Source organism: Dermochelys coriacea, chromosome 2, assembly GCF_009764565.3.
Source record: "Dermochelys coriacea isolate rDerCor1 chromosome 2, rDerCor1.pri.v4, whole genome shotgun sequence".
NCBI lineage: Eukaryota > Metazoa > Chordata > Testudines > Dermochelyidae > Dermochelys > Dermochelys coriacea.
Genome location: NC_050069.1, coordinates 69,550,249 through 69,611,385, shown reverse-complemented (window position 1 = coordinate 69,611,385; position 61,137 = coordinate 69,550,249). Strand labels below are relative to the sequence as shown.

The following is a 61,137-nucleotide window of genomic DNA, read 5'->3' as shown; positions in this document are numbered from 1 at the left end:
ACAATGTGTACTTATACAAAATGGACAAAACAGGCAAGACACCTCTGCCCACTTAAAGAAGACTGTAGATCTAGAACTAACTCTTAGGGCTTGGCTACACTTGCGAGTAGAGTGCATTAAAGCAGCCCCGGGTGCCCTAGCTTACAACCGGTCCACAACTGGCAAGGCATGTAGAGCGCTCTGACTTCACAGCTAGAGCGTCCTGGTATTCCACCTGGGCGAGAAGATTAATGCTTCTTGCACCTTGGCATTAAATGACTGGGCGTCAGTATGAACAAGTTTCAGAGTAGCAGCCGTGTTAGTCTGTATTCGCAAAAAAAAGGAGTACTTGTGGCACCTTAGAGACTAACAAATTTATTTGAGCATAAGCTTTCGTGAGCTACAGCTCACGAAAGCTTATGCTCAAATAAATTTGTTAGTCTCTAAGGTGTGAACAAGGTGTTGCATTACTGCACTCTGATCAGCCTCCGGGGAAACGTCCTATAATCCCCTTACGTCAAGTGGCCACTCTTGTCATTGTTTTGAACTTGCTGTAGGAATGCGGATATGCCCTTTGAAAGCTCCATTTCTGACAGCAGGCTGCTTATCTGCTCTGAGACAAAGCAACCATTAGTGTGGAATGCTGTGTGTGTGTGTGGTGTGAGAGAGAGAGAGAGAGGCGGGGGAGAAGGGGGTCTGCTGCTGTCTGAACTTACAAGACAGCATGCTGACATGTTTTCAGCCCCCCCAAAAACCACTCTCCCCCCCCACATATACACAACACATCCCTGACACAGTCCACGCCTCCCCCATTTGAAAAGCACGTTTGCAGCCACTTGCATGCTGGGATAGCTACCGCAATGCACTGCTCTCTGTGGCCATTGCGAGAGCTGCTAATGTGGCAACGCCAGTGCGCTTGTAGCTGTCAGTGTGAACACACTGCAGCGCTGTTCCTACTGCGCTCTCGAAGGCTGGTTTAACTCAAAGTGCTCTACATCTGCAAGTGTAGCAATGCCCTTTATCTCAAGAGAGGAAATCACTATTGTAGGGACTTGAGAAGCCAGGCTCAACCATGTTCAGGTAATAGAAGAATTTGTTCCTATCAAAAAAGCCTGGTAGCAATTACCGTGCTGCACTGCGCGGGAGCAAGTCTGGCAGGAAAGCCACGCGCTGTGAAGCATGTGGGGACCATTTCGGAGGAGTGAAAGGAGGCCATCAGCTTCATCCCCTAGTGCCTGGGGGGAAAGGGACGAGACACGGACTTTGCCCCAAGGGCCAGCAGGGCACCCTGCACTTCACTGAAAGCGGGAAGTGCCGGTAACAAAAGGCTCAGCCAGGCATTTTCCCAGCCGACGCCAGGGAGCCCAAGTGCAGGCGGCAGCCTGGTGTGACGACACAAATAGTAACCCTCCCCTTTTGCATCTTGGTGCAGTTTCTGCCACGCAAAAGTGACCATCTTGGCTACTTCTCGGGACTTGCTACCCACCTGGGCCAGGTTCCAATCAGGAGGGATGGGGTTTTTGGTCGAAAACGCTCACGATTTGCTTCCTCCTTGCTAATGTGCCAAATTGATTTATTGGATGATTGAGGCGTGCTGCTTCATTTTGTGTGTGAGTACGTGAAAGGGAGGTAAGGTTTGGGGGCCTGGAGCATACCCATGAGCCCAAGGTGATTCCAGAGTGGCCCTTTTGATTTTTTTCACTGGCTTCCTCCCTTTGCTTATTTCCAATGCCTTGGCTGCCTATGCACCTGTCACTGGTCCAGGGATGGTGCGAATCAGGAGGGATGGGGTTTTTTGGTCGAAAACACTCACGATTTGCTTTCTCCTTGCTGCTTTTATAATTTACATTATACACATGGACACAATAATGAGAATATTTTTTTTCAAATAAAAAACATTATTATAATCTGGTATATAAATTAACAAATTTATTTTGGTTGCATTATGTTTGGACAAGAGGCTTTTAAACATAATGATTGTTGTTGTTGTTTTTATTTGTTTGGGTTGTTTTTTTTGTAAAGAAGGGAACTATGCATATTTTTTGCAGTTGTACTCTTTCTTCTCATCAGTCAGGTAGTCTTGATTGGTTCCTTCTGTAATGCAGGGTATATGTGCCCACCTCTTGCAAGAATCACACTGGACCTTTTATAAGTAACAATTGAGAAAATGAAATCACAGAAGTTATAAGGTTACACATACTTTGCATTCACTCATGCTATTCCTTCCACATGTCAGCATTAGCTAACATATGCCTATCAGCATGATAAAAATGTTTTACTGATGTGGAATTTTTACAAGAATCATGATCCTTAGGCAGTTTATGGCATTTATTTCTCATACAATTCTATGCTTCTTACCATTGTGCAATCCTTACTTTTCTTTTCACAGTTGACAAGGTTGCAGTATATGCGGTAGTCCTCCACGCTTCTTAAAAATAAATATAGCGCTATGAAATGATGAATGCGTTACGACCAACACTGAAAATGCAAATCTTGATTATTAATAATGTCAATATTTTAATCCAGTCACTGGTCTTGAACATATCTTTTTCTTTTTTGTGAGTCATATTTTCTCAAATTTTTACTTTACTGCACCTATATAAAGATACCCATTTCATTCAACTGGTAGAGCAATAGCAACCATTTCACCCCATTCAAATTTTTGTGTACTTAAAGATATTATTGATTCATAGTCACCATTACAGAACCAAACCTGTGAGATTCCCACTTTAAGGGGATATTAAGATAACTGTCTGCTATGTGACATAATTCCACTCTTTCTGTTATCTTCACAAGTACCTAATGAGGCCATGGTAGAAAGTAATTACCTGACTCCTTCATTAGAAGAATTGCTATATGTCTTCTAAACGCTAGTATTAGCCTCTTGTGTTGTTTCTACCATACTGATGTCTTTGTGCTGCAAATACACAAATTTGTGCAACTGACAACACTGATATTTAGAATAAACATCATAATTACAGAGGTGAGAGTGGCCTGGTCCAGCATACCGGTAAGAACCGACCACCGGTGCCGGCGCGTACACGGCTAATGTTACACTTCCGCTGTGGCAGTGCTTTATGCTTTAACGTCGCTGCCCCCTTTTATCCCATTCCACTGCCTCCCCCCCAGCATCAGCGGCCCTGCCATAGGGTCCGACAACGCTGTTGCATGCTATCAGCAGGGCTGCCGACAAGTGGGGGAGCAAAAGGGGCCCTGTGTTCTGGCAATTTACAAGGGCATAGTGCTCCTGGTCACTGCAGCAGCAGCTGTCAGGAAGGGCTGGCTGGTGGAATCTGGCCCCCCCAGCACCGCACCTTCCGCCGGAGACCCCATCCCTTCTGGGGGGCCACAGGCCCACCCCACACACCTTGGCAAGGATGCCGGTGCAGTGCCCAACTGGTAATCTCTGGCATTTACTTTCACCCTGGATAATTACACATACATAACAAATGATAATGGCGATTTGGTGTTCAATACCTTTAAGATGAGTGGTCTGCAGTTGTGGCCATCACTTTGTCTGGGATGCTGAACAATTTTACTATTCCAAACAGATGAGGATTTTCTAGTTAATCGTTTGATGAAGTTTCTGAAATTTTTAGAGAATACATTAGCGGACTGCGGTAAATGAGCTTTTCTTTCCTTTTTTTTCCCCCCCCCCTCCGGTTTCTGGTCATAGATACAAATCTGTTCTATCTCTTTTTAATTAATGATTGAAATGACTTATTGCTCACATATATACACACTTGCTTTCATACTATTGTCTCACTCTTACACAATGTATCACCTGATTTGCTGTACCCCATGTTGATAATAACACATTCTCAATCATGCAACATGCTACTGTTCGTGTCCACATTCTGTGAAGTCGTTCCCCAGAGTCAAATCACACAAGTTCACTCAAAGTCCATTACTAAGCATATTTAGTACAAGCACATGCTGTTTCAATTTTTATTTGTAGCTAACAGGAAGATATTAATCTCACTATTGTTATATTCCCTTTAAAAATATTTTCAACGGAACAGTTCATGTCCACTGTAAAGTAAGTATCTAATAAATCACCTCCAATTCCTCAGGCATGTTCTTTCATATCTCATCTCATCACACAAGGGGTCAATTATTAACAATTCCATTTTTTCATCAAGGCTATCTGTAAGTGTAAATACATTCACAAATTATATTGGTAATGTGATTATTTCAAAAATTTTATACTGATTTATCAAAAATCATTATGCAATTAACATATTCTCATTTGTAATGTCTCAGTAACACACAAGAGAAAAGCATATTGTGAAATCATTGATCAATTCAATACAGAATATATAATACAATATATTCTTCCAAGTTACATTAACAACGTAACTTGACAGTAGCATTTTATTTTTATCGTTTCACATGGACTTTCCTTTGCATGCACTGAACTCACTGAAAACCCGCAACACGGGAAATTATATCACTGCTAGCATAGTTGTGTTACAAATTGCTTATTTAATATCACGTTTATTGCCCATAATCTAGAAGTACAATACAAAACATCTTACCACAAGAACCCAATGACCTGGTGTGTGGCAAGGAAGCAATAATATATCATTTTGAAGTAATTCACTCTGTATTTATTTTAAAAAGAAATTAGAAATGCAATTATAGTTTCCAGTGAAGCAAACCATTAAATGTACATTATACTGTATTTCCCAATTTCATTACATGTATTACTATTAGAGTACTCCTCCACATCAAACATAGCATTGTATTTGCTGTTTCACACTATGTTTAACTCACTGAATGAAACTGTGTTTTGCTCATGCTATGTATGAAAGTGTGTTAGCATTTACCTTCACTTTCATTTGTGGAGCTCTGCCTGAGAGAATGACAGTGGAAACTACTGATGAGATGGCTTGTACCTGTTGACAGTCAACAAAGTTATTTATGCATTAATAATTCTGGCACATCACGAACATAATGAATTTAATATAGACAGACATGCAAGGGATCCTTAGTGTTACAAATCAGATATGTAAGACAGTCCCGTAAAAACAAAAAGATTTGTAATCAATGTGCTCTGTCTTACTTAATGTAAAAACTGACTAAGCTGTTCGCGTACTTGTGTTTAATTAATTGGACCCACTCAGTGATGAGCTGCCAAAATCTTAACAACCGGTTCCCTCCTCACCCCATGAGGGGGTCGTGGCCTACCCCTGCCCCCTGGACTCCTGCCCCACCCCCGCTCCTGCCCCCTAGGACTCCTGCCCCATCCAATCCCCTGTGTTCCTTGATGCCCCCCTCCCCCGGGACTCCTGCCCCATCCACCCCCATCCCCTGCCCCATGACTGCCCCCAGAACTTGGCAGGAGGGTCTCGTGGCCACCGTAGTGGGTGCCCGCCCCACCCTGCCCCGACCCTAAGAGCAGAGGGACCTGCCGGGGGGCAAGGTAGGTAGTCCCGGCGGTGCTTACCTGGGGCAGCTCCCAGGAAGCATCTGGCAGGTCCCTCTGGCTCTTAGGGGCGGGGGAGCGTAGCTAGGGGGGAGCAGTGGGAGCAGCTGCTCCCCCCACTGATCACATCAAAAGTGGCGCCTTAGGCACCAACTCCGTGGGTGCTCCGGGGCTGGAGCCCCCACAGGGAAAATTTGGTAGGTGCAGAGCCCCCACCGGCAGCTCCCCGCCCCGCACCAAGTCCCAGCTCACCTCTGATCCACCTCCACCGTTGAACGCGCCACCCCGCTCTGCTTCTCTGTCCACTCCCCCCCGGCTTCCCGAAAAATCAGCTGTCTGCGCAGGAAGCCAGTGAGGGCTGAGAAGCAAGCGGTGGCTTTGCGCTCAGGCCCAAGGAGGCGGAGGCGGAGCAGAGGTGAGCTGGGGTGGAGGGGGCATGAGGAGGGCCACCCGCACCACAGCAGGTAACCTGGGGGGCGCGCAGGGGAATCGCTCTCTGCCCCAGCTCACCTCCACCTCCCTGGGCCTGAGCGTGAAGCCACCGCCTGCCTAAGGCGCCACTTTTGGCCGGTTGTTAAATTTAGAAGCCCTTTTAGAACCGGTTGTCCCTTGTGGGACAACCGGTTCTAAAAGGGCTTCTAAATTTACCGGTTCTAAAAGGGCTTCTAAATTTAACAACCGGTTCCTGTGAACTGCTGCAAACTGGCTCTAGCTCACCACTGCACCCACTGAACTGTACAGCAAAACTGTACAGCCACTAACTGTGGCCCTCAGTTAGTCTAGTATTGTATGTCCAATATGCACCTCCACATACATTTCAGTAAATGTTTGGCAGCAGTAAATACACTGAAATGTTGCAATTTCAGGTTTATGTTGATATTTCAAGGGTATTTGGGCTTATATATGTTGTGCCACATATTCACGTGATTGTCTACTTATTGAATCAATGCATACTTTCATGTACCATCACAGTAAGTAGCCTACCTTTCCATTTTCTTTCTCGACGACACAGCTCAAATATGCATCAATAACTTACAACACATGATGAAAGAAAAGGCACAATTTCAATAATATTTGATGAATCAATCCCGTTAACAAATACATGTTTAGTGGTACTTAAATGTACCTCATTACTTATCCAGCTTCTCGGTTTCAGGCAATGAAATGAAGAGCCATACAATTTTATGTTTCTCACTTTGGCCTCCAGTCTCTCTGTGTGTTTGCCGGTCATCACAAATTTGACTAGGAAAAAATATTAACACATATTACATGCATGGTAATACAGTTTCCTTTTTCTCTCTTTTACTACTGTGAATGCCGCCACTTTGTACATGAAAACCTTTAACATAGTTCCATTATGAAGTATGTTAATCTGTTTAAGAAAGGTGTGGTAACCAATTACCTTTCAGAATCCATTGCTTGTCTTCTACCTCCTCCATAAGCATGTCATCAAAATTGTCATCAGCATAACTTGTATCACTGTTTGAAACATCTTGCCCTATATACTCCTCTTCTTCCATTGCTGTGACCTCTATGTTTTTCACTATGCTGTCGTGAGATACAGTGCCATCCACTTTTCTAATCTCTTCTGTGGGTGTTTCTGCAATTTCAGTTCTGATTTTTCCCTCTAATGTGCTTTCAGCAGGTAATGTTGGTGGCTCTTTAATGGTTTTAAGTGTGTGATACTGTACGTGTTTCTTAACCGTTTCCCTGAGATGGTTTGTAATTTCACTCTCTTACCCTCAACAGTCGTAATTTTGTATGGTTCCTGATACCTAGGTTCCAGTCCTCCTCCTTTTCTTGTTCTCTTTCTAGCGTTCAGTAACAGAACAGAATCCCCAATATCAAATGTTATTTCCCCATATTTAAATTCTTTCGTTTAGCATAATGTCTTTGTTGTTTTTCTTGTGCATCCTAACATAATGTTACTTGATTATCTAACAAATTAGATCCCACCACCTTAATTGGTTTACACCCAGAAAATTACTTATACATCAGTCAAAGAAAATTAAAAAACCAGACAGAGACCATACAGATAAACAATAGAGAAATGGGGAGCAATAAATAAATCACCATGATTACAGGCATGCAAACCATTTAAGAAATGGCTATGCAGTTATTGATTATTCATGCAGTTAGCTAGGAAGACCCTTAGTTTTGTGTACTTTTACCAGATTTGCCCATTACTTGGGATATGCTCATTTAGAGGGGTTACTTGTTTGGGTTTTTTCCCCCTGATCATTCTACTAATGTACTGCTTATGTATAAAGTGTGTAAAGCACCCCTCTTTCACTACTAACAGTATTGCTGTAAAACCTTTATTTTTAAGGCACAACTCTTAACTCCTTATTGCACAGTTCTACAGGTATTCTAAGCAAGATTCTTAACAGAAGGTTAACAAAATTCTAAGGGAGAGAGAGAGAGAGAGAGAGACCTTGCTAAAGGAGCTTGGTCAGAAAAAGAAAAAGATAGCTTGCTCAGGTCTGTACCTCAGTTTCTCTACTCCACAGCAACTACTCAACAATTAACGTGTGATTAGGGTCATGTGCTGCCTGCATTTGTTCAACAATTTGTGACCAGCTTTGCCTGTTACTTTGGTGTACGCTCATTTATTAGGTTACTCTTCTGGAGGGGGGGTAGTTGTGTAATTCTATCAATGTACTGCTTGTGTGCCCTATTGAATGAGTCAAACAGCACTTTCAAGCTGATGCCCTTATTTGTCCCAGATTTAGCATGTCCCTATCCCCACTCTTACATCACAATTGTACTGGTAGTAACACACTTGATGAGCAAACCCCAGAGTATTTTTGGGCGCTACAGGGATATGTAGTTTAGGTAAAAGAAGCATTGCTGCAGAATAAATGTGGAAGATACAAACACAAGAGTAAAGTTATTTATGGACTAATAGTGATAACTACTCAAGGACAGCCTAACAAAATAAGTAACATTATTAAAGGTTAATACCTGAGGTAGAAAAGGAAACAGAGAGGGAAAATGAGGGATCTCAACCCACTCCAGAAGCTTGAACTCGTGAGGCTTCCCAGGCAATGGTGATAGCTCAGAGTCTTGATCAGTCGGGAGTAGATGAAACCCCAGTGGAAATGAGGCAGAATTTGGGAAACTTACTGGAGCATGAGTAGGTGGTTTTGTACAGAAAATACAATGGTTCAAGGGAGGACACTAGATTTGTTTATGGGTACACTGATGACTCAAAGAATTTCTTCAGGCTAGACAACAGGAGCTGATCACTTCTAACTATGGCTGGTGTTCCTTCAGGGGGCTGACAATGAAATTGGGCTGCTTCAGTATTTTGGCTATCAATCAAGGTTTCACTACTAGAAGTGGTCTAACTGCTGAGCTGGGTGTGTGCAGTGTAGGTTCATTAACATCTGGAGCACAGGTCTCCCATGATGCCATTGTTCCCTGCTTTTTTGGTCCCAGAGTTCTGTGTGGTTCTCTTTTTTCCCATTCTATATGCTAACGCGATGTCTGGTTGTCCCATCTTTCATGCAGATGAGGATAGGGGAGTGGCCTCTGTTCTCCATTCTGTATGCTAATTGAGATGAGGCTGTCACATCTTTAATGCAGATGAGGATAGGGGAGTTGCCTGAAACTTGTCACCAGGGATCTAGGTGTGTCTCATACCACCATTCACTGCTCTATGCAAGTTTTTTCTCTGATCAGTTTTGGTTCAAGCCGGGGGTGGGTATCCTTTCATGAGTTAGACAGACTGGATATTGTGCTCTGGTTCCCCAAGAAAACAAGTATTATCTGTGACTGCAGAGGTCTTAACAGGGCATTGAACATGAAATGATCTTTAACAATATGTTGTGACTACTTACGTTAAAGAAATCCATTCCACCTTGGTTTAGGAGAGAGACCACTGATTGACGAATAAGAATCTGGTGTTGCAGATCCCCATTGTGCAATTATTTTTTTTTCTCCATTGTAAGTGCAGCTTTTATTTTGGTGAGTTTTGCACACAGATGCAGATACATGGACTTGTGCATCCAAAAGTTCTGCAGACGCTGCTCATGAGCCCAAGCCTTCATTGCTGCAGAAGATTTTTGCCCTTGGGAAGGATGTAAGATGACACCATATAATACACTTACTGAATATTTGTGAATCAGCTTCTACACACAAGCAATGACGTGTGAACATGGGATTGTAAGGGCTGGATTCACAGGCAAGATAAATGCAGCAAAAGGCAATCCTAAAATTTGTGAACTGTTATGAGACTTCACGTAGACAAATAGTGATAAGAGACTCTTTTAAATACTCAAAATGTGTGACGCAGAGTTTGATGGAATGTAGGGAAATTATTTCACTGCATCAAGTCTCCTGTAGCAGTAAAGTAACACCGGGACAGCAGGTTTTTATATTTTTTGGTGGCATCCAGAAAAGGTCCAAGGGAGTTTTGCTGTGGGAGGGGGCTTGGGGTCAGTACCAGGTTTACAAAGGTGCCAGTGGTGCGTGGCACCAGGCTCACCCTGGGAAGGGGCCCATTACAGACCCCTCTAACCCATCTACATAGCCAGGTCTGGCCCCTCACCTGGGGCAGTCCAGCACACAGGCCTTGCTGTGTGAGCAGCTCTCAGCCAGCAGGTTCCACTCGCCTGTAGGGGGCTCATCATCCAGCAGCGGGGGGCCACCCTGCGGGCTCGGCAGGGCTGCTGGCCACGGGGCCAATGGGTGTGGGTGGGCTGGGTGGGATCTCAGGAGTCACGTCCCAGGGATCTGCCCCGCTCCCCAGCACCACTCCAGTTCTGAGCTGTCTCCGCTGCCTGGGACCTGTGGGGCCCCACCTGCCTCCCCAGGGGAAGAGCCATCTGGGACTGATGCAGAGCCTGGGCCAGTCTCAGCCAGTCACAGGGGACAGTGCCAGACACAGGGCTCAGCTGGGTGGATTCTGCCAGGCATGTGGGTCCTGAGGGAGCCTGGCCCGGGCAGGCTCTGCTCCTGCTCCAGCCTGGCTGATTGCACCACCCCCAAGGGGCCGGAGTTATCCTGCCCCAGGACCAGCTCTGGCTGCGCTGCCTGCTCAGCCTGGCAGACACAGTCACCTCCCATCAGGGCTGGCTATTGTAGCAGGGGGTCAGGGTGTGGGAGAATAGGTCTTTAATGGGTCGGGGGGGGGGTGCTGTGCAGTGAGGGGTGGGGAGATCTGTGTGTGTTTGGGGGCTGTGCAGTGGGGGAGATCTGTGTCAGGGTGCTGGGAAGTTTGGGGGGTCAGTGCGGGACACTGCAGTTGTGGTGGTGGGGGGCACTGGGCACTGAGGGGATCTGTGGGGGGAGCTCTGGGCAGGAAGGTGCAGGGTGCTGTGCAGTTCTTGGAGGGCTGTGGGGGGTGTTCAGCTGGGGGTCACTGTGAGAGGAGCTGTGGGGGAGTTCTGGGGGGGCTGTGCTGGGCATAGTGGTCTGTGGGAGGGCACTGGGCATGGGGATTTGTGGGGGTCTCTGGGTGGTGTGGCCCTGGGCATAGGGAGTCAGAGGAGTGCTCGGCAGGGGGGTAGCATGGTGCAGCATGGGCCTGCCCCCAAGAGGAAGAAGCATGATGGCAGCCCAGGGCTGGGCTGGCCAGTGTGTGTCTGTCAGCTCCCGGTTTGTAAACCATGCCCTCGTATTGGGCTGGGTGGAGTGGGGCTGTCCCTGCCGCGCCATGACCCTGGCCAGCCCTTCGCTCTGAGGACTCTGTCCCCCTGCCCCATATGCCCATTGCCCCCATGGGGGCCCACAAATATGTTTAGCACCGGGCCCACAAAAGGTTAATCCAGCCATTTTTGGGGTGCAGGCTCTGGGATGGAGTTAGGGTGCAGGCGAGTTGCAGGCTATGGGGAGTTTGAGTGATGGATGCAGGTTCTGACTTGGGGCAGGGGATTGGGGTACAGGAGGGGGTGCAGACATGTGGGCTCTGGGAGGGAGTTAGCAACTCAGCACGTTATATAAGAGAAAGGAGCTGCAGTGATTTCATATAGACATAGAAACTGAAGAAGACTCTTTTACATATTCAAAAGGTGAGGGGCAGAGTTTGAGGGAGGGCGTGTCTGTACAATATTTCACAGCAATCAGTCTCTGGGCCGCAGCAGGAATGTAGCCCCGCAGCACTCGGATACGATAGCAAGGAGTTGCGGTGTCTGAGCACTGACAGTCTCGGGATTGGGTGGCCTGTGCCTTTAAGAGCCGGCCCCAGGAATCCGCCCTCTGCGCCGGGGCTGACATGCAGCGTCCTGGGGAGAGAACGAAAATAACCTCTGCCCCCCACGATTTGCGAGCACAGCAGATGGATCATCCCATGGGGTTACTGTCCCCCCCCTCCCTAAACGGGGGTTTTGTCCCCCCACAGGGTCTGGCAGCATCTCCTCCCCGGGCTTAACCCTGGCTCCCACTCCCGATTTTTCCCGTTCAGCCCCTCTTCTGCCGCTACCTACAGTAGGTTTCAGAGTAGCAGCCGCGTGTTAGTCTGTATTCGCAAAAAGAAAAGGAGTACTTGTGGCACCTTAGAGACTAACAAATTTATTAGAGCATAAGCTTTCGTGAGCTACAGCTCACTTCATCAAATGCATCCGATGAAGTGAGCTGTAGCTCACGAAAGCTTATGCTCTAATAAATTTGTTAGTCTCTAAGGTGCCACAAGTCCTCCTTTTCTTTTTGCGAATACAGACTAACACGGCTGCTACTCTGAAAACTATTCAAGCCTAAGTTAATTGTATCCAGTTTGCACATTAATTCCAATTCAGCAGTCTCTCGTTGGAGTCTGTTTTTGAAGCTTTTTTGTTGAAGGATAGCCACTCTTAGGTCTGTGATCGAGTGACCAGAGAGATTGAAGTGTTCTCCAACTGGTTTTTGAATGTTATAATTCTTGACGTCTGATTTGTGTCCATTTATTCCTTTACGTCGAGACTGTCCGGTTTGGCCAATGTGCATGGCAGAGGGGCATTGCTGGCACAGGATGGCATATAATACATGGCAGAGGGGCATTGCTGGCACAGGATGGCATATAATACATGGCAGAGGGGCATTGCTGGCACAGGATGGCATATAATACATGGCAGAGGGGCATTGCTGGCACAGGATGGCAGCTATCACACGGGTAGATGGGCAGGTGAACGAGCCTGTGACAGTGTGGCTGATGTGATTAGGCCCTATGATGATGTGCTCAGTGCACCCAAAGCAGGGAATTGGGAGAGGGAGCTGTTTGTGTGCGGGGCAGGACGAGCTGCAGGCCGGCCCGGGCTCTCGCTCCCACCCGCACCGCGGCGGCGGCGACTCCCCCCCCTTCGGCCCTGTGTCCGGAACCACGCTCCTGCCGCTCCGCCCGGACCCCATTGGCTGAGACACCCCAACCCCGTCGAGGCCGCTTCCGGCGGAGGGAACGCGAGGCCATTGCGCACGCAGCGCCCCTGCTTCATGCTCGGGCTAACCCGCGGCCGCCGCGAGACTTGCACAGCGGCGCGTGCCTGGAGCCCCGGGGAGCGGCGCGTGTCCGTCAGCTGCGCCCCGCCTTTCCCGTTGGCCGCGGGCGGGATGCCGTGCGAGCCGCGGAGCCGCCTAGTGGCGGAGCTGCTGCTGCAGGCGGGTGAGGGGGCTGGCAGCATCCTGTGCCTCTGTTCCCGGGCCTTTGTGGAGTGAGTAGGGGCCCCTCCCGGCGGGGGGGGGGGCTGAGCTCCCTGGGGCGCTGGCCTGGTGATTAGCGCTAATGCAGGGGCTGTTTCTTTCCATGGGGTGGGTCTCTGCCTGTGCACCTGGAGGATCAGGGCTTCACCTCTCTAGTGGGATTACGAGAAATGTCAGGTCAGCAGGGGAGATACCTGTGTGCTCCAAAGCAGGGCTGGGCATTGGAGCCGTCCGAAAATAATTGGTCAATGGACTGGCCAAACAGTGGTCCAGTATTTTCAGTGTGTCAGAAATGATAAAAGATTTTAAATTGCTATCGTATAACAACAGCAACAAAAAGAGCAAGATCAAGTCTACAAAATTAAGTTGACCTGTGTTACATTGATGTACAGCTACCGCAGTAATTACATTGTTTTTGCATGTCCACACTATGCTCCTTATGTTGGCAGTGCTGTTCTCACTAGGAGCAGTTACCAATTTAACTGTCAATGAAGGGCATTGCGGGGTGGCTTCTGAAAGGCCACAACAGTCAAGCTAAGCAAAGCAGTGTCTACACTGACACTGCATCAATCTAACTACATCGACTTCAGCACTACTCTTAAGTTATTAAGTTGGTGTAGCGGGCAACTTACATCAGTGGGCGCTACATTTTAGTATATACACTTAGGTCAATGTAAACTCTAATGTAGACCAGGGCCAAGTCTTTTTGGTCTTCAGTAGGCTCAGCCTTACTACAAACAGCAAGTTATTTAACTGTATTATTTTAACTCAGAAAAATCTCCAAAAAGAAAATAATTTCTTTACAAATGAAAGAATAATTATTATTGGCATTTTAGTCATGTTAGGTGGCATACAAATGAGAATATTATTCAAGATTGAGCAGTGTCAAAGAAAAATAAAATTTAAGCAGCAATAAAACAAACACATAGCAACTATAAAAGAAAAAAGTCATTTTTAAATGCATGTATGCTAGGTAGGCAGCTGGTCAACTCTTCAAGCATCTTTCTTTTTTTAATCTTCATTTTCTTTGTCAACTTCAGCTGCGTCGTCTATATCTTTGTCCTCATCATTGCATTCATCGGTATCTCCTTCTTCTTTATCTGATGAATATTGAGTCAACTTTTCATCTACATTTTGTTCTTCAATCTTACATTGTGATATGTTGTCACCAGCTTCCCAAAAAGAGGATGTCTTCAGTTTCTGGGTTTTGAATGGATGGTTCCCCAAATGGACCAGTTTTTTTTTTTTTGCACATGCAGTAATATATGTATGTGTTAAGAAAATCTGCCATTGTAGCTATAGTGCAAGGAGGACACAGCCCTTTCCACCTCAATGAAGGGGATTTGATTCTACTGCTGAAACTACACTCCATGTTATTTTATGACTGAATGGGCTACCTTTTGCTTTATACTTTCTTACCTGTACATTTGACTATCCTTTAAAATTTGCAGCAACCACTATGAGGTCACCAGTTGAAACAAAGTAATCATCAGTAAGGTCTTGGCCCTGGAAGCAAAGGTCAAAAAGCTAGGCAGCATTATCTATGGGAATGATCACTTGATTTTTCTGTGATATTTTGTCTTTTTTTTTCCCTTCAGCTTTTGTAAGTGGACTGTGTTTTCCAAAATATGTTCTTAAGGAACTCATTCTTGGTCTCAGACAACATAGTACTATTTTCCATATTCAGAGACTGCTGAATTGGAATTAATTTGCAAACTGGATACAATTAATTTAGGCTTGAATAAAGACTGGGAGTGGATGTGTCATTACACAAATTAAAACTATTTCCCCATGTTTATCTCTTCCCCCCCCCCCCACCCCATTCCTCACACATCCTTGTCAACTTCTGGAAATGGCCCACCTTGATTATCACTACAAAAGGTCCCCCTCCTGTCTCCCCTCCCCCGCTCTCCTGCTGGTAATAGCTCACCTTACCTGATCACTCTGATCTTACCTGATCTTGTTACAGTCATTACAGGTAACACCCATTGTTTCATGTTCTCTGTGTATATAAAATCTCCCCAATGTATTTTCCACTACATGCATCTGATGAAGTGAGCTGTAGCTCACGAAAGCTTATGCTCAAATAAATTTGTTAGTCTCTAAGGTGACACAAGTACTCCTTTTCTTTTTGCGGATACAGACTAACACGGCTGCCACTCTGAAACCTTTCATCTTATAGGCAGCACATCAGTAACACAGAATGTTTGTATTCTCATTTACCAACTAAAAGTCCAAGCAGCTTTCGTGTTACTCTGTTGTAGGTCACAACCAAAATAACCTTCCATGGATCCAATTCATTGATTGTATTTTTAAACTGGTTAGCAATATATTGGGCTGTGTGGGGTGATGCTCAATTGTTCACTGGAATGAGTAAACACTTGTTGTGGAGTTATCATGAAGGTGATGATATCCTCATTACAAATATTGCTCCAGACACTAGAGACCTGTGAGGAGCTTTTGCCAACTCTCTCTTCCTCACATAATTCTCTTTGTCATTCAGAAGACTGCCTTAACGCTGCTTCCTAATAGGTACTTTGTAAATTGGACGCTATTTATGAAAAAAATTCTAGTATATAAGGATTTTTAAATTTATGCCATTTTATATGGACATCCAGCAAACATACAGTGAAATTTATTTTTCTGGTGATGGGACCTTCTACCCAAAAATCTCTTGATACCAGTTTGATGAACATTGGAAGACTTTCCAGGAGTAGAAGTTTTTGATGCTGATGAGGTAGCAAAATTCTTATTAGAAGATGAAGAAATGAAATTAGCTTCACTTTCGTTGTCACTTATATCACTGTCTTCATCAAAAGATTCCATGCTTAATGATGGTGCCGCCAAAGACAAAGTAGAAAACCAAATTTTGATGCAGGCCAGTTTTCCTTTTTTTGTTGTTGTTGTTGTTGTTGTTGGACTGCAATAATCTATCTTTGACAGCAGCTAGACATATACCACAAGAATTCAACAAATGTTTCCCCATTCTACCTACATGTGTCACATACTCAGAAAACTAGAGATTGCGCTTAACCTTGGCAGTTGTTGCATGTTCATGTCTATTAAAATAAAATGTCCCTGCAAATGATTTTGGCTTCCCCTGATTCTGCATAATAGATTATCAAGTATCTCTTAGAACTGAATGACTACGCTTAGATTGAAATCTATTTCTAACTCCTGCTGTTCTAGAAGATTCCAGACATTCAAAATGTTTTTGGGCATGCTGCCCTCTGCCTCCTAAGACCTTTACAGATTCCCAGATCCCATGGAGAGCAGATGGCCTCTCCTTCCCGTAGCAAACCTAAGAGACTCATAAGCAGCAGTTGGAGGAGGAATAAAGCAGGATTTCAGGAAGGGAGGGGCCTCTACAGAGATGTGGTGTCAACACTCCTCATTAGCATAAAGCGTTTTATATTCTCAGCAAGATTTGTGTAGGAGGCCTTATGAAAGGGATTTTTGTTGAGAGAGAAATGGGGGGTTATTTACATGGGCATTTAATGTGGGATGTTTTGTTTGGTGTAGGGTGTAGGGGGGGCTTAATAGCTGTGATACTTTAGTTTAGTTAATGGCTGCGCATCTTTTCTCTATGTGTTGGAAGAGGAGATTTAATGACTATGAACGTGCTTCTTCCTCCCCTGCTACCTTCTAAGTTAACTTCTGTATATTTGTCTGGTCAGTTTACATGATAAGCTCTTCGGGGAAGAGCCAGAGTCTTAACTTGTTTAATGTGCTGTCTGAACCGCCACGTACATTGATGGCGTGTACAAGTAAAGATATCCGTATGTACAATGTTCGTTAAGATTCCAGCCAATCAAGCTCAGCTTTCCCCCAGTTTACCTTTTTCCCCAACAGATAGCTGTAAGCTGGCGTGGCTGTCCCTCGGCCTCCACATATGGCAGGGGGAGGTGGGGCATGCCTCCTCGCAGTTTAGGTCAATTAGAGCCTTCTCCGAGCACAGGAAAAAAGGGGGGAATTAGCAGTTCTTAAGGGTCCTGTCCTTCAAATGGAGTGGGGTTGTAAATAGTCTGGGCTCTAGCCTGTAACCAGGCAGAGCCGCAACAGTCTCTTCGCCCAGCCATTAAGCAGGGTGGGGAAGCAACCACCCAAGGGCTCTGGCCTGCAATCAGGAGCTCTGTAGTACTAGCCCAGTGTAGGGGCTCAGGTATGGGGTGAGTGTCACATGCAGTCTCTGGGGGCTCAGGTACGGGGTGAGCTGGGGAGCACAGGCCTCCTGGCCTACAGAGGGGGAGTACTGCCACCCAGTGGTAGGATGGTAGGAGGGACACGGGCTTGCCCAACTCCAGTGTGTCCTAGCCCAGGGCCCTGTCAGTGGTGGAGCAGTCCGTCACTGGGTCAGCAGGGATCTGCCTATGACACACTGACCTGATCTGAGGCTCGCTCTCCACCAGGGTACTGCCTAGTTCCCCTGCATTGCATCCTTCTCTTCCCCATCTGGCAAACCTGTGTCCAGGGGTCATTCTCAGTCTCCCCGGGATACACTGCCAGGGTTAGCCATAGCAGTTCCTCCACGTCAAGAACGTTGCAGGTCCCTGGAGCAGCAGGAGCGGTTCTCCTTGGTGCTCCACGCCAGCAGTGGGGAAGAAACATCTGTCTCCTCCAGCAGCTCCCTCCTAACTGAGCTGCTGGGCTGGCCTTTTACATTTCCCCTTCCTGTCCGGCCCCTCTGTGTCTGGCTTGCAGGTCGTGGCCCTCCTGGTTCAGCCTACCAGGTGACTTGCGGTGCTCCTTCCATATCCGCCTCTGAGGGAGGGGCCACGCCTCCTCGCTACAGTGGCCTTAACAAATGAGTGATCAAGATTAAGGTTGTCAAGTGATTTAAAAAAATTAATCACGTGATTAATCGCACTGTTAATCATGGAACACTATTTATTTATGCTTTCTACATTTTCAAATAGGCTGATTTCAATTACAACATAGAATACGAAGTGTACAGCGCTCACTTAATATTTATTTCTGATTACAAGTATTTGCACTGTAAAAAACAAAAGAAATACTATTTTTCAGTTCATCTAATATGAGTACTGTAGTGCAATCTCTTTATCATGACAGTTTTGAATGTCAAATTATGTACAAAAAACTTGTATTCAGAAATAAAACAATGTAAAATTTTAGAGCCTGCAAGTCCACTCAGTTCTACTTCTTGTTCAGCAAATCGCTCACACAAACAAGTTTGTTTACATTTACATTTGCAGGCGGTAATGCTATCCGCTTCTTGTTTACAGTGTTACCTGAAAGTGAGAACAGGCATTTGCATGGCGTTTTTGTAGCCAGCATTGCAAGGTATTTACGTGCCAGAGATGCTAAACATTCATATGCCCCTTCATGCTTCGGCCAACATTCCAGAGGACATGCTTCTATGCTGATGATGCTCATCAAAAAAAATAAGCGTTAATTCAATTTCTGACTGAATGCCTTGGGGGAGAATTGTATGTCTCCTGCTCTGTTTCACCCGCATTCTGCCATATATTTTCCTTTTTATAGCAGTCTCGGAAGATGACCCAGCACATATTGATTTTAAGAACACTTTCACTGCAGAGTTCACAAAATGCAAAGAAAGCACCAACGTGAGATTTCTAAAGATAGCTACGACATTCAACCCAGGGTTTAAGAATCTGAAGTGCCTTCCAAAATCTGAGTGGGACCAGGTGTGGAGCTTGCTTTCAGATGCCTTAAAAGAGCAACACTCCCATGCGGAAACCAGAGAACCCGAATCACCAAAAAAGAATATCAACCATCTGCTGGTGGCATCTGACTCAGATAATGAAAATGAACATGCGTCAGTCTGCACTGCTTTGGACTGCTGTCGAGCAGAACCCGTCATCAGCATGGACGCATGTCTTCTGGAATGGTGGTTGAAGCATAAAGGGACACGTGAATCTTTAGTGCATCTGGCACGTAAATATCTTGTGACGCCGGCTACAACAGGGGCATGAGAACACCTGTTCTCACTTTCTGGTGATATTGTAAATAAGAACGGCAGCATTATCTTCTGTAAATGTGAACAAACTTGTTTTGTCTTAGTGATCGGCTGAACAAAAAGTAGGACTGAGTGGACTTGTAGGCTCTGAAGTTTAACATTGTTTTCTTTTTGAGTGCATATGTAACAAAAATTTACATTTGTAAGTGCACTTTTACGACAGATTGCATTACAGTACTTGTCTGAGGTGAATTGAAAAATACGATTTGTTTTATCATTTTTACAGTGCAAATATTTGTAAGCAAAAATAATATACACTTTGCAGTTACAAGGCAGAATACAATATATATGAAAATGTAGAAAAACATTCAAAATATTTAATACATTTCAATTGGTATTCTATTGTTTAACAGTGCAATTAAAACTGTGATTAATTTTGATTAATTTTTGAGTTAATTGAGTGAGTTAACTGCGATTAATTGACAGCCCTAATCAAGACATTTATGTAGGCTTGCTAACAGCACCATCATGCAATCAAAAGCATAGTCTGCCACCTACATCAGGGCATTTGTGTTGGAAGATCTGACAATTTTTGACTGGTCAAATAGTAGGCAGCCAAGTGACTGCTCAGTTGACCATTTTGCCAAGCCTACTCTAAAATGCAAGCAAGGCAGGATGATGCTAGTAATGAGCTTGGCATTGTGTTAGCGGCCGCATTGGGGGTGACAGGGCATATTCCACTCAGCGCCCTCTCAGAAAAAATCTGAGCACTTGGGCCCTGATACTGCCGTGAATGACCACTGATCTTGCAAGGGGTACCCCATGAACAGTTAATTGCAGGATTGGGGCATTTGGTTTTCCTTCTTTCTAGTAGGTGGAGGAGGCCCTTATTTCTCAGCCAGTCTTTATAGCTTCTTAGCAGCTGCATTTCCTGTCCATCTTGTTCTTGCTTTATTTATTTATTCTGTTTTTCATCAGTGGTGTTGCCTTTTCATGGTTGTTGTGTTTTTATGTTTCTTTTTATGCCCTTGATGATGATGATGATGATGATGTGTTTTAATGTTTGGGGTTTTTTCATTTGTTTTATAGGGATCGAAAATTATACAAATTAGGACTAAAGGGGTTTTATGGTAAAGAGGACTATGACAGTACAGGTAAAGTATGCTTGATAATTAAAGACACCAGGGTTGATTTTAGTTCAAGTGGCTAAAATAATTACTAATTATGTAGTAAATATGTGCTTTGTGGTAATATGTGTAATTATGTAGACATGTGATTACATTAGTTATTCAGGGTGTGGTAATGCTGTATAGTTGCTAACCCATAATCATACACTCATTTCTCATCCATTTCTCAATGCTTTTGCTAAAGAGGACCTTTCCGGCCTAAGGATAACATAATTATTCCTTAAATGTACACTGTGTTCTGGCAACTGTTACTTCCTCTGCTCTGATTGGCTACCATCCTTAGCACTCCCCATCAAGATGCCTACATGAACATGATTCCCTTGACATCTGATTGCCTCCTTACTATCCTGTCACTCCTACCCTGCCTAAATACTAAATATTTTGTAAAGGAAAAGCTCTGCCTAGAGAGGAGGCGAAACTTTCCACACACATTGAGAGAAAGCAACAAGTGGAGACTGAAAGAACTTGGAGTTGTCAGAGTGCTGGGGTCAGAAGTGGAGGCAGTCATATTTCTTTTAGGTATATGGATGAGTTCTGGGGACAGTCACCAACCAAAGCATAGAGGTGAAAGGAGAGAGAGCACATTTTAGTAGATGAACTTGAAGATGATCCTTGTTATCTGCATAATAAATATACTCTAGGCTAAGAAACTGATTTTTTTTAAATGCTTAAGAATCAATTTTTGCCACAGAATTACAAATGTCTGCATTTAGCCAGCCTCATTAATATGCAGTGCCTACTTTGGCAATTATTTTTGTAGCTCTAAACATATTTGTAATTATCTCAATCTTTTTTTTTTAAATGTAAAGACTGAGAGAAGAGCAAATGGTGAATTGATAGCTGGCTGTATCCTTTTTGAGGTGATTTAGTGACATTCTTGGCACACCATGTTTTGTAAAATTGCATGATCTTTGTTAACCCATTTATGTTACACTTGTAAAGTTACTGACCATTTCCCATGGTTTAATGCAGTGGTTCCCAAACTTGTTCTGCCACTTGTGCAGGGGAAGCCCCTGCCTTGCCGGGCTGCTTTGTTTACCTGCCGCGTTTGCGGGTTCGCCTGGCCGCGGTTTGCTGCTCCAGGCCAATGGGAGCTGTTGGAAGCAGCGCGGGCTAAGGGACGTACTGGCTGCTGCTTCCAGTAGCTCCCATTGGCCTGGAGCAGCGAACCGCGGCCAGTGGGAGTCGTGATCGGCCAAACCTGTGGACGCGGCAGGTAAACAAAGCGGCCCCAGGCCCAGCAGGGGCTTTCCCTGCACAAGTGGCGTAACAATTTTGGGAGCCACTGGTTTAATGATATGCCAAAAGAAGTCCTGTGAAGTATTTACTTTCTGTACTCTCTCCCTTGCTTTTAGATTTTTGGCCAGGTACTATCAGGCAGTATGTGTTTTACAAATATTTAAACAGCTGGGACTTGATTTTCAAACTGGGTCTCCATTTTGTAGACACTGTAAGAATTGTGCCTGTAGTGAATTGCACCCACAATTCTGTGTCCCCACTCCATTCATGCTTTTTCCTCGGAATTTATTTTGAGTGCAGTTCATTTCAGGGGCAACACTCATGCAGGCAAAAACCAAGGCCCTTATTCTGTTATAATTAATTGAAATAATTATATCATTCAAAAGTTCAGAATTGACGTACGTATTTCTTGGCTGCTGTGTTTAAAAAAAAAAAAAATCAACAAAAAAACTTACCCACCCTGCAGATATGTAGTCACTTCAGATGAGTTGGAGATAATTGGTTTTGCTGAAATGATAAACTATTGCAAGAGATGGAGAAGGCTGTGCCTATTAAGCAGCTTTCAAATGTTGTTATAAAATGTAACTGGGGGAAAGAAACTTGAGGTGCAGATCTCCTGATTCTGCATCAGAAATATACAGAGCAGAGCTGGGTAGGATTGAAACCAATTTATGAAATTGTAAATTAATATAACTTGTTTATAGGAGAGGAGCAAACAGAGGAAGAGAAGGAGGGGAATCATCATCCCAATGTGACAAAAAACTCAAACAACAATCATTCTTTGGGCCTGGAAGAGGATGAACTGGACTCAGAGGCTGAACTCATGAGGAGTATGGGGTTACCACTTCAGTTTGGAGGACTTTCAGCTCACAAGGAATTTGTGGTAAACCCCAGTTTACTGTGCTTTTTATGCATCTTTGTATTTCCAGACTCTGAGCTATGAAAGTAAATTGAACGCTGTGTGATGTGTGTGTGTCTGCACACACGTGAAGGAGCTGGTCCACAGAGCAAGTTGTAGGATTAGGAACTGATTAATTTCTTGAATGAATGAGTTTGTAAATAAACTGATCAAAACACAATATTAAAAACAGTGGTACACAAACTGTGGGACAAAGGAATTGAATGGGAAATGAATACACTACTTTTAATTTATAGAACACTGGTAAGAGTGGTGCTTTATAAAGTGCATGTTAAAATAAAGTATGGTATGAGGGCTGTGAAGGAAGTAACTTCAGTGAAAGATGGGTATTCGTTCTCTGGAACCGACTTCTCAATGGTTCAGCTTTTGCCTCTGAAGTGGCCACATACAATCTGAAGAGCAGGTTTGAGTTTAAGTAACTCTCATGTTTGACTTTTTTCAGATTCATAATAGAAAAGTTAAAATATAGGTTAAAATATAGGTATTTCCAAAGATACTTGTGTATATATAACAAGTTCATTAGGTAACTCTGGACGTCTTTTATCCAGCAGGCATTAAGAAAAAATGAGTAAGGTTTCCTTTGCAAAACTTGGATCACAGCATTTCAGTTCTAGCTGAACTTTGACAGCAACTGAAAATGGGTTTCCAGTTTAACAACTTGAACACTGCTTGTTCTTTTGAAAGTCTCAGCCATTGATACAAATTAACTTTGAAGCTCCTTTCCTCAGCAGTACAAAGCTGAGTGAAGCTGACTGCGATTCAGAAATAAGTTTGGGGGTGTACTTCTGTGCAGGATAAGTTTTTTGTGTAGCTGTTGGCCCTGGTAAGTTGTACTCGGTGTAAAAGAGGATTATTTTCTTCCCATTTTACTGCCAAATTAATAGTTTCATGGATTTAGCCAAAGATCCACTGTCAGGCACTAGTGAAACAATTTCTTGATCTCTGTTGATGGCTTTTAAAAATAACTACAAGCCAAATTCACTGCTTATGTAAACAAGCATTCCTGCACCAAGTTGGCCATCTTATTACCTCTTTCCTCCTGTTAGTTGTTTCCCTGTCTCTTCTCCTTCACCATTAGATAGCTTTGTCAAGTTTACCTTGTATTTTGGGCAGCATATGGAAGGGTTATTTGCTGTGGCAGGAGTTCATTTCTTCCCCTGCTCCCCTCCAAAAGCTCCCTTAGTATCTTCTACAAGTAATCTCATGAGTAAGACTACAATTTTGTCATGGATATTTTTAATAATAGTAATGGACAGGTCACGGGCAATAAACATGGAAGCCATGACCTGTCCCTGACTTTCACTAAAAATATCCATGTCAAAATGGGGAGGGAGAAGGGTCCAACACCCTGACTCACTGCATGCAGTGGGGGCAGGGAGCTGTGGCTCCCCTGTCCAGTGGCTGGGATCTAGGAGTGACCCCTGACTGCGGGGTTGGGAGCCGGGACAGGGGTGGGGGGAGGGGTGATCCTCCACTATCTTTGAAGGGCTGGGAGCTTAGGGATCCCCCACTCCTTGCAGTGACGGGGAACTGAGGGGTCCCCCACCACCCGCTGATGTGGGAGCTACGGGGGAATCCCCTGTCACCCTGCAGGGGTGGGAGTTGCGGGGGAGGCCGCCGCCCGTGGCAGCTGGGAACTGCAGAGGATCCCCCATGGTCACAGTGGCTGGGCTGCTGCAAGGACTCAATGTCACAGAGGTTGTGGAAAGTCACGGAATCTGTGACTTCTGCGACCTCCATGACATACTCATAGCTTTATTCATGAGGAAAAAATACTTGCAGTAACCTTCTGAGTAATGAGTGGAGGGCAGAAGCAGGAATGTCCCTGAAGACAGAACAAGGAGGAAAGAATAAATTCTCCCTTGTGAGTTACTTGGTTCTGGGCATTTTTTAAAAACACATTTTATTTCTTTTTGATTTTTAGGCATCAGAAAATTCCAGAAAGAGAAATAAGATAGTGAAGAAGAAGAAAAAGAAGAAAAAGTTGCAGCAAAAGCACTTGAATGAGGTCATGCGGGAAACCTGGAAAGAAGATTGTGAAGACCATAACCAGTCTTTTTCAGATGATCCAGCTTTACATACAGAACAAACTGAGGAGAAAAAAACATGCCAGCTTCTGAATGAGGACAATTGTGAAAATAGAGATTGCCCTATTAATGATGCTTTACCCAGTGAGCTGAAAGAGAAATGGGAAAAATATTGGAGTGAGTATGGAGAAGGTCTTCTGTGGCAAAGTTGGCTGGAGAAGCACATGGAAGTAGAATTGTCTGAGAATGCACCTACTTCTGAGCCTTGGAACTCTCCTGACACCAAGGAAAGGTGGAAGCAGCATTATAGTGAAATATACTGGTATTACTGGGAACAATTTCAGTACTGGGCAAGTCAAGGATGGACTGTTGACAGCCCACATAATGATGGCACCGAAATCAATGCGTATAAACTCGAAACAGGTCTGCTAGGAGAAGTAGACTGTGTTAATACAGAGGCTATATCTCATCAAGTGCTGGACTCAGAACTTTCTTCTTATCCTCCCTTCAAAATCAGTTGTAAAGAAAACCCTAGCTCATGTGATGAGCACCATAATGAAATCCTCTCTGGGATTAGTAAAATAAATCTGGATTTGGAGGAAGTGGAGGAGAGCATATTAACCCTAACAGTAATTTACGATGGCCATCAAAATCTGAGTTCAACTAGTAGTACAAGGCAGTGCCCTTGTGTTTCCAGCCAGAAGGAATCATGCAATGGAGGAACCACGAAAAGTTCATCTTCTGAAAATAAAAGCACAAACCAATCAGGTCCGTGTAGGATTTGATAATATTGATTCTGGTAATATTCCTCCAGATGTATCTTTTTTTTTTTAAATAAATTTCTGGATGTACTACAGAAGTGGTGGGGTAGCAGTATTAATGCTTCCTCATTTTAAGTCTGTCTGTTATGCAGCTGCTATACTATCCATATACAGGAAAAGCTGTATTATCTGGCACTTTACAAAGCAGAAAGCTCTATAAACCGGCATTTCAGGAGGAGGTGTGGGGCATGGGATCTGGGAGGAGTTTGGGTGCAGGAAGGATTTCGGGGTGCCAGATCTGGGAACTCCCACCCTCTTAGTTAACTGGAATTTTTGGCTTATTGGCACCCCCTCCCATTTCCCCAACATGCCATATAACAAAACTTTTACTGTAAAAACACAGACCAATTGACTTCCCCGTAGTATATATCTCACTCAGTAGGTTGGAGTAAATAGAACAGAAATAGATGTTTTAATAAATCTGGCCTGTGAAAGATTGATTTTGAAGGAAAGTCCTTATAAACATACAATCCTTTCTTCACTCTATCTTCTCATGTCTGCCTCAAAATGCTGTACCTGAAAATTTGGGTTTTGTTTGGTTCAATGTATGTAATATCATAAGGCAGGCATCTGCTTACTGCACTATAAACTATTAGCTATGAACAAATCAAGTTGATGGTACTATATAAGCCAGGTGGGCAAACTATGGCCCGTGGGCCACATCCGGCCCCTCAAACCGTTTAATCTGGTCCTCAGCTCCAGCCAGGGAGCGGGGTCAGGGTCTTACCCCGCTCCATGTGGCTCCCAGGAAGCAGCTGGCATGACCCCCCTCCAGCTCCTACGTAGTACACAGAGGCATGGCCAAGCGGCTCTGTGCGGTGCTCCATCCTCAGGCACCGCCCCTGCAGCTGCCATTGTCTGTGGTTCCTGGCCAATGGGAGCTGCAGGGGCGGTGCCTGCGGACAAGGCAGAGCCGCCTGGCCGCACCTCAGAGCCAGAGGCGGGACGTGCTTCCGGGAGCTGCTTGCGGTAAGCACCGCCCAGAGCCTGCATACCTGAGCGCCCCCCCCCAACCTCCTGCCCCAGCCCTGATCTCCCTCCCATCCTCTGAACCCCTCGGTCCCAGCCTGGAGCCCCCTCCTGCACCCCAAACCCCCAGCCCCACCCAGAGCCCTCACCCCCCTCCCTCAACCCGGAGCCCCCTCTCACATCCTGAACTCCTCATTTCTGACCTCACCCCAGAGCCCGCACTCTCAGCCGGAGCCCTCACCCCCTCCCGCACCCCAACCACCAATTTTGTGAGCATTCATGGCCCACCGTACAATTTCCATATCCTGATGTGGCCCTTAGGCCAAAAGTTTGCCAACCCCTGATATAAGTCATAGTTGACTAACAGTGACTAGTGGAAATGCCAATTTATTTTGTAATGTCGTCATGGACTACAACCAAAGTAAAGGCGATTTATCACATTGGGAGAGTGAAGCTACTTGTCACTGCAGGTGCTGGGAGGCTTAGCTTGGAAGAGGGATGTGCTGATCGCTGGGAAGATGCAGTATTGTCTGGCAGCTGAGACAGAATGCTGAGAGCTGATTCCCACTTTCTAGCTTTCATGTGTCTTGGAGTGTAGGGAAAATATCCCTTTTCCTTCTTCCACCATCACTTCTGCCTGCCTGCACTCCCCAGAGGCAGCCCATATAACTCTTTTGTACTGCTCTGTGTTTTTTTTTTCTGCTTAAGATGAAGGGTGGAATATGCAAGAGCAGCAGTGGCTGAGATGTTAGGAGTAACACCTGTATTATGCACTGCTGAGGAGTGTAGATGGCAGACAGATTTTCCCCCTTCTCCTGACAGCTTCACAGAAACACCAGAGACAGGAGCTTGGAGCCAACTCTCAGCAGCCTCCTCTCTCTCTCCTTTCCTTCTGAATGCCCTCTATTCACCTTAAATTGCTGCCCCTAGCCCTGGGACTGCCAGTGGGTTGTTTGAGTGCTGCTGTGAATTCTTTAGCCAATGTCACTGCACTATCTTGGGAGACTTGCTCTCAACCATTAAGATGAGACAAGGGATGAAAATCCTAACTTATTAACTTGCAGTTATTTTTTAAAAAGGACAGGGAAGCCATGTGGGGATTGTCCTGTATAGACTTCTCATATATGGAAACCTCTGAGTCTTTAAAATTGACGTTGCCAAATATGTTAAGGTCCTTTAAAACAGCAGAGGAAACGTAACTGTTGGTATGTTGAGACTTAAGATGGAGAAAAGCAAAGGTACATATGGTTTGGTAATCACTTGTTTGTCAGACTCAAATACATAATAGTGTACTTTTAAAAAAAAAAAAACCCTCCAAAATATTTAGTATTTTGTAGACTGGAGAATAAATGATTGGACAAACAAAAACAGTGCAGTTTTTATGCCTCTTTAGATTCACAGGAGCCATCTAGACCAAATTCAAATGACAAAAGAGGATCACACAACAATGATAAGAAGGAAGATGAAGAAGAGGAAGAGCCACCTGAATATAAACATGCGAAACTCAAGAGGAGGCAAGTAATAAATTAGTTTTTTCTATTTCTAAAATCTGTTTCTGTGTGTTCCTCTGTATCAGAACCGTTCCTAGCACAATGGGGCACTGATCCTGATGGGATCTGTTGGCTATTACGGCAATGCAAATAATATTAATGGGCTTTCCTACCTCCTTACCTTCCCATCTGACAGCATGGAGCTTCTATGTTGGTTGGAGGTCTCTCTTTCTTTATTCCAAGGAAAGAATTTAGAACCCTGACTTCCAAACTCTATGAGAGGTGTATGTACACACTTATCACCAGATTGTTAAATTGGATGGGATGCACCTTCTGTTGAGAATGGACTTGTTTATTTGTAATTGGCATAAAAACCTGCTTTTTTATTTTTGGGGATGGTGAGAGAAGGAATGGGAACAGTATTAAATAGTTACTAGTTTAGGTGGTGATGCTGATGTGTTAATGTCGTTCTAGTAGCATAAGAACAAGAAATGCTTATGCCTTGAGGTAGAAAAAGCCTATTGTCTCCATTCATTTGGACAGATTGCACTTGTCTAGCTTGTGACTTGGAGGACATAAATGGAAAGGTCACTGTCCGTGATACTTACTGATGTGTATATTAAAACTTCATTAATACTTGGGTTTCTTCATGATGTAGCCTTTAAAACCCAGAAGATAAGAGTACAGGCTGTGGAGTCAGCCAGAGTTAATGGGAATTTTCCTCTCTTAGTAGGAACTGTAATAAAAATGGTGACTTTTTATAGAAAGTAACCGACGTCTGGGTTTCTTTATAGCCATGAACTGGATGCAGATGAAAATCCTGTTGCAGCAGATCCTGAGGAAACCTGTTCTCTTCTGGGATTCAAGCATGGTACAGGACAAAAGTAATGACTTATAAGCAAATTCAGTGTGCCCCCTTCCCCCCCACCCACAAATTAGCTCCTTTTACGCACTAGCTGCCCCATACCTATTATTTTCAAGTGTACCAGCAATCTCTGTTCCTTTTGACTATTAAGTTATTTGAAAGTTATTTTGAAAATTAGTGTTTGTGCTTAATAAAACTATAGGATTGTCTTTGGGTTGTAGGAGTGGAAAGGAGGGATGCAAAGTGTTAAAGGTGAATTAGAGAATAATAAAAGTGCTTTGAAGTGAAGGTAACAAATAACAAAGGTTTAAATTAGATGGCATCCTAAAGTATAACTCCTTTTTTGTTAAAATGCTTGTGGTTTTATAAATATCTTGGTTTTGAGAAATTATGAATTAGTCTCTTAAATTCTCTGGTCCTGAGGGCTCTGATTGTTAATCAGCTTTTAAAAGTTGATGTCTAGTTAGGAGCCAGATAGGAACTTATTGTGGCTTCATTATATTAGGACAAAGCCACTGTCCTGTTGATGCAGATGTTGACAGTGTTTTCATGATTAAATAAAACAGTTTCCATTGGCTCATGGCATGGTCTACAAACTTGGGTGGAGGATGTTTTAGTTTGGCTCCATCCAGTATGGAGTCTATTTTACTTGGCTCTGGGGCTGCTGTAAGATAAGGTGTCACTAACACACATTGTGTAATATGCAAATATTTTAATTTTATGGGGAGATCTGGAAAGTTAAATTTGTATTTAGGCTGAAAAGTGTAATTTTAAGATAATGTCTGGCCTGTCAACCCTGCCAGTCTCTCTTTAACATTTCATAACAGCTGAATCCCACATATTTAAACTTCTGTTCTTAATCCATTCTTTTTGATTGCAGATATGGGGGAATTTCAAACTTCAGCTGCAGAAAGGTCCAGTATCTGGAGAAAAATGCAAAGCTCAAATCCCAGTTCTTGGACATGCGCAAACCAGTGAAGAGAGAAAACAAACACCTCTTCTTCACAGAAGAGTCAGAAATGTCTTGCCAAAAAAGTAAAACTTTGAGTAAGGTATAAGTATTTCTTACATGTTTATTTATTAACACTGTTACAGCAAAGCGCTCTATCCGCAGCATCATAGATGTATCCGTGTTTTTTCTGATAACTGTGAAAACGGGAGTATTTAGGCCAGTAAAAATCAAATGAATGCACATTATTAAGCATCAACCTGCGTCTCTTTATTGCTTACACATCTTTCTTTAGTCAAAAGCACTCTAGTCAGGAAGTATATCAAAACAGTGGAAAAACTCTTCATTGAGTTGTTTTGAAGAATGTCACTTTTTAAGAATGTCATCTTAACAGCCATCTTATATAAACAGCTTTTGTTACCTCTAGATTCCTCATTTGTTCAGTAATGTGTATATATGTTTCTATATATACACCAGTGGTTGGCAACCTGCAGCCCACGGGCCGGATGCAGCCCATCAGGGTAATCTGATTATGGGCCGTGAGATATTTCGCTGATGTTGATCATCCACAGGCACTACGCCCCCTAGCTCCCAATGGCCGTGGTTCTTGGTTCCCGGCCAATGGGAGCTGTGAGAGGCGGGAGCCAGCATGTCCCTGCGGCCCCTTCGCCTGCAGGCACCGTTTTCCACAGCTCCCATGCCTGCAGGCAGGCAAAGGGGCCGCAGGGACATGCAGGCTGCCGCCTCTCACAGCTCCCATTGGCCGGGAACAGAGAACTGCGACCACTGGGAGCTCTGGGGGGCAGTCCCTGCAGATGGTCAACGTTGGCAAAATGTCTCACAGCCCACAATCGGATTACCGTGATGGGCCGGATGCATTGCCCACCACTGCTATAGACCATTGAATTACTTGCATTTTTAAATGCATGTGTTTGCATTTTGAAACACATGCATTAATAGTGAGGAAAAAAATATTTGTATGCTATAGTGAATTGTATACACCTGCATAACTTTTATATTGCACATAAAAATGCCCCCAAAAAACTTTATCCATTCTCCTGTCCATCTCCAGGACATTTGCTATATCGTTGCTGTGCCAGACTGAACAGAAGCTACTAGATTGTTCACTATTGTAGACTGTAGCCATTGATGTTTAGTCATCACTTTTTCTCCCTTGTTATATTATTTTGATAACTTCAGTATTCTTGTTGGGTTTGTTTACCTGTACTTACTTTAATGTAATCTCAACCTTAATTCTATTTTAACAGATTTTTTGCCTTGGAATTTGTAACATATTTAGAGAAACTTGTTTACAAGTGATTTTTCTAGTTAACAACCTCCTTTTTAAGATCTGTTATCTCACATTCTTCTAGGGCTCACGGGATTTCCAATTCTCCTATTGCAAAATTTATTTTCTAGTACTGGTGGTTAGTGAGGTGATACTTGGGGGTACACAAGACAAATCAGACTTCTGAAAGGGGTACAGTAGCCTGGAAAGGTTGAGAGCCACTGTTTTAAACTATCTTGTTTCATCGTGGTGATGGTGCAATCTAATTATTTGTGATACTTGACAATTCCAGGTAGAGAAGTTCCTAAAACAGGTTAGTGAACCTGTGGAGGAGACTATGTCCCAGGAATCCTTTACTCAGGATAAGGTGCAGGGCTTCTCTACAAGCAGTGACTCAGAGGAACAGGAAAGTTCACAAAGTAATAATTTCAGTGCGAAAAAGCCGCTATCTTCCAGAATTGTTAGTTATGAACTTGGAACAAATAACCTTGAAGAAGAGGAGAAGGAAGCTGCAACAGCAAGTGGCTCTATCTCTCAGAGCTCAGGAAGACAGGAATGTCATTCTGGACGACAGCTAGTTGCTCTGGATATTCCAGATTATCTTCAAGTAGAAACAGAAAGTGTGAGTCAAGGTACGTACAGTTTTTAATAACTGGAGGCAAATTGGTTATAAACTTTATCCTGTAAGGTTTCTTTACCAAGCTATTTGTCATTTTATATTTACTTAATGAAACTTACTATATTCTTAAATTTTTCAGTCAAAATCTTGCAAACTGGGATTTGGTTTGTGCAGTGCAGGTGAAGATGGCTCTGGCATTTTTTCTGAATAAATTCTGACCTTGCCACTGTTTTTAATAATAATTCTTTGGGGCTTGTTTTAATGAACAGCAGTTTGTCAATCTTCTTTACTCCCAGTGAACTCCCTCATTGCAGTTGCATTGTTTCAGTAGTGAGGCAGGGTCCTTAGTAGGTATTGATTCAATTAAAAAAGAAATGTCTAGACTGTCAGAGTTTGGATTCTTGGATATGTTATTGCACTGAGCCTCAAAGAACATATAATGTGTCAATACTAACATTACTTTATTTTCTAGAAAAAAAATAATCCAGTATTTTATGAGCCTTTTTATTTTTTATTTAACACTTACTATACTCCAAAGGAATAGGATTACTGAGGGTTCCATATACATTCCATTATTCCTGTGGTTGTAGTTTTACTTATTTTAATATAAAATTGGTATTGCATAATTCTTCTGTGTAGATCAGCTTTGATTTCTGGTTTAAATACAAAGCATAATTCAGTTGCTTATATTTGGTCACTAAATTGCCCTCTGATTTGGTTAAACAGTTGTTAATTATGCAATGTCAACTATCTTGCCATCTGCTGAAAAGAATGGTAAATCTGCTGAGATTCACCCCTTGGCCAGTTAACCAGTCAGCCTAACAGTTAAGTCAGGGCGATAAGTACAGGAACCAAGCAGCCAAAATAACTAGACTTGACATTGGGGAGCAGGAGAATTTGACACTGTGGCAGGATGGTGCTCCAACTGTAAATTCACCCCTGTTCCTAATGCCATTCTGAGCTCTCATTCTCTTCCCTTTGCCCTGCCAATCCAAACCCTCCACAAGACACTTCATGAGTATTCCCCTTTCTGTCTTAATAATAGGTTTGTGGCCTAGTTATATCTGTACTGCAAATTTGGAATGGAACCACTGCAGCCTGCACAAACATAACCATGAGTGTCTCTAGCTCAAGTTACCAACCCGCAGAATCCTGTAAATGACCCCATATGGAATCCAGCAGTGTGCTTAGATAGCAGTGTGTTATAATTGTTGCCATATATCTACTTGTATACTGTAGCCCTCACCCTTGGAATGAGGGATTGCTGTAATGATGCTAACTTTGTAATTTGGTGTTTTCAGTTGTAGCTGAATCAACCGAAAGAAGAAATACCCAAAAGAAGAAAAACAAGAAGAAAAAAAAAAAACAGAACCACACCACCATCTTTACCTGCTGAGATTGCTGCTGATCCTGAGCTGGCCAAATACTGGGCACAGCGTTACAGACTGTTTTCTCGGTTTGATGAGGGGATTAAATTAGATAGAGGTATGTTATTAGCTGAAGCACGCAAACATTGCAGCGTAGGTATTTAAACCTGCACTTTCATCATCTGATAAGACACAACAAAGCAGAAACGAATAATAATTTACATCATTGTGGAATGTATGAACAAATTTATAGTGAGCTTATGCAGATTAGCATAGCTCATTGATTTCAATAGAGCTATGTTGATCTCTGCTGAGGATCTGCCACATATGTCAGATCTGATCTTTTCTGAAAATTGTGCTGCCTATAATTATACCATATTCTGTTTGGTTAATTTGTATCAGCAGTGGTCTTTAGAAATCAGATGGCAAAAGGTGTAATCTGTATATAGCCAAATAAACTTCCGATGTTGAAATATGTTGATTACATGTCATGTTTGCATATCAAATGCTCTAAATTTAGTCAGTTACTAAAATACACCTTTACGTAGATTAGTATGGGTTCTCCAAGGGAAAAAGTCATACATTTGCAGAAAGACTAGTGATTGTATAATAACTTCTTGTGGGTTTTTTTATCATCTTATTTCAAGCAGTCGCCATTTTCAAGCAGTCCCCATCTAAATATAAGGAGAAATATTAGGCATACAGAACTTCAGTTATAAAGACCCATGTTCTGTCTTCTCTGCCATTTTATTTCAGCTCTGTTTTAATTTCAACAAATTCTGGGTCTGCTGTATATTTGTTTGTAACAGAATGGCGTTGTAACTGAAATGTAAACCATTATCTTTTCATCACAGTCTTGTAGGGCTTGATCCTATAAGGTGCTGAGCATTTTGGCACAATCTAGCACTGAAGTACATGTTTAGCTGTAATTACATGAGTAGGCTGACTTTAGTGGGACTACTCCTGGACTTAAAGTAACCCACTGTATCGAATTAGTATTCAGAACCTTACAGGATTAATCCCATAATTCCCTAGTAAAATGCATAGTAAAGTTGCTGGGCTTAATTTAATGTTCAGCCTCCGTTTAGTTCTTTTGAATGATTGATTTTGGAAACAATTGACAAATTTTCTCTCCGTCCTTTCCCACGCTGCCTCCATCAGAGGGTTGGTTTTCTGTTACACCTGAGAAGATTGCTAAGCATATTGCAAGTCGCGTCAGGCAGTCCTTCAACTGTGATATAGTAGTGGATGCGTTCTGTGGAGTTGGAGGAAATGCTATTCAGTTTGCCTTGGCATCAAAAAGAGGTAATAATCTGTTTGTATAAAGTGATTTCCCAACCCCATCCCCTGTTCTCTCTGCAGGTAGTCTTGATACTGGCTTTCTAAATGTGTTTTACCTTTTTCATTATGTTCTATGCGATATATACTATTGACGAATTTTTTTACTCCAGCATAAGCATGTCATTGTTTATATATTTGAAAAAAACAGGGCTGCTCTTGTATTTCTGCCGGGCATATTTTAATCAATTTATTTAGGCCAAAGATGATCACTTCTTGCATTATTCAAAGTTATTTTATTTATCATGTGTTCTAGTAAAATAGCTAATCTGTATGATGTGTGTATCCTAATCCCAAGTAGACTCCCATAGCTCTGTAGGGATTGGGCTGGGATAATTTAATATAAAAACAAATAACACAGGGGCTACAGTACTGATTAAAATTAAAATGAATAATACAAATTAATGACGACCCTCCGTTTTTTATTTGAATGAAGCTGCTGCAAAATTTCCAGTCTCCCATATCAGAGTGGTGCAGAATCTAAGGAATTTGCTCCAGAAGTTAGCTCCATCTTGTAACAGGCTTCCTGGGACAATGCCTATGACAACTAAGGGTCATCATTGAATGGCTCTGAGCAAAATGCCATCTAGTCTTCCCTAGCCAAAAAGAGCTGAAAAGAATTTGGGAGGAAAATGCTCTTCACTCTAACAGGTTAAGAAAAGCAGTGTATAAGATGTGTTCACAAGAATAGTTTTTCTCAGTAAATCATTTATCAGGTTTAATAATCCCACAGTCCCCAAGAATCTTTTAGGTTTTTTTTATTTAATTGATCTGATTCTGATGAGGCCCAGAAAGTTAAGCTAATCAGCAGTGCGTGTGTCAGAGCAACAGTTTACAGCTTCTTGTTTCCATGACAACTATGCAGTATGCAATTGTGTGCCACTTATAAGCACATTACATATGGACTATAAAATACTGCCAGTAATAGGAGCACATACTGGTGCAGCTGAGCCAATTGCTGCAAAGTAATGTTAATCTAAAATTAGCGTATTTTTACATTGATAATTTATTGCTACTGCACTAATGAAAGCAACTTCTTCAGTGAAAACATATAATACTCAATATTCCGCTTCATGGAATCTCTCACTAAACATTCATGGGTGTAAAGCAGATTCGTATTCTAGTGCTGAATATTTTCTGGGGAAGGCAGATGATAATGTGATCTATGCTAAATTTGGCAGCTCCCGTTCAGTTATTTCTGTAACTATTCTTTTCATCTAAACTTAGTTTTTTTCTTTATATTTTGTGACTGAGTTTTGTGTAAATATTTATACTGTATCATAACAGCTCTCATGCTGTGTCAAGTGCACACAGTTTCAGTTTACTTTTCAGAAGAGTTATTGATTAGTGTCATCTCTTGCAGCCTGTCTTTCATTTATTCTTGGGGTGAGATCAGCTGCCAGCAAAGTAATTTGAGTCATGTATCCTAGGGGGTTTTGCTGGTGTCAAGGAAAGGAGTCTTTGCCCTCCCAGAATGCATTACCTACCAGGGCTCCAGCCCAGGGTTGAGTATGAGAATCAACATAGTAGCAGGTGCACAGTTCCAAATACCCCAGGTCAGGAATGCACAGGGAGCCATTGCAGAACTGTGCTTCACAGCATGCAGGGTATGTACAACCACAGCCAGCTTTCCCAAATCTCACCTGCTTTCCCTCCTTCATGAGTGTGAAACTCTGTTTCTGCAGTGTCTGGGAACCTCTGCTTTGCAGTGTTGGAGTGTAAGAATTTGCTCCTTTGACGAAATAGTTTGGTGTGCTTTAGCAACAAGATTGAGATAATTAACTGTTGGTATATGACAAAAGGTATACATATTTATAGAAGTCACGATTGGGAACACTAAATTAGTGGGTTTATAAATGCGTTCTGCACCTGAGAACTACAATATAGCACCTTAACCAAAGGAACATCTTGTTTTGGCAAGCAATATGGACATCTGTCAGCTTGTGTCTTTCATAGTGTTAATTCTTTTTCCTTTCACCTTATTTTCAGTGATTGCGATCGATATTGACCCTGTTAAGATCAGTCTTGCCTGCAATAATGCAGAAGTGTATGGAGTAGCTGATCAGATAGACTTCATATGTGGAGACTTCATGCAGCTGGCTTCTCATATAAAAGCAGATGTTGTGTTCCTCAGCCCTCCGTGGGGGGGTCCTGACTACGCCACGGCAGAAATCTTTGATGTTAGAACAATGATATCGCCTGATGGATATCCTTTCAAAGTCGTATCTTCACAGTAATAGCACTCACACATTAACAAGAATTTCACTTCTTTTAGCAGGATAAAACAATGCAGGATTCTTTAGCTCTGTCTTGTTCTGTTGATAGTTTGAGCTCCTTTGAACTTCATTTGGAATTGCAGGTGCACAGCACTCTTGAAAATCAGGCCTTAGATATGTGAGTTTGGATATCCAAAACTGATGTGCTCAGAATTAGTGGACACACTTACGAAACTTGGTCCTTGGTGACTTGCCCATGCAGAGCGTAGTTTTAGAGCTGAGGTTAATGCTCAGGAGCACCTAGTTTCAAGATTGGTGTGCAGTGGATGTAGATCACGTGTCTCCAAAAATGATCAAAAACAATTGTTATTTCGCTTTTGATTTTTTTTCTTCTTTCAGTTAAAAAAAATTATGAAGTATATTTGTTTGAAAACATGATCTTGTTGCTTTGGATTTTTCATATGTTCCCTGCCTCTATTTTCTTTCTTGAGGCCATGATCTTAAGTGACATGATCTTCTTCACATTAATCAGTTGCGGTGTTGCAATCAGAGGATTATGGGACAGATTTTTTCTCCTTCATTAACAGAGGATTTGATCTTATGGATTCAAATGAGGAGTAAGCAGCAGGAACATATGAAGATTCTTAAGCAACTGTTGCCTTTTTCTTATGCAAATGTACTTAATTATTAAAAATAAAAAAAAAAACTGGAGTGGATGAGAGTAGGCAAAGTTGTCTGAAAAGCAGACTTCTATTTCAAAAAAATTAATGAGACTGTGGTAGGTCTTTTAATCAGTGCATCACTGTTAATGGCATTTGTCATGCTGATAATAAAACCAGGATATTCTTAGTATTTTGCTTTTGTTTTGATATCCGGCTTTTTGGCAAACAAGAAGACTTTTTTTCATGTAGGCAGTAATGCATAAAGCATGTGATAAGACCCATCTGTGGGCTATAGAAATACATCAGCTTTCTAAATTATAGTAAAAAGCCCCCAATCAAACATAGTGCCCTAATTACTTATCTGCATGTTTATTAGGTGATCTGATTTGTATCAGATTTTTAAAAATACAGGCAATCTTTAATTAAATATAAATAAACTATACATATATTCTTAAGATATTTTGTTCAAAATTGAAAAAAATAACCGGTTTTAAAAGTATAAAACAGATAAATTCTGTTTTAAAAGCTAGAATTTCTACTAGCATTTTCCCCATTTATAAATTATTTATAAAACATTCATCCAGTACTCCTGAGCTCCTTTCCAGTGTATTAAAATATTTCATATCAAAATATAAATTGATGTAACCAGACAACTTTCCCTAACTCAAAAAATTACCTACAAAAACACATGGGCTGTGTTTCAGAGTTAGTTACCTATTTTCTTATTGTTTTATGAAAAGTATATTTTATTTATTTAGAATCTTTTTCCAGACTGTCTAAAACATAGCAGATGACTGTATCCTAGGAAACCAATCAATACCACAAAGCAGTCTTATTGTTACTGGATCATTTCTATACTGATATTTTGTAGCATCCTGGTGGCCTCTTGGTAACTTGATTGTGTGTGTGTGTGTGTGTGTGTGTGTGTGTGTGTGTGTGTAACTTTAAATCTTTTATATATGCGTGGTTAATTAGAAGGATCAAGCCAGAATATGGGATAGAAAATAGCCAGCAAATGAAAAATGTGCAACAGTTTTAACAGGTACTATTTTCATTTTAAGAAACCATTTTAGTGAAACTCTGACACATGAAACACTTCATGACATCTGTGCAAATTTATGGAATATGAGGAATTTATCCATTTTGGTAGTGCTAGATCTGACATTTCAAAAGGGTATCTAATGCGTAGCACCAATAGACTGATTAGAAGAATGTAATGTCTCTAATCACTAGATTGGGGATATTCTAACGTAGCAAGTGAACCCATGTGAAGCTTTTTTTTTCCTTTATTGGTCTCTACATTTGAAATTTTCAAGCTGTCCCAGAAGATCACAAACAACATTGTGTATTTCCTGCCACGCAATGCTGACATTGACCAGGTAAGTTTTCATTCACAAGCAGCTTTCAGAAGTAACTTTGCTGATATAAATTGATTTTTGTAACCTTGTTCAAATGAATCAGTTGTTGTAGTACAGGCCTATAGTTAATAACTTTTACCTTTACAACATATCTTAACATATTGGGAAACTGGATAGTGAATAACTCATGTCAGTTTGTTTTTCCTTACTGCATTCTAGAACAACAGTACGTTACTCTCTCAGTTTTGTGTGCCACTCTCCTCCAAACTCCTATATGCTTCTGTCAGGGTGTGTAACTAATGCTTGTTCATATCAATCAAACCAGTTATAGCATGTGTCTTTAACCAGTGCTGGACTTGAGGAGAATTGTTGAATAACAAAGTTCAGTATTCAGATTTTCAGTACATAAAGAAAGCTGAAGAAAATCATTATACATCCTGGAATGCCAACTTGAGTAGTGTCTTAGGTAATGTACAAAATAAACATGTTTGGGGCTCTAGAATATCAGTATGCTGCTAGAAGCAGAGCTGACATTAGTTACCTATGCAATTGCTTGTTCACATATAGGCAGCTCATGAACATAAATGACTAGATGATCCAGAGATATGAAAGATCATATAAACAAAATACTTGTTCTACCAGTGTATTCTTATTACAGGAATTTTCATTATTAAATGATGTCATGTGCAATGTGAAATTCATTGACTATCAAGAAGCATACTAAAGTGGAACAGTTATTGTCAGTATTAGTAGAAGTGAAATAACCCCTTTTGATTGGGATATATACTAATAACATTTGGTAAATAGGTATAGTGGATGTTCTGCACTGTATCTCTTCCAAGTGATTGACTTAATTTCCTCTCCTTACAGTATGCGTTAATCTATGCAGAATTTGTAGTTTAAGGCCAGAAGGGATCACTGTGATCTAGCCTGACCACCTGCATAACACAGGCCATAGAACCGTCCTGAATTAATTCCTGTTTCAAGTCCAATAGCTGTGGTTGAACTAGAAAAATATCCATTCTTGATTTTAAAATCTCCAGTGATGGAGATTCCACCACAGTCCTTGGTAAATCTTTCCAGTGGTTGATTATCATCACTATTAAAAATGTGCACCTTATTTCCAGTCTGAATTTGTCTAGTTTCAACTTCCAGCCATTGGATCTTTTTATATCTTTGTCTGCTAGATTGAAGAGCCCTTTGTGATCAAATTTCTGTTCCCCATTTAGATACTTGTAGATTGGCCAAGTCATCCTTTAACCTTCTTTTTCTTTGTTAGACTCCAGGATCTCAATCTATTTAGTTTATCACTATAAAGTGTGTTTTCCAATCCTTTAATCGTTCTTGTGGCTCTTCTCTGAAACCCCTCCAGTTTTTCAGCATCCTTCTTGAATTGTGGACACCAGGATTGGACACACTATTTCAATAGTGGTTATACCAGTGCCAAATACAGAGGTAATATAATGTCTTTACTTCTACTCCATATTCCCCTGTTTACACATCCCAGGTTCAGTTTAGCCCTTTTGGTCATAACATCACACTGGGAGTTCATATTCAGCTGAGTATCCACCATGACCCCCAAGTCTTCTTCAATCACTGTTTCACAGGATAAAGTCCTCTATCTTGTACATATGGCCTGCATTCTTTTTGCCTTGATATAGACCTAATATTTGGCCCCACTGAATGCAGGTTGTTTGCTTGCACCCAATTTACCAAGTAATTCAGATTGCTGAGTATTAGTAACCTGTCCTGTTCATTATTTACCATTCCTGCAATCTTTTGTGTTATCTGCAAACTATCAGTGGTTTTGTTTTCTTCCAGATCACTTATACAGATGTTAAGTAGAGTTGCACCAAGAACAAATCCCTGTAGGACCCCACTAAAAAAATACCCGCTTGATGATAATTCCCAGTTTAGCTACATTTTGAGATGTTAATCAATTTTTAACTAATTTAATATGTGCCATATTGATTTTGTAGCATTCAAGTTTCTGAATTTAAGTTTAGTGCTGTACCAAGTCAAATGACTTACAGAAGTTTATTACATCAACGCAATAACCTTTATCAACCAAATGTGTAATTTCATCAAAGAGATTTTTGTCAAGTTAGATCTTGTCAAATTAGTTCTCCATTACTGGAAATTTTACTTCAAGATTGGATGTTTTACTAAAAGATATGTGTATCATAGAATATCAGGGTTGGAAGGGACCTCAGGAGGTCATCTAGTCCAACCCCCTCTTCAAAGCAGGACTACGAGTTGAAACAAGAATTGTTTTGTGGAAATCTTGTAGCTTGTGTTACCTAGATCAGACTAGGTGATCACAATGATTCCTTCTGGTCTCGGAATCTATGAATCATAATAGAAGTCTTGGGCAGAGTCAGGAAAAGAACAGCCCTCTTCTGTCTCACTCTACTGCCTTAACCACAAGAGAATGTCCATACTCTTCTTAGAACTTTGTCTCATTCACTGTCCATCCTGTGCACTGAATGGGGCATGCCTGCTGTAGAACAGACAGTTTTTAACTACATCCTCATATACTGTTATGATGCATGGTGGCTGAATCGTTTGAGCTGAAACTTTAAACTAAAATCTTCACCTTGAGGCAAAGAACAAGCACGGAAAACTTCTGCCTGAAAAAATAATCTTTGGCAGAGTTTTATAAGCAGTTAAAAATGGAATTGTATAGTGTTAGGCTCCCTCATCAATAAGCATCACTACCAGCTCTGTCTGTATTGTGAAAAGGTGTTTGGTAAGTGTGACCCAAGGTGCCTAGGGTAGCCTACACTGAAAATGCCAAGGTCAGGCTGCAAAAAGGAGAATAGATTCTCCTAAAGCTGATGGTTAACACTGTAGTTAGATTCACCAATCAATCACAAACTGTGCTCCTGATCTCCCACACTGGTTATCAAGAAGATGAAAAAAAGAAATTACACAGCCCCCTTCATTGCATTCCAGTCTCTGACTTCCAGTCAGCAAATAGGTCCAGTAAAGTGAGAAGTTATTTAAAACTATATTCTAAACTGTATTTAAAACTATACAAAATGTCTTCTGATCCCCAGAGGGCCAGCCACATTACCAGATCAATACTAGTTTGGATCTTACCCAGAATACCACTCTGCCAACCAATCCTTTAGTATCTAAAACAAAGGCTTATTAGAAAAGAAAAGAACAAGAAGAGAGTTGTTAAATGGTCAAAGCAATCAGAGAAGCAGGACTGAAGACAAAATGAAGGTGATGCAACTGCCTTTTTGTACAAGCCACATGGCAAAGGATATATTCTCTGTCCCAAACACAAGCTCACAGCACATGGGCTGGAAAAGTTCTTGGGAGTCCCCGTCCACAGACATGTCCAAACATGTCCCGCTGACTCAAAGGCATAGCCCTTGGCTTCTCTCAATGGGTTCATTGTACAGCTTGTAATGCATCCGATGAAGTGAGCTGTAGCTCACGAAAGCTTATGCTCAAATAAATTTGTTAGTCTCTAAGGTGCCACAAGTACTCCTTTTCTTTTTGCAAATACAGACTAACACGGCTGCTACTCTGAAACCTGTCATTGTACAGCTGATTACCCTTGATGGACCATCAAATGGGCTAGATAGTGCTGATGTCAGTTTGTCTGAGGGTGTCACCCAGAAACACAGCACAAGTTTGAGATGCAGATATATTACATGTATTTATAACTCATGATACAAAGATGATACATACATATAAACAAGATTATCATACTTAGCAAATCATAACTTTGCCACTGATACCTTACATGGCATATCTTGTAAGATTCATTGCAATTTTGTAATATTGGTATCGATAATATAAATGACAAGGAGTCCGGTGGCACCTTAAAGACTAACGGATTTATTTGAGCATAAGCGTTCGTGGGTAAAAACCTCACTTCTTCAGATGCGTGGAGTGACAGTTACAGATGCAGACATAAATACACTGACACATGAAGAGAAGGAAGTTATCTCACAAGTGGAGAACCAGTGTTGACAGGGCCAATTTGATCAGGGTGGATGTGGTGCACTCCCAACAATAGATGAGGAGGTGTCAATTCCAGAAGAGGCAAAGCTGCTTCTGTAATGAGACAGCCACTCCCAGTCCCTATTCAAGCCCAAATTAATGGTGTTAAATTTGCAAATGAATTCTAGTTTGGCTGTTTCTCTTTGAAGTCTGTTTCTGAAGTTTTTTTGTTGAAATATAGCTACTTTCAAATCTGTTATATAATATCCAGGAAGATTGGAGTGTTCTCCCACTGGCTTTTGTGTGTTACCATTCCTGATGTCCGATTTGTGTCCATTTATTCTTTTACGTAGGGACTGTCTGGTTTGGCCAGCGTACATGGCAGGGGGGCATTGCTGGCACATGGTGGCATATATAACATTAGTAAATATGCACAGTGAATGAGCCTCTGATGGTGTGGTTGGGTCCTCTGATGGTGTCACTAGAGTAGATATGGGGACAGAGTAGGCAAAGAGGTTTGCTACAGGGATTGGTTTCTGGGTTAGTGTTTCTGTGGTGTGGTGTGTAATTGCTGGTGAGATTTTGCTTCAGGTTGGGGGGCTGTCTGTAAGCGAGGACTGGCCTGTCTCCCAAGGTCTGTGAGAGTGAGGGATAGGTTGTAGATAGTTGATAATGTGCTGGAGAGGTTTTAGCTGGGGGCTGTACGTGATGGCCAGTGGTGTTCTGTTGTTTTCCTTGTGAGGCCTGTCCTGTAGTAGGTGATTTCTGGGTACCCGTCTCGCTCTGTCAATCTGTTTCCTCACTTCCCCAAGTGGGTATTGTAATTTAAGAATGCTTGATAAAGATCTTGTAGGTGTTTGTCTCTGTCTGAGGGATTGGAGCAAATACGGTTGTATCTTAGAGCTTGGCTGTAGACAATGGATCATGTGAGGTGTCCTGGATGGAAACTGGAAGCATGTAGGTAAGTATAGCGGTCAGTAGGTTTCCGGTTTAGGGTGGTGTTTATCACTTATTTGCACTGTAGTGTCCAGGAAGTGGATCTCTTGTGTGGACTGGTCCAGGCTGAGGTTGATGGTGGGGTGGAAATTGTTGAAATCCAGGTGGAATTCTTCAAGGGCCTCCTTTCCATGGGTCCATATGATGAAGATGTCATTAATGGAGTGGAAGTAGAGGAAGGGCACTAGGGGACGAGAGCTGAGGAAGCATTGCTCTAAGTCAGCCATAAAGATGTTGGCATACTGTGGGGTCATGCGGGTACCCATAGCAGTGCCACTGACTTGAAGGTATAAGTTGTCCCGAAATCTGAAATGGTTGTGGGTGAGGACAAAGTCACAAAGCTCAGCCACTAGGTGTGCTGTAGCCTCATCAGGGATACTGTTCTTGACAGCTTGTAGTCCATCCTCATGTGGAACATTAGTATAAAGAGCTTCTACATCCATGGTGGCCAGGATGGTGTTTTCAGGAAGATCACCAATGCATTCTAGTTTCCTCAGAAAGTCGGTAGTGTCTCGAAGATAGCTAAGAGTGCTAGTAGTGTAGGGTCTGAGAAGAGAGTCCAAATAGTCAGATAATCCTGCTGTAAGAGTGCCGATGCCTGAGATGATGGGGCATCCAGGGTTTCCAGGTTTATGGATCTTGGGTAGCAGATAAAATACCCCTGTCGGGGCTCGGGGGTGTGTCCGTGTAGATTTGTTCCCGTGCTGTAGCAGGGAGTTTCTTGAGCTGATGGTGTAGCTTCTTTTGGTACTCCTCAGTGGGGGCAGAGGATAGTAGCCTGTAGAATGTGGTGTTGGAGAGTTGCCTGGCAGCCTCCTGTTCATAATCCGACCTGTTCATGATGACTACAGCACTTCCTTTGTCAGCCCCTTTTATTATAATGTCAGAGTTGTTTCTGAGGCTTGGATGGCGTTGCGTTTTATACGGCTGAGGTTATGGGGCAAGTGTTTGTTCACAATTTCAGCCTGTGCACGTCTGCGGAAGCACTCTATGTAGAAGTCCAGTCTGTCATTTCGACCGTCCGGAGGAGTCCATGCAGAATTCTTCTTGTAGTGTTGGTAGGAGGGTTCCTGTGGGTCAATGCATTGTTCAGTGGTGTGTTGAAAATATTCCTTAAGTCGGAGATGATGAAAGTAGGCTTCCAGATCACCGCAGAACTGTATCATGTTTGTGGGGATGGTGGGGCAGAAAGAGAGTCCCCGAGATAGGACAGACTCTTCTGCCTGGCTAAGTATGTAGTTGGATAGATTAACAATATTGTTAGGTGAGTTGAGGATACCATTGTTGTAGCCCCCCTGTGGCATGTAGGAGTTTAGATAGCTTACTGTTTCAGAAACAGACTTCAAAGAGAAATAGCAGAACTAGAATTCATTTGCAAATTTAACACCATTAATTTGGGCTTGAATAGGGACTGGGAGTGGCCGGCTCATTACAGAAGCAGCTTTGCCTCCTCTGGAATTGACACCTCCTCATCTATTGTTGGGAGTGGACCACATCCACCCTGATCGAGTTGGCCCTGTCAACACTGGTTCTCCACTTATGAGGTAACTCCCTTCTCTTCATGTGTCAGTATATTTATGTCTGCATCTGTAACTGTCACTCCACACCCTGAAGAAGTGAGGTTTTTACCCACAAAAGCTTATGCTCAAATAAATCCGTTAGTCTTTAAGGTGCCACCAGACTACTTGTTGTTTTTTGGGATACAGACTAACACAGCTATCCCCTGATACTCAATAATATAAATGGTCACCCATATTCCATACATTATCAGAGTAAGTACTAATGCAGAAGGATTATTCCTGAAAAATTGTGCCCATCCCAGTTTATAAACAGCAGTTTTTTTCGAATGTTTTGTTCAGGATTCAGAGTAGCAGCCGTTTTAGTCTGTATTTGCAAAAAGAAAAGGAATGCTTGTGGCACCTTAGAGACTAACAAATTTATTTGAGCATAAGCTTTTGTGAGCTATAGCTCACTTCATTGGATGCAGCTCACGAAAGCTTATGCTCAAATAAATGTGTTAGTCTCTAAGGTGCCACAAGTACTCCTTTTCTTTGTTCAGGATATAAGAAGACAAATGGTTTTTAGTTTTCATTCCTTCTTCCCCTCACTATTACTTAAATAACATTATGTTTGTTTAGTGCTGGAGTGTACAAGGTGGCAAAACACAAAAAAGCAAAAGAAGTAGAATAGGTAGTTCCATCCCCCAGAGAACTTCTTATGAGATTTGTCATACAGGATCAGGCCGTTGGTCCTTCAAGTCTGGTATCTTGCCAACAGGAGCAGCCAATTCCTTATTTTATTTATTAACTCGAGGGGGGGGGGGGATCTATAATGTACCAAGCCAATTTGTGCTATGTTGTACATGGCAGGGCAATTCCTAAATGATCCCAATGGAGGTCAGTTGCACCCTGAATTATAAGATTTTATTACCTCTATATTACGATGAGCAATTACAGACATTGTTATTGGCCATATAACTATTCATCCCCTTTTTAGTTCCACCTACAATATCTGGCTCTGCAACCTGTGATGTTCATTATGTGTGGAATTCACAGTGTGCAGCATAAAGTGTTTCTTTTTATTCATTTTTAAATTTAGTCTGCCATTAATCTTTAATTTAGTGCTTGTTTTATGTGAAAGCCTGGAAGGATTAGATTTTTACTGGTAAATACCTATGAACATTGATTTCACTGTACACATACAAACCGATGAAGAGAGATTTCTGTTGATGATCAAAATTTAGGCAATGTAAGAAAAATACTGCTTGAGAAGTTAGAGTTTAATGTGAGGCTATTTACTTTGTCATCATCATGTCAACATATACCATTTGTGTTTTACGTTATAAAGCTTCAGCTTTTTAAATCTCAACATCTGTTGTTATTATATAATTATCCTTATCCTGATTGTCTGCCCTCCCATAATTTCCCACAACTGTGAAAATTTAAAATGGATAACAATAAAAGCTAAAAATAATGTGTCCGTTATTTTTAAAAATTGAATTCTACCAAGGCCATTTGTGTGACATCTGTAATTAGGAAACACTGGTGTGTATATATACTACTGTATCCCTTGATAACCTTTCATAATCTTGTTGCTGTTCAAAAAAAGAAAAAGGAGAAAAATGCAAGAACAGATGTTTGACATTATATTTGTAGAAATGGAAAATGCTTCACTTCTCTCTCTTACCATTTGGGAAGGTTATCTTCCATATATGCATGTAGAATTAATACTCCTTATCAAATCTTCTCCATGTGCTGGCCAATGTAGTAAACATACTTACCCTAGATAGCTATTTGGAGCCTACTGCCCTAGTAGATGGCAGGCAGAAGCTTCCAATATAAGCAGTATCACAGCATGAAACAAGAAGCAGGAGAGGAAGTACAAAAAAGCTCAAAGGGAATCTTTGTGTAGGATCGCTCATTTGATGAATGAGAGTGGTCAGTTCTTCAGTGCCCTAGCACTGTCACACGTTGACACTGTCTGCCGTGTTAGCCATGCACAAGACTGTAGAGTATTAAAACATCTGGAGGCTGAAAGAGGCAGATTAATGAAATAAGATGAAATGCATGGGCGGCTGGTGACTCGACTGTTGGGGGAGGCTAGCCCCCGGCCCCTCCCTTTGTGCCCAAGGTCCCGCCCCATCCCTCCCCATCTGCCCCTCTCTTCTGCCCTTCCCTGTGTTGCAGGATCCCAGAGCACCCCTCACTGCGGCCCCCAGCACTGGGCAGCCAGGGGTCAAGGCCCTAGTCCTGGTGCGCTGGGCAACAGTGCTCTGGGCCCTGCCTACGATACCCACTGCCCATGGTGAAATGTTACTTTTGAGGAGAATAAAGATGGGGAAAACAAATAGTTGTGTTGGGGAAACTCTGATTTGGACGTTTTAAACAATATTGGGTGACTAGATTGTCTGACCTTCTAGGTTTGCAAAGAAAACTTTAAAAAGCTAAGTTTGATTCATACAAATTCTTTAGACTTTTTTTTTTTAAGATTTGTGTTTTCCAGAGTCAGAAAAAGGTGTGGTATTAATTTGGTAGCTCTCATATTATTTTATAATAATAATTTAGGCATTTAGGTGCCAAAATTTCTTTTGAGAATAGAAGTTAGGCTCCTAAATCACTTAGGAGTTGCAACACTAAGTGCCCCAGCGCCTAAATACTTCTAAAAATCTGGGCCGTAGCCCCTAGTTTAGACAGTGTACTACACCTTCAAAAGCATTTTATGTGTCTATAAAGAAGAAAAGGAATACTTTTGGCACCTTAGAGACTAACAAATTTATTTGAGTATAAGCTTTCGTGAGCTACAGCTCACTTCATCGGATGAATGCATCCGATGAGGTGAGCTGTAGCTCACAAAAGCTTATGCTCAAATAAATTTGTTAGTCTCTAAGGTGCCAAAAGTACTCCTTTTCTTTTTTGCGAATACAGACTAACACAGCTGCTGCTCTGAAACCTGTTATATGTGTCTATAGTCAACCTTAGGGAAGAGCTGATACGCTTTTCCCCCGGTCTATAGTCAAGTGTTTGGGCCTTGTGTACAGACAAATTGCACTGATTGAACTAAGTAGATTTTAGTTAAATTTGATTTAGTTAAAGGTGCAAACCCCTGGGCAAATGTACTTTTTCTGATGTATCCAGTTTTAAACCTATATAGCTTACACCTGTAAACTTATCAATGCAACCTAAACCAATACAAACCAGGTGTAACCATGGTGCAACTTTTCCTATGTCTACACGGTGGGGGGAAAGGGGTGTTTTTCTTTTTACAACTAGATAGCCGTGTTGCTGGAAAAGCCTAGTACAGATAAGGCAAGTGGTAAGTTTATTTTGCTCTAGTTGGTCAGGTTGAGCTCCAGGCTCATTTCTAGGATTCATCTTGACCAGCTACACTGAGGTAAAACTGACACTTTCCTTTTCTATACTAGCTTTGTGTTTAATAAAAAAAAACCCCAAATCCGTAGAGTGTAGTGTCGATGGGACTGCCTTTGTGTGCCAAGTAGGCCTTAGTGGTAAAACCCTTTGCCTTAAATTTGGGGCTTGTCTATACTATTGCTTAAGTTGATGTGTGAAAAAGCCACCCCTCTGAGCGACGTAAGTGGACTTAAAGCGGCATCCACACTGCACTCTGTCGACAGGAGATGCTTTCCCACTGATCACTTCCATCTCTCATTGAGGTGCAGTAATTATGCCTAGGGCTCTGTGTCTTGTCCTGGAGGTTGCGGAAGTCACGGATTCCATGACTTTTGCAGGGGCCAGTGTGGCTGATCCCAGGGCACAGCCACACCAGCCGCTGCTCTGGCGGCCCCCGACAGCGGTCCCGGGGTAGCCAGATCATCCGCGGTCCCCAGCTGGCTGGAACAGCTGTAGTCTACTGGCCCTGGCAGCTGGTGCCACTGGCCCTGCCCACCCCCCTGCAGCCATGCCCCACTCCCTGCAGCAGCCGCCCAGCGCACTCCATCCCAAGATTTAATCACAGGTGTTTTTAGTCTAAGTCATGGACAGGTCACGGGCTGTGAATTTTTGTTTATTGCCCATGACCTGTCCATGACTTAGACTAAAAACACCTGTAACTAAATCATAGCCTTAATTATGCCGACAGGAGAGCACTCTCCCATTGGCATAGCGTGTCTTCCCCAGACACGCTACAGTGGAGTACACTAGCCCTAGGTAAGGAGCAATTTATCAAATTGTTTCTCTTCAGTTCATTCTTCTATCTCTAGAGGGAGCAATATTAATAAAATATGGGGAAAAGTGTTAAGGAAATTTACAAGAAACTGTTTTGCTTTTTTAAAATCCCATCAAATTTACCTGCCTATGATTGTGATCTTTTGTTACAAGAATAATTTTTCATGTGTTGCATTTTTAGGTCAAATTGAAGATGAACAGCCCCAGTAAAATATGAAAGACCTGTTTTTAACTTTTTAAATAAAAGATTCTAGTGATGCTAATTATAAATCTTAATTTCCTTGTTTTTAAGCATTCTTTTAGGACTGTCGATTAATCACAGTTAACTTATACGATTAACTCAAAAGAATTAATCGCAGTTTTAATTGCACTGTTAAACAGTAGAATACCAATTGAAATTTATTAAATATTGTGGATGTTTTTCTGCCCTTTTATATATATTGTATTCTATGTTGCAACTGATATCAAAGAGTATATTATTTTTATTACAAATATTTGCACTGTAAAAATGATAAAATAAATATTTTTCAATTCAGACAAGTACCGTAATGCAATATCTTTGTCCTGAAAGTGCAGCTTACAAATGTAAATATTTTTTGTTACATAACTGCACTCAAAACCAAAACAATGTAAAACTTCAGAGTCTACAAGTGACTGAACTTCTTGAGGGACAATTGTATGTCCCCTGCTCTGTTTTACCCACATTCTATATGTTTCATGTTATAGCAGTCTTGAATGATGACCCAGTACATGTTGTTCATTTTAAGAACGCTGTCACTGTAGATTTGACAAACACAAAGAAGGTACCAAGGTGAGATTTCTAAAGATAGCTACAGCACTCGACCCAAGGTTTAAGAATCTTCCATATCTGAGAGGGATGAAGTGTGGAGCATGCTTTCAGAAGTCTGAAAAGAACAACACTCCAATGTAGAAACTACAGAACCTGAACCACCAAAAAAGAAAATCAGTCTTCTGCTGATGGCATCTGACTCAGATAATGAAAATGAACATGCGTCAGTCTGCACTGCTTTGGATGGTAATCGAGCAGGACAGCATGGACGCATGTTCCCAGGAATGGTGGTTGAAGCATGAAGGGACATATGAATCTTTAGCGCATGTGGCACATAAATATCTTGTGATGCCAGCTAAAACAGTGCCAAGAGAATGCCTGTTCTCACTTTCAGGAGACATTGTAAACAAAAAGCGGGCAGCATTATCTCCTGCAAATGTAAACACACTTGTTTGTCTGAGCAATTGGCTGAACTTCAGGAAGAAGGACTGAGTGAACTTGTAGGCTCTAAAGTTTTTTACATTGTTTTATTTTTGAATGCAGGTTTTTTTTGTACATAATTCTACATTTTAAAATTTAACTTTCATGATAAAGAGATTGCGCTATAGGTGAATTGAAAAAAATAATAGTTTTGTTTTTTTACAGTGCAAATACTTGTAATCAGAAATAAATATAAAGTGAGCACTCTACACTTTGTATTCTGTGTGGTAATTGAAATCAATATATTTGAAAATGTAGAAAACATCCAAAAATATTTAAATAAATGGTATTCTATTATTGTTTAACAGCACGATTAATCGCGATTAATTTTTTTAATTGTTTGGCAGCCCTACACTCTGTATGTGTGAAATACTTCATGGTGCTGAATCTCCTTGCATCACGATTTTAATGCACCGAGTATATTTTCTCTTTTAAAAAAAAAAAAAAAATCCAGAACTAGTATTTTCAAAGTATCAAAACTATCAATCAAACAATTTAACAAGGCTTGGATTGAGAGATCACTTTAATTGGCTGCTAGTTGTACATTTACATACCATAGCACAAAATTTCACCTGGAAAAACTCTTCCGGAGAAGCAGGTTTAAAGAAAAGGATTACAGTCACAGCTTCAAAGAGACTTCCTTGTTCTCTTTAGATGTTTGTTTTACAGTTTCCAAAATCAAGCACAGTGGAAACTCTGTGAACATTCAGATAGTTGAAGAACCCCACTGACTTCTCCTGGTGACTTGTTCACTTACAAAGTTTTTTCAAACCAAGTAGTAAAACCATCAGGATCAGGGAGCAGAACTTGCCCCTAAAGTAGTAGTGCTGGCTCTTTTCATAGCTTGCTTTTTCTTTAGGGGATTTTGCTACTCTCTCTCCTGAAATGTTGCAACCTTTTATACTTGCTGAGAAAGAGCATATTGTTGTGCATGTTGTACTTGTGGGGGAATTCTGTGCCAAAAAATTAAAAATTCTGCACACTATATTTGAAAATTCTGCATATTGTATTTGTGAAAATAACACAATATAATTATGCCAGTTATAATTATTTTGGTTATTTATTTCAAAATATCAGTCCACAAGCATGTCTGTACCAGAATCTTCTTTTTTTTGTCTGCATTGTTAATTTTTTTGACAAACTGATTCCTTATTATGCATATTAATATAGAACTTTGTACAATTAATTTAAAAAAATGCCCTCCTCATATGTTCAATTGAGATCCTGCATGTGATACCTCTGATTAAAACTGTAGGATTTTTAACCTGGCAAAAAGAAAGAGAATTGGAATAGCTTAATAAAACAATGGGAGAACACCTAGTGCAAATCATCCACAGTTGGTAAAATTTGGTTTTCCAATTCAAGTATCAACTTACTTAATATGATTTTTTTTTTTACCAGCCTACCCAATGTTGATAGAGGCTAATTACCAAGAAACTTGTGAAATTTGGATTATCACTAGCCACTCTGACCCTGGTTAATTAGCTTCCATGGTACTGTATTCTGAGCACTTGAGTATCCTATTTTTAATTTTAAAAATAATCAAATCACAACAAGGTCAGTAGTTATGAATGAATATTTACTTTAGAAAAAACTTTTTTTTTCCTTTTAGCAAAAAGACAGTTTATAATAAGTGTTACCATGAATTGTCCTTATTTCTTAACATGGTCTCTTTTCAGTTCTGTAAATAGGGCATGCAATTATAAAACAATTAAAAATAACTGTTACAGAGTGCCCTTAGTCCAGTAAACAATTTTCACAGGTTAAAAACAATTGGGTCAAGTTTTGTAAGAGTATTTATTTTTGGGAGCCTCTGTTTTTTGGGTGCTCAGCTTGAGATCTTGAAATCTGATTTTCAGAAAGTGCTAAGCATCCGCCTTCTGAAAATTGGGTCCCTTTAAGGCAAATGTTCTCCAACTGTGCCCCGTCAGAGGTAGAGTGGAATATATTCTGGGGGGGAGGAGCGTGAGAAGTGTTGGCGGGGAACGTATGGTACACATTTTACCCAAAGCAATGAATAATTAACAAAGCTGATTCGTCCAAACATATCAGGTCCTCAGATGGTGCTATGCATTTGACTCTAGATGGGCTGTGCATTTTGATGGATTTCTGTTAAGCTTGCACAGCATTATACAAAGTTGTCACCATCTATATGTTAAGCTGTTTGCTAGGATGTAGTGTGAACATTTAATCCTAAGTATCGACGGCCATCGTAATTTTGCTTTTCCTCTTATTACAATCGATTGTTGGCTCTGTTTGAATTAATGCCTTACTGTTTTTAATATTTAGTGAGAGTTGCGTGTTGATTTTTTGTTTTATCTGTATATGTATTTATGTAGTGGGGGGATAAACTATTACAGACACAAAGAAGGGGGGAATTTGAGAACCACTGCTTTAAGGTGTTTCAAATTGGGTACCCAAAATCACTAGTCCCTTTGGAAAATCTTGGTCTCAGTATACAATAATTAACCTGCTGTAAATTGTCTCCCTATCACTGGATTTTATTCAACCAACTCTACATTATTTCAGCAAAGGTGATTGCAATCTGTAACTATCAAGACTAATGACAATTCTGGGTTAACAACCATGAAAGCACCCTTGTTATTCCCAACAAGCAAACTTTCATTGGCCGTCTAAAGTAATCGGCACTGATTCTTTTCAACATGAAAATGTTACAGGGGTGGGAGAAGGAGCAGGATTCTTTTCAGAAAGTATCAGTAATAATGATTTCCCATTTTGCCCTTCTTTGTTACAAAAGGTGAGGGTGAAGGTAGCCTCAAAGCAGTGTACGAATTTTATGTTAAACCATTACATTGTTTCACAGTGCTCTCTATTAGAGCTGTTTAGTTGGTAGTTAGAAGATAAGTTTTCTCAGTATTCGTCTATTAGGATTTAGTATCTTCAGAAAAAAACATATAGTCTAAAAGGGAATAATGGGGTCTGTGGGTTTTGCCCATCTGTGACAGGGCCACGCTCTGGCCTGATGCCCCAGAAATTGAACTACGCTCTCTTCTTGTATGTAGGCTGCATTTTTATTCTAAACTCATTCACCAGCCCCAGTACAGTGCAACATCACAGTTTTAACCTCTGTTTCTTTCATCCCTTCTTTGCTAGGGCCCTAAAAGGAGAGGAGGTCTCCCTTTCTCTAAGGAGTGCCTTCATTCCAGGCTCAGCTAGTCATGTCCTCCTCCCCCCGCATAAAACTTCCTCCTTGGCTTTTATCAGGTTGTTCAGGTCTAATTGTTAAAGTCTAATTAGTTCCTTACCTCCCTAGCCTCTCCTTCTGATTAGCTAATTATTCAATCAGCAATTACTGGGGGAACCAATTGAGGCTACAGTGATCAGAGTGCTGACCCACCTGTCACATCTCAGTACTCTGTCACACGACCAAGTCAGTCTTAATTGGCTTTGAGTGCACTGCTTCGAATAATGCAGAGTCTACACTCACACTGCGTTGACCAAAGTAGGTTGACCATGGTTCTGTGCTGTTCAGGGAGGTGCTTTCACCGTCTCTCTGTCATGGGATGCTTATGTCAGCTGGAGACACATTTTGAACATAGACACATGCATAAATAGGTTGATACTAGGTGATTTACATTGACCTAACTTTGTAGTGCAGAACAGGCCTAGATCTCCCAATCTTATTACTCAAGTATTTTCACTTAAAATAGTTACTTTGATATTAAACCATACGGAGCAGGGACTGTCTTCTTGTTCTATGTTTGTACAGTACCTAGCACAAATGGGGTCTTCATCTATAATTGGGGGCCCTGGGTGCTATGTTAATACAAATAATATATAATAATTAGGTGGTGAACTCTGGAGTTACACTCTGTAAGTGATTGACATTATGATCAATCATGTTAGGTCTAGAAACAATATTTTTTATGAAACGTTTTTCAAAGATTAGAGTATATTCATCTACATCCTGAGAGGCTTCTTACTTGGTTTGAAAAAATAAAATTAGGTGGCTTGTTCTCTTTCAAAAGCAGCAGGGTGCTTTGCACAAATTTTCAGTCGAGGTCTTTCACCTTTATGTTATTATCCTAATAAGCCAAATCAATCAAGATAGTATTGAGCTTCTATTTGATATGTTAAGACTAGGCAATACAGGATATAGTGGTATTGTTAAAACCTTTCCAGTAACTCTACAAATAAAATAGCTTACTATTGTTCAAACAAAAAGGAAACTAGTAAAAACTAATTTGAGAATCAAAGTGGGTTCCAGACAGACAAATATTTATGTAAATCAAGTAAACGTGTGGTTTCAGAGGGGAAAATACGTCTATGTTAAATTGTAAGGCCAGAATGTGACTCTTTCCTGGGGTTCTGAAGGGTTTCTCGTATGTTGCCTTTTTGCTGATGATTCATGTTGTTCACTAAAGATCTTCTGAAGCTTCTTAACTTGCTATTCGCTATTTACATTGTAAGATATTTGCACCAGCAGTTTATCAGTAAATACTGAAGTAACTAAAAAACAGTGGTGTAAAATATTCATCAAGAGCAGGGTGGACTTTTGCTTTTAAGCATGAAGAGAGCCTATTTTAATGTCTATATCAGTGGCTTCCCAATGCACTTTTAACAGAACTTTGGCTTCCATAAACTGAAACGTATTTTTTTTCTATTAAGGAGAAAGGTCTTTTCCTGTTAGTTGCCACAAAAACATTCATCAAAATTTATTCTCTTCAGCTGACTTTTTTTTTTTTTTTTTTTTTTTTTTTTTTTTGGTACAGCATTTTAGTTTACTATTACAGAAGAAAAGGAGCAGTGCTACTTCTGGTTTTTTGGGTAACATCTAATGACTTTCTTACTTGTGCTTTAGCTTTTAGCACTTAAGCAAATCTCATTTCTCTTTAACTCTGTTTTATAAAAAGTATTAAACGTCACAAGCAATTGGATAAGGTGACGAAAAATGAACACAAGAGACTTTACTGGAAGTGGAACTATTAATTGCTGACTTGTTGGCCAAATGAATCATAATTATGTAAAGCTGACAAAGCCAACAAAATACTCAAGTTTGGAATAATAACCAGAACAGCATAACAAAAGTTGTCAGGATGATGGTTTATAAAATGGCTGCAGGTAAGTTATTACTCAGCGGCTGCACGGGAGTTCCCTCTAAATTTAAGGAAAAGATTTAGGCAAACTGCCCAGGGATGTCAGCTAAAGACTTGTGTAAAATAAAATCCAATTCTGTTTCATTAAACATGCAGTGAAAGCAGGATTTCTTTTACAAGCATAAGCCAAGACTGTAGCTGTCCACAACATTTCAATCCACATTTTCCATGCCAACATTAACGTTTAAAGCATGAAATATCGAATTCTAGGCATGCACCCTCTGCATTTTTTCATAGAATATTTTTCCATGGAGTTTAAGTTTAGAAAGGATCATCAGATCATTTTGTCTGACCACCAGTATATCACAAGCTATTATATTTCCTCCACATACCCCTATATTAAGCCCAAAGGCTTTTCTTAGAATAAGGCATTTCAGTCCTCAGGATACTAAACTGGCAGAGAACAGGACAGACTAAAGTATCACCAATGCTTGAGGCCCCTGTAATGACAGGAAATTTATTAGGTGAGATATGTCTGCATGATCCCAGTGGCCAACCACACTCCACAATTCAGGGGAAGGAGGAGAAACTCCCAAGGGCCCTGCTAGTCCTTCCCAACCTAAATCTGGCAATCAGTATGTGAGCAAGACGCACCATCCAGGCATCTAGAAAGAGAAATTTCTGAACCACCTCCAGAGCACTGGTCCATCCAAATGGTGTCCTGTCTTCAGCTGTGGCCAATCTCTGATGCATCAGAGGAAGGGGAGAACAAATAAACCCAGAACACACCTAGCCAATTATGCGTTGGAGAAAAAAATTCCTTCCTGACCCTGCAGACAACCAGCTGAAGCCTGAAGCATGAAATTTGATTATAGTCTATCTCATGACGTACAAGACATAGAAAAGAATATCGTGGCGTTTAACCCAGCTTTCAGATGTTGTATGACATGCATTTCTATCTCTGAAGCCTTGTGAGGAGTTGGTCCTTAAAACTGTTGCTGATCCCCTTTGGTTAGCAATGCTTTTTAGACAAGGTCCAAGACTAAGACATAGCAAAGTCTGACCCTCTGACCTATATAGAGAAATATTTCTTATAACTTCCCTTCCGAATAGTTAAAGGAAAAGAGTGAGAGACAGTGAGATTTTATGTTAATTTGAATGTGCTGTGATTGGCACAGTAGAAGAACTTAGATTCATAGATTTTGCCAGGTAACTATACTTACTGTACTTTGCTTTTAAAATGTGTCTCATCTATAAAAAAGACTCAGGTGCTCTAGTATTTAATGAAGACTCAAGACAAAATAGAAAGAATCACAAGATCAGTTCTGGATTTCAAACTTGCTAAATTTCAAGGTGCTTGGATCTGAGATTTTGGTTTGGGCTCATCTCAGTTTTTAAATAACACCAGAGTTTTGAGGGGTTTTCGTACATTGTTGTCATTCTTCATTGGGTCTTTAAAATATTTACATGAAAAATGCTCCCTGCAAGGATAGTGAGTAATTGGAACTTCATTGTGTTCTGTGTAAAGCCCAAAGCAGGCTTAAAGAATTTTAAAAGAATATTAAAGAATATTATCTTTCCTTAGCAGGTTAGGATTTTTGTTAGTTTCTAGGTTGTTAGAATATTAATTTTAATTTGCTATCTACATATTGTATAAAGTGACATGGCTGCCATAGCACTGTTGTAAGATTGTTGTAAAATGGCAATGTGAGCAATCAAAGAAGTTAGGCATTTTGGGGGAGTCTATGCATCGTAAATCCAGCTAGTGGAGGAAATTGATGCCTAGATTAGCAGCTTTAAGGAATTTAGGTCTGAAGAAAGTACGAGAAAAAGAAGAGGACAGAGTAACATTCCATGCTGGATCATGTACTCTCAGCATATATAGTAAGTTTGCACATTATCTTAATTGCTAACCTAAAAAGAGCCATAATTTTTAATCATTAGCTAAGATAATGTAGCTATCCAGATCTACTTTCCTGCTCATATTTCCTTTTTCACATCACATTATATTATATTTAAAATGTAACTAGAGTAGAAAGGAGAAATGTCAAAAAATTGTTTTTTTTAAATAATTTTACTAAGAATCATGGGAGGGGCATGTTGATATTTCTAAGAATAATGGGAGACGAAAGAACAGAATGTTTTGAAATAACCAAGGGGGGAATAGGGATTGAGGGAGGCAGTGATTGCAGTTTTTAAAAGCATTTGTCAATTAGTGTGTAGTTAGTCTTGTGTAATGCTGGGTATTTGGGGTTTTTTTTCTCCCTATAAGTGTCAGGGTTCATTGAACCCTGCTGATTTAGAATTGCCAGCAAGTATCTTGTACATCATTAGATCTCCAGTAATTTGTACATGAACATAATTGGAAAATGTTCTTAGATTTTTTTTCCTGCACTCAGGTTGTTCCCTATGAGTCGGCAGCACCTCTGTACTGAATTCTGTTTGTTTCTCTGGACCTCCCCTCAACAAAAAGAAAGTTGAGGAATTAGCATAGAGTGTAGATGAGCAGGCAACCTGTATAGTTCATGACATTCTGGAATCTTGAGACTTTTATACTACATTTTGTTTAATTTCCCTATATTGTTTATACTTGTATATTTAATTGGCTTCAAGGAATCTTGTCACACTTTGTTTAAAGTATTTTTAGTGATTGACTGAAATTGTGACTATACTCATCCTGGATCTAATACTATGAAACCATAAATAGCCACACACACTGTAATTGTTCAAATGTGCTTCAGTACATGCTGCCTTTCTTCAATGCCTATGTCCTGCCTTTCAGCTAAGTCCGACATTTTATTTTTCTTTATTTAGTTGTGTAGTTTCCATTTGGTTTATTAGGAATCTGGAAAAATTAAGGAAATCAGTCCATTCTTTATCAGACATTTTGATTAAATGCTTCTGTTGTTTAGTAGGAATTCATTAGTCATGCACAGAAACATTTCATGCTGCAAATTCTATTCCTAGTGTGCTGAAATTTATATTGAAATGCCTTTTTGCTGGCATTGTGTAGGTACCTGCTCTCATACTGAGCAGTCTTGTCCAAAATATTGATGTAATAACTTAAACAAATCTAATTACAAAACATATGTATTCCAACAATTTTGAAGGGGGTGATTATTGCTTTTTCTTAAACAGAATTCTTAAAGAAGAGTAGCACAAAACTAACATCATTAAATTTGTTTTGTCCTTAGATGTTAACAACTTTGCCATTAAAACTTCAAGTAAGAAAAAATAAGTCAGAACATTTAACATTCCTGACCACTTGCCAAATTCAGATTCTTGTGCTATTTATAAATACCTCAGTCAGCTTCTGTTTTTTTGCCTAAAGTGTTAGGTTGCATTTTGACAAGAACAGTGTTTTTTCTTATTAACATTAAACTGTGGGATGAAAAAGCTTTTAATGCTTTTGTTTTTGTCTGCTGCTGTAAGTAAGAAAATAAGTATGTTTCAGATTAATACGTGATAATTATTGATTTGCATAAAAAAGTTCAAAGTAGAATTTAAATTAATGTTATTTCCTCTCTATTACAGTAGCTGGTTTTTTACTAATACAAAAATAAGAGGAAGTTCAGCATGTTTAAATATAAACTCATGTATAAGTCTCAAAGGAGTTTAGAAGAGGTAACAGTGCATACTTAACTTTGCATTTTAGCAGTTGCTGCCATGGACTTCTTGGTCTAAAGGTCAGTTAAAATTACTGCAGGCTTGTAGTTCATGACCTTAAAATTTTAGTCAGCATAGAATCACTTTGTACGTTTGCTTTCTTGGGAGCAATTTGAATGTAAAACTGATGCAAAGACAACAAAGTGTATCAATTTATCACATTGGGTGCCACCCAGTCGTTTAACAGCTGCAGACAGACTGCAGCACATGCATGGAACCACATTGAAATCAAGAAGGCCCTGCATCCACACAACTGCCTGCCTATACACATTGCCAGATCAGGGCCTTCAAGGGTACCTTTTCTTTTTTTCTTTAAAGATACTTTTTCAGTTACCTTCCCTATATTTTTTCTTTCCTTCTTGTGGTAGTCCATCACATGTACAGCTGTATAAACAAGTATTTCCTATTGCTCACAGTTGGCACAGTGGTACTGCATACTGTAAATATGAAGTAGGAAGAACACAATTACTGAATGCTCTCTTTGCTACTGTCCTGTAAATATTGCTTTAAAATTAGTGGAGCATTAAGGATGTTCAAAGCAGAGTAACTGAACATCAGTAGATTCAGAAGACGTTTTGCCATTAATTTCACTGAGGCCAGGATTTCTATCTGGAACATTTAGCAGCATTTAGTTTGCTAACTGTTTTATTCTAAACATTGTATGAGACTTAAAAAAAAAAGTGTCTAGTCAAGGGTTTTTTTGTGACACATTTTTCTCATCCCATATTTTTTCTTGAGCAGTCAACTCCTGTGCAATCTTTCATCCTTTCCTTGATTAAAATTTAGCTCTCATAATCTACAAAATTTATGGCATTTTGGTGCCTTCCTGTTGCTGTTTGCTGCAATTGAGATGGGTGAACTGCAGTGCTCTCAAAACTGAGGGTCCTGTACCCCAGTATTAACATTTCTGGTAACCACTTTTAAATAACACTGAAGTGTGAAACAATAGCAAGCATTTTTCCACATATGTAGTCCTACTGTTTTAATAGCTACTAAGGGGGAATATTTTTCAGAGGCACAAATGGCACATAGACACTAATCAGCCATTTGTTTGTTTGTTTGTTTGTTTGTTTACATGTTTAAAGAGGGATTTTTCACTGTTACCAAGGAGTGTGTCCCCGTTTTAATAGTAGCAAAGAAAACACTTCTGATTATGTTTGGTTATGTGGAGATGAATGAAAGATGTGTTTTGAAATTGCTTGTTTTTCTGGGAGTAGACTATTTCTTTTTATTCTTTTTAGGTTGCTTCCTTGGCTGGACCAGGAGGGCAAGTTGAAATAGAACAAAATTTTCTCAATAATAAGTTGAAGACAATAACTGTTTATTTTGGTGACCTAATCAGACGAGATGTATCCTGAACTCAGTGCATATATACCTAAGTAAGAAATGGATCACGGTGTTCTAGACTTCCTAATAATATAGACTTGATTTCCCTTTGTCTCTAATTGATGGCTTTGGTTAAATTTCTTCTGTTTAATTTTTTTCTCTTTCCTTTTTTTGTTTAGAGAAATATGTTTTCATCCTGTTCATTGCAAATATGTCAAAATACTTTTATAATAAGATTTTCGACATTGATGTATTTCTTTAATTAAAATAACAAAATGAAACTTTAGTAGTTTTTCATTACCAAAGATCTTATTGTAAATCTAGGGAAAGCTGCCTTCAGGATGATGCATGTCACAATACCAGTCTAAGAGGAGTTCAAGGCTCTGTTCAAATATGCATGCAGAACCTAAATTATATTTTATAATAGGTATTTTTGTGTTTATCAATTTTCCAGCCCTGCATAATATTCAAAACAAATTGAGAGAGATCTAGTACCTAGTACAAACTAATTCCAGAAACAAATAATGAAAATGCAGTTTCTCTGAAAAAATAAAGAATTTATAAAGATCTATGGTCCATGCTTAAATAATTAAACAGAATAAGCTACTATATGGGAAAACCTACCAAAGACTTACCAAAGTCAGAGTTAAGCGGCTCTCAGTTCAGCTGGAAAACATTTATGTGGTCATTGTTCATCACCATAGGGTCCACAGACCTGTTATAAGGGGTACTTCAGCCTGCGTGCGGCTTGTGGGCAGGACCAGACTTGTCAGTCCCAGTCCAATAGCCTTCCCCCGAATTCCCTCCAGTCTATTTGCCTTCCCAATAACCAGTTATTCACCCAGCCCTCACAGGTGCAGAACCTTTCTGAAGGAAATTTGAAACTTTATTTCAAATTTCTAATTAAC

At 41.0% G+C, this 61,137-nt stretch overlaps 1 protein-coding gene and 1 long non-coding RNA gene across 2 annotated transcripts; one reads left to right on the top strand and one right to left on the bottom strand.

Moving 5' to 3' along the window:
• Positions 1 to 3,452: 3,452 nt before the first annotated feature.
• LOC122458687 lies at positions 3,453 to 5,050 on the bottom strand. Its single transcript, XR_006278835.1, has 3 exons — positions 4,518 to 5,050; positions 4,039 to 4,126; positions 3,453 to 3,565 (listed from the first exon to the last, which is right to left on the bottom strand). It is a non-coding gene; the product is annotated as an uncharacterized LOC122458687 (long non-coding RNA).
• A 7,465-nt stretch (positions 5,051 to 12,515) lies between these two features.
• On the top strand, positions 12,516 to 60,465 carry TGS1 (trimethylguanosine synthase 1). Its single transcript, XM_038391796.2, is given in 14 exon segments — positions 12,516 to 13,032; positions 20,049 to 20,113; positions 22,090 to 22,268; positions 24,229 to 25,099; positions 27,515 to 27,635; positions 28,406 to 28,495; positions 29,357 to 29,528; positions 31,006 to 31,345; positions 32,634 to 32,686; positions 32,688 to 32,817; positions 33,861 to 34,004; positions 36,027 to 36,243; positions 38,216 to 38,294; positions 60,145 to 60,465. Coding segments are annotated over 14 exon segments (2,796 nt in total). The 5' UTR covers positions 12,516 to 12,814; the 3' UTR covers positions 60,262 to 60,465.
• Positions 60,466 to 61,137: the final 672 nt, after the last annotated feature.